Source organism: Prionailurus bengalensis, chromosome D1 (genome assembly GCF_016509475.1).
Source record: "Prionailurus bengalensis isolate Pbe53 chromosome D1, Fcat_Pben_1.1_paternal_pri, whole genome shotgun sequence".
Taxonomy (NCBI): Eukaryota; Metazoa; Chordata; class Mammalia; order Carnivora; family Felidae; genus Prionailurus; species Prionailurus bengalensis.
The window spans coordinates 110068589-110138613 of NC_057346.1; the positions used below are offsets into that span (position 1 = coordinate 110068589).

The window sequence follows — 70025 nt, forward strand, 5'->3', positions numbered from 1 at the left end:
GTAAGTGTCCATCTGGGTGAAGTTTAGGCTGCAAGGGGGCCCGAGGCCTCAGGCAGGGCAGGTTGCTCCTGGGGCGTTAGCAGACAATTCCATTTTGGTGGGGTCCCCTCATTTTATTTTGTTCCAGTTTAGAAACATTGACCCTCCCTGTGGTTGAGGCCTGACCCCAAGAGCTCACAGTCTGGTGAGGGAGACCCTTGAGGGCCCCATGGTTGCAGAGCAGTGAGATGACCCTTGCAGGAGCCTGTGGGAGGCCCCGGGAGCCCAGGGCAAGCACCCGATCCAGCCTGAACCCAAGGACATGGGCAGTGGGAGAAAGCTTTCTGGAGAACTGAAGGTGTGGAAGTTGAAGATTTTGCCTGAACTAAAGAGGCCATTTCTGATGGTGCAACTCCCAGCTTGGAGTTTTGTTTTTCACCAGAGAATTGTTTCCCGTTGGCAGTGAGTTCTATGCTGCCTTGGTTTTTGCTTATCTGAGTATTGCTTGTTCTGTTAGTTATTCCACAGTTTCCTGTAAGTTAACTCAGGTTTTTCCTTAGGTAAATTGGGTTATTTTTTTTTTTAATTTTTGTTAATGTTTATTCAGTTTTGAGAGACAGAGGCAGAGCATGAGCGGGGAAGGGGCAGAGAGAGAGGGAGACACAGAATCTGAAGCAGGCTCCAGGCTCTGAACTGTCGGTACAGAGCCTGACGTGGGGCTCAAACTCACGGACCGTGAGATCATGACCTGAGCCGAAGCCGGATGCTCAACCGACTGAGCCACCCAGGCGCCCCAGATTGGGTTATTTTTAATGCTATAATCTATCATGGAAGGTTTCAAACATTGCAAAGGAGAGAAACTTGTCCTAAACTCCCGTGTCCCTATCACCCAGTTTCAACAGTGACCAATTCATGGCCAGTGTTTTTTTTTTTTTTTTTTAAATGTTTATTTTTGAGAGACAGAGACAGAGCATGAGTCGGGGAGGGGCAGAGAGCAAGGGAAACACAGAATCTGAAGCAGGCTCCAGGCTCCAGGTTGTCAGCACAGAGCCCGACATGGGGCTTGAACTCACAAACCGTGTGATCATGACCTGAGCCGAAGTCGGACGCTTAACCGACTGAGCCACCCAGGTGCCCCATGGCCAGTCATTTTTCATCCACACCTCCAGCCTTTCTCCACCATTATTTTGAAGCAAATCAAGACATCGTTTCATGTAATTAAGGTCGGTTTATTTTTAACAAGAAACCTAATACTGCCACAGAGAATGGAAAACCGGTACTTGTAGCCATAAGAGCAGGGTCATTGCAAAAATGACCATTGGAGGCCAACTAAACGTTAGTGCAGTCCTGCTGGGTTCTGGCCTGCAAGGTCTGAGAACTGAGGAAGGCCTGCTTTTTCTCCTTTATGTGGAGATTAGTGAATGTTAGAGAAGGTGTTGAAGACTGAATTAAACCTTTGTCCTGGGTGTCATCCAGGATGATTGCCCTCACTCAGGGATTTAATGTTTCCTAACACCCGGTCACATCTCCTTCACTTCTGGGGTATGTGTTCCCTCTGCACTCGGAGATTCAGTACCAGGGCAGGCTCTGGGGCCTGGTCCCTCTCCTGGGACCTGGCAGCCCCTCTTTACACCCTCCCAGGACTCACAGGCTTCCTGGATTTGTAATTTCTATCTGATGAAGGTTTGTAGCCTTCTGCCACAGGACAAATGAAGCTATGGTACATGTTTCTTAACTCATGTACCTGATTTCTTGGACTTTTGACAGCTCCCTCACATTTCCGATGGTCAAAAGTTTGACTCCTTTCCCCTCCCACCCTGGGAAGTCAGAGAAGGGTTTCTGTCGGGTCCACTGTGTGGTGCTGTGTTTGTGCTCCGTGTAGCAGTGACCTATCGCTGTGAATCAAATCATTCCCAACTTGGGGGTTTAAAACAACAAGCATTCATCTCCATTTCTCCGGAGCAGGAACATGGGTGCAGCTTAGCTGGGGGCCTCTGGCTTGGGGTGACTATAATCAAGGTGTTGGCTGGGGCTGCAATCATCGCAGGGCTCATGTCACTGTTGGCAGGCCTTGGGTCCTTCCTGGCTGTTGGCCAGAGACATCAGTCCTTTGCCACATGGGCCTCTTCCTAGGGCAGCTCACAACACGGCAGCTGGGCTTCCCCCAGAGCGAGTACGCAAGAGAGGGCATCCAAGATGGAACCATTCTATCCTTGTAACCTAGCCTAGTAAGTGATGCTAGGTCTAGCACGTGCACAGTGGAAGAACACAGAGGGACGTCAGTACAGGGAAGGTGCATCTTAGAGCACCTCGAGCCTTGCAAGGTGCTGTGCAAGAATTAAGCAGGTGAAGAACAGAGAGTGGGAATGTCAGGCACAGATGGGTAGGGGTGGGGGCGAGCCCCTAGGCAGAGGCCCTGCGGCATGAACCAACAGGGAGCAGTTGGGAACTGGCAGCACTATGTTAGGGAGTGGAGACCGGAAGGGTGAGAGACCATCTTGCAGCCTTGCTGTAGCCCAGGCCCCCTCAGGGCGGGGGATGAGAAGGGGCTGGGGCCAGCTGCTCTACTGTCCACAGGTCCTTGATAGAGATAAAGACTTGAGCAAGAGCTGGGCTGCCAAAGCTGCCGTGGTGACTGACAAGTTCCTTTTGGATTTCTGCATCTGCTTTTGCCCAGCTGGAAGTGAATTCAGTGTGGGAGTTTACACCAGAGCCTGGCTGTCCCTTTGCACCTCTCGTAACTGGTCCCCAAGCTGCCTTCCCTTCTCTTGCCTCCCCCCAATCCTTCCTCTTCATGAGCTGTGCTAGAGGTTGCCCCAAAGCAGAGAGTAACCATGCCATGCCCCTGCCCAAAGCCCTTCTTGGCTCCCCAGCTCCTAAGGGCATAGACCCTGGCCAGCTGCTTGGTGTGACATTCAAGGCCCTGCGGCCCAGTTCTACTTGCCCAAGTGCAGGGGCAGGAGTGGACCGTGCTGCTGGGTCATGCCTCTTGAGCCGTATTGCTAGGCTGCTTGCTCTCTCAGCCCAATCCTGAAGATGCTCGTCAAGGCTCAGTATCACCTCCCCTTCCTTGATCTTTCTGCCATAAAGACCCCCACCGCAGGATAACAAAAAGCGCCAGGTGTAAGCAGCAGATGTCTCTCTGGAAAACAAGATAAAGCAGAAGTGGCACTTCTTGCTGCTTGTCACCCCCGTCTCCCAGTGACATGCTTTGTGACCATTCTTCACAGCAAAGCCATGTGCACCAGCCCGCACAGGCACAGGCACTTGCTTCTGCCTAAAGCGTCCGATTGGGCACAATTTATCTGTACAGGCGTGGGCTTCCGTGACTTACCAGTAAGGTCCAGTCACCTGCAAACCTACTCACTGCTGTACTAACTCTGTGTTTCATAATCGCTAGTCTGTTCGACGTCTGTCTCCCCACCATGCTTCGAGCTCCTTGAGGGTGAGGACTGCATGTGCACGCTACAGCATGCCAGCAAAGTGTGTCTGATGGAGGAAGTGCTTGGTATATGTGTTAGGACATTTGTTATTACCTTCAAAGGGAAAAGGTAGGCAGAGCCAACTTCTGGGGGAGGGCAGGATAGGCTCCTTGCTCCCTGTGTTTCTTCTCTGTGTTCCTGGAGGCTGGGAGTCAGGGACCAGTGCTGGCTGCTTCCTGTGGTCAGGAAGCCAAACCTGGCCAACTTAAGCCCAGGGGAATTGCATGCAGACCGCCAAGGGCTTAGAGTCAACAAGAGGCTGGAGAACGGGCTTGTAAAGAAGAAGGAACCAGGCTGGCTTTTGAGGCTGGGTTGCAGGGAGGGTGACAACCTTGTAGGAGAAACAGTCTGGTCCAGTGGGCATGACTTCCTAGGAAGGGGGTCACTGGCCAGGATTTCAGTCCCAGGGAGGGAGCCTCTAGTTGCTATCCTGTGTCCTGGGCCATTCCTTATCTTACCAGACTGCACCCAGAGGAGGGCACTGATACTTTTGGGGAAGGGGAATCGGATACTGGGAAGCCAGAAGCTGGTGGCTGTGCCCCATGTGCCCCTCTCCCCACCCCTGTATGTCACCGCAGCACCGAGGAGACCTGGGGAATGTCTGCGCTGACACTGATGGCCGAGCTGTCTTCAGGATAGAGGATGAGCAGCTGAAGGTGAGGTGGAAAAGAGGGTGGGGACCTTTCCTAACAGGTCCACTGTCTGAGGCTGTTATCTGCCCTCAAAGGTATGGGATGTGATTGGCCGAAGCCTGGTCATCGATGAGGGAGAAGACGACCTGGGCCGGGGTGGCCATCCCTTATCCAAGGTCACAGGGAACTCAGGAGAGAGGTGAGTGATGCCACCCCCGGCAGGAGGCTGTGCTGTGCCAGCGGTGCACGGGCAGCCCTGGAGGAGCCCAGACCAGTTTACAGCGCCCGCTCCTGACCACACATTCTTCCTCAGGTTGGCCTGTGGCATCATTGCACGCTCCGCTGGCCTTTTCCAGAATCCCAAGCAGATCTGCTCCTGCGACGGCCTCACTATCTGGGAGGAGCGACACCGACCCATCGCTGGTGAGGGACGAAAGGAGCCGGCCAAGTCCCCTGCCCACCTCTGAGCACGGCCTCAGCCTCGGATGTGTGACTGTTCTCCCAGCTGAGCACCTCCACTTGCAGAGAGCGGGCAGGGAGGCCCTGCTTGCCCAGTCCCAGGAGAACTCGGGTACAGGGTGTGTGGGGTTGCTGTGATGGCGCCTTGGCAAATTAAAGTTTTATTTTCATACAGAACGTTGGCTTTTGTCCGTGTCCCAACAACGTCCCTTTATGGCCTTGGTGAACACGGTTCCCCTACCTGTCTCCTCCCTTTGAGGACCACCTCTTAGCTTTGGAGCCAAGCAAAACTGGATTCAAATCCACACACTTCCCGAGGGCTGCGTCCTCCTCCTCAGGGTCAGTGCTGGGCCCCAGCACTCATATTTCTGTCAGGGCAGATCCTGCTTTAGTTCCTCCCTGTGGATGGACCTGTAACATAGGAATACGGGGGCTGCAGGTGGCCCTCTTCCCCCCCGCCTTGTCAACTGAGTATCAGAAAAAGACTGTCTGCTGAGGAGAGGGATGAGGCAGACGCACAGGGAGAACCTGAGAGTTGTTGGATAATGCCAGACGCTCCAGGGTCCCCACTCTGGGCCTTTCCTGTGGCCAGCTACTTCCTGACCAGGGAGGGGGGGCGGTCAAGAGACACTCCTGGATTTTCCCCATGCAGCGCCCCCTCCCCCCTTTTGAAATTAATCTGGCTTGAGTTGATTTCTTTACTCACAAGTAAAAGACTCTTAATTAATCTAATAAAGTGCTTGGCGCAGAACGTGGCACATGGGAGGTCAAGGGAGCAGTGGCTGTGCATCTGAGGCCAAACGGGGTCCCTGGAAGCTGCCCAGCCAAGCCCCTCCTCTCACAGGGGTGGCCAATATCCAAGGACTAATGTGTGGGGCCAGGGTTTCTGGGCCTCCCCACTTACCGTTTTGCCCCCCTACCCTTCCCCCCACTGGACCTTGTCATGCTTGCTCATCCATGACAAAACTGAGGTTTTTTTTGACACAGTGGACTGTCAGAATACAAACTTTGCCCCTTACCCTGCCTTCTTGGAACCGGGCAGGCGGTTTTACAGTTAGCTGGCCTTGGCTAAGATGTGCCTGGCTCTGCTCCCACTCCCCCCGGCCTTGCCTGTTGTTCGGTCACGGCTGCTGGCTTTGCCTCCAGCCCCAGCCCTTGAACCCTGCTCTTTCTTGCCCTATGCTGCCAAACCTATGCTTGTTGCTTTCCAGCTCCCTTGATTCCTGGGAACCACCCTTTTAAGCATGGGGCCCAGGCTGTCTCCCCTATTCTTCCTCCAGAGCATTGCAAGAGCTGCTCCTGGATGCTGCCCACAGCCAGCCCCTGGCCTCCTCCCACCTCCCTTCTGGAGTGACAGCTGGAATTAACCCTTTTATGACTAAACCTCTTAGCAAACTGAAGGGAGCAACACCCCCATTAGCTTTTCTCTCTTCTAAACCTTTTCCCCCCCATCTTCTAAACTCTTAAACGTGTAGTGTTCAAACTTCGGTTTAAAACCACAGAACACTCTTCAAACATCTTGAAGGCCCAACGGTGATGCATATGTAGAAGAGCAGCCAAAGATGCTTAGCCCAGACTATAAGGCCTTCCCAAAAGTCCTGGGGCTCCTGGGAGAACAGTGTGAAAATCTTTGCCAAATTCCGTCATTTTTGTGTGACCTCTCAATCTCTGCTATGTCCATAAACCATTTGTACTGTCATTTACCAGATACTTTTTAAAAGTTTTATTCAGGGGCCCCTGGGTGGCTCAGTCGGTTGAGCATCTGACTTCGGCTCAGGTCACGATCTCATGGTCCGTGAGTTCGAGCCCCGCGTCGGGCTCTGTGCTGACGGCTCAGAGCCTGGAGCCTGCTTCGGATTCTGGGTCTCCCTCTCTCTCTCTGTTCCTCCCCCGTTCATGCTCTGTCTCTCTCTGTCTCGAAAATAAATGAACATTTAAAAATAAATAAATAAATAAATAAATAAATAAATAAAAATAAAATAAAAGTTTTATTCACTTTTAAACTTCATTAAAAACGTAATCATATTAGGTAATACCCATATAGTCATTTATTAAGTCCCAGGCTCTTTTCTAAACATTTTGCATGCAATACTTCTCTTAATCCTCAAGATAATAACTGCATGGCAGCTTCTGTTATTATCCCACATTACAGATGAGGAAACTGAAGCACAGAGGGGCTATGTAACTTGTGTAAGGTCACACAGTAATGTGGCAGAGTCTAGGTTCAGACTTGTGGTCTGGCTCCAAGTCTATACTCTTAACCACTCTATTCGTGCTCTTGTAAAGTATGGAAAGTAAGATACATTTGCCATAAATAGAAGTTTGCTAGAAAAAGAGCATACATAGCAATTAAAATAAAAATTGTTCATCCACGAACTGCACCAACATTGTGTATAACTCCAGTGGCTTTGCACTGCATTTCAGGGAACCCAGACACTTTTTTTTTTTAAATATCTATTTATTTGAGAGAGAGAGAACACAAGGAGGTGGAGGGGCAGAGAGAGAGGCAAAGAGAGAATCCCAAACAGGCAGTGCAGAGCCCATTGTGGGACTCAAACCCACCAACTGTTAGATCATGTCCTGAGCTGAAATCAAGTGTTGGATGCCACCCAGGTGCTCCGAACCCAGACACTTCCTTTTGCCTCCTGTTTTGTCAGCCACCATTTATTATTTTTTCTTCTGCCACAACTTTTTTTCAGTGGCGCCCAGCACCCAACCTCATTAGCCATGTCTTAGGGACCTCTTGTCTCTCCCTCCCTCTTCTCTCTGGGTTTTCCCCTCTGGCAATCCCATTCATTCTGGGATTCCACACTGTGGGTTTGGAGAGCTGTGAACATTTAAGGAAACTTCTGTTTTCCCAAGTATGAGAACTTCTCTCCAGCTGAATCCCAGCCCAGGGGCCCCGTTGGAGTCCCTCCTCGGAGCAGTGGCAGACCTCTTCTTGAGGACTCCTGGCTGCAGGTGGTGGTCCTTGGGAGAGATGGGGCTGTTTCCCAAGGCAAGTGCAACTCTGGCTTCTGAAAATCCTTTTCCCTGTTCCTCTTGTCTGTCTTCTCTGACTTTTCCACAACCAGTGGCTCTCAGGTGAGGGCTCTTGTGGTCTTTGGACCAGCAGCATGAGCATCCCCTGGAAAGGTTTGAAATGTAAATTTCAGGGCTTCACTCCAGACTTACTGAATCAGAAACTGTGGGTGAAGCCTGGAGATCTGTTTTATTTTATTGTATTTTATTTGTAATTCTTTTTAAAAAAATTTTTTTTAATGTTTATTTATTTTTGAGAGAAAGAGCGCGAGCGGAGGAGGGGCGGAGAGAGAGAGAGGGAGACGCAGAATCCAAAGCAGGCTCCAGGCTCTGAGCTGTCAGCACAGAGCCTGATGTGGAGCTGGAACTCCTGAGCCAGATCATGACCTGAGCTGAAGTTGGATGCTTAACCAGGTGCCCCCTGGAGATCTGTTTTTTTTTTTAATTTTTTTTTAATGTTTATTTATTTTTTGAGACCGAGAGAGACAGAGCATGAGCAGGGAGGGGGCAGAGAGAGAGGGAGACACAGAATCAGAAGCAGGCTCCAGGCTCTGAGCTGTCAGCACAGAGCCCGACGCGGGGCTCGAACTCACGGACTGTGAGCTCATGACCTGAGCCGAAGTCAGACGCTTAACCGACTGAGCCACCCAGGCGCCCCTGGAAATCTGTTTTAAAAGCCTGCGAGCTGATTTTGAAGCACACTGAAGTTTGAGAGCTTCTAGTCTCATCTTTTAAAAAATGGTTGGCTTAGGGCTCTCAGAGCAGTATGTCAGCCTGCTGTTCTCTATCGTGATGTAGGAGCAGAGTCCAGGATCATCCTCCAGCCCCCACGTACTTCTCAAATTTAAATACATATATGATACCTACTTCCAAGAAGGACTCGGTGTAGCTTAGCCAGAGAAAAAGAGGAGATTATACCTAAACACCTAGGTGAGGGAAGCACCATAACAGACAGTGCTCAGCTTTAAGGTGAAGAGGAAAGAACTCAGGGTTCCCATGGCCTCATTGCCTGCTAATAGCACTAACAATTCTGGCACGAAAGAACTGTCGCTGGGTTTTTGATGCACATTAGTGGTATTGGTGCACTGAAAAGACTATTAGTGGTTACTTTCTAGAAATAAATTACTGTGGGGACACTTGGGTGGCTGAGTCAGTTGAGCGTCCGACTCTTGACTTCGGTGCAGGTCACGATCTCATGGTTCTTGAGTTCAAGCCCTGCATGTACGCTGACAATGTGGAACCTGCTGGGGATTCTCTCACTCTGCCCCTCTCCCACTTGTGCTCCTTCTCTTTTTCTCTCTCTCTCCAGAGAAATAAAAACTTAAAAAAAATCATTGTGACTGGCTGACAATGCTCCCTAATGTTACCATCCCTATCCTAATCCCCGGAAGCCGTAAATGTGAACTTATGTGGGAAAAGAGTCTTTGCAGATGTGATTAAGTTAAAGATTCTGAGGGGCACCTGGGTGGCTCAGTCGGTTGAGTGCCTGACTTTGGCTCAGGTCATGATCTCATGGTCCATGAGTTCGAGCCCCGCATCAGGCTCTGTGCTGACAGCTCAGAGCCTGGAGACTGCTTCCCATTCCGTGTCCCCCTCTCTCTTTGCTCCTCCCCCACTCGTGCTCTGTCTCTCCCAATAATGAAGAAACATTAAAAAAATTTTTTTAATAAAAAAAAAGATTCTGCGATGTTATAACAGCCACAAGAAACTGATGCAGTTAGGATTCAATTTTATTAAAGTAACACATTTAAAACTTAGTTTTCCTTAAGGCTTTAAATTCAAATTATAAAACTTACTATTCTATTTATAAATCGAGTAAAATAAAAACTACTCTCTTTACCTTTTTTTTTTTTTTTTTGACAAAACTCAGGTTGGATACATTGGGCTCCCTTACATAATCATATCCATTTGCAACATAAGTTCCCTCAAAGTTTTAAAATTGTATTTGTGGGGAGCAGCGTCTGGGTGTCTCAGTCGGTTAAACATCCGATTTCGGTTCGGGTCATCATCTCATTGTTTCTGCGCTGACAGCACAGAGCCTGCTTGGGATTCTTTCTCACCCTCTCTCTCTCTCTACCGTTCCCTCTCTCTTTCTCAGTAAATAAACTTTAAAAATAAAAACTAAAATTGCATTTGTTGGTGCCTGAGTGGCTCAGTCAGTTAAGCAACTGACTCTTGATTTGTCTGGGGTCATGACCTCACAGTCCTGGGACGTCGCCGCGTGGGCTCTGAGCTGAGCATGGAGCCTGCTTGGGATTCTCTCCCTCCCTTTCCCTGTGACCATTTTCCCACTTTATCTCTCCCCACCCCCCCATTTCCCACACTCTATCTAAAAAAAATTAAAAATAAATAAAATTGTATTTGCACATCTAATTCTCTTAAATATCCAAGGATGCCTGGACTGAAGGTAAACTACCCAACGTGCTTCTCTCTTAAATTGATAAATACAGTGAAACCAGGCTGCTACAATTTATGAACTTAAAAAAAATATTATGTATTTTAGCTAAAAATCCCAACCCCCAAATCAGTTTTTAAAAAGATTTTCTTCTGAAATTGTTTTAGATTAACAAAAAAGTGGCAGTGGGATGAATCTGGAAAATATTTTATGCTAAGTATAAGAAGCTGGTGGGGTGCCTGGGTGGCTCAGTCGGTTAAGCGTCCGACTTCGGCTCAGGTCACGATCTCACGGTCCGTGAGTTCGAGCCCCGCGTCGGGCTCCGGGCTGATGGCTCAGAGCCTGGAGCCTGTTTCCGATTCTTTGTCTCCCTCTCTCTCTGCCCCTCCTCCGTTCATGCTCTGTCTCTCTCTGTCTCAAAAATAAATAAAACGTTAAAAAAAATTTTAAAAAAAGAAGCCGGCACAAGAGCCATATGTTTGTATGGTTCTATTTGAAATGTCTGAAAGAGGCAAATCCAAAGTCAGAGGGATCTGTGGTCACCAGGGTCTAGGGAGGAGGGGACAGAGAGCTAATGAGCACAGAGTTGCTTTTTGGGGGTGATTAAAAAGTCCTGGAATTAGATGATGGTGATGGTTACCCAACCTTGTGAATATACTAAGAATCACTGAATGGTACACTAAAAGGGTGAATTTTATGGCATATGAATTATATCTCAATGTTTAACAATCATTTACTTAAGAAAGAACAGTAGAGAGTTCATGTTGCCTTCTCCCAGCTGCCTCTCATGTTAGTTTGTGCACATATAGTACAGTTTCAAACCCAGTTAATTAACGCTGAGACAAGACTAGCAACTGAACCGTAGGTAGGTCTTGATTCGGGTTTTGCCAGTTTTACTGCTAATGATCACTTTCTGTTTTGGGATCAAATCCTGGATGGCACATTGCTGGTAAGCTGTCCTGTCTCCCTGGTCTCCGATCTGTAACAGTTTCTCAGACTCTCCTGGTGTTCACTTTCTTGGCTTGATACTCCTGATGGGTACTGGTCAGGTATTTTGTAGCTTATCCTTTGGTTGGGTTTGTGTGCATTTTCTTGTGATTAGGTTGAGGGTACGTCTTTTTGGTTCCAATACCACAGAAGTGAAGTTGTGCCTTTCTCAGTGTATCATGTTGACATATCTTATTACTGCTGTGGTTTAATGGGATCACTTGGTTAGGGTGGGGTCTCTTGCATTTCTCCAACAGAACCTTAAAATTTTCTCCTTTGCAATTAGTAAATCTTTTGTGGGGAGCTACTTGGAGACTATATAAATATCCCATTTCTCATCAGACTTTTGCCTACTCGTTTTAGCATCTAAAATCCTTTTTTTTTTAATTGTGGCAAAACATACATAACCTAAAATTGACTGTTTTAACCATTTTTAAGTGTACATTTTTGTGACTTACAAGCATTCACATTGCCGTGTAACCAACGTCACTATTCATCTCCAGAGCTTTTTTGTCTCCCTAAACCGAATCTCTCACCATTAAACACCAACTTCCCCCTCCCCCAACACCTGGCAGCCACCTTCTGTCTCTGTGGATTTGACTACTCCAGGGACCTCATGTAAGTGGAATCATACAATATTTGTGCTTCTGTGATTGGATCATGAAGTCAATTCCTTTTTTTTAATTAAAAAATTTTTTTAATGTTTATTTTTGAGAGAGAGTGAGAAAGAGCGCATGCGTGAGCGGGGGAGGGGCAGAGAGAAAGGGAGACAGAATCCAAAGCTCCAGGGTCTGAGCTGTCAGCACAGAGCCTGATGCGGGGCTCGAACCCATGTACATTGAGATCATGACCTGAGCCGAAGTTGGACATATCCGAAAATATGGCACTGAGCCACCCAGGTGCCCCTAATTTTTTTTAATGTTTATTTATTTTTTTAATTTATTTTAATGTTTATTTTTAAGAGAGAGAGGCAGAGTGGGAGCAGGGGGGAGGGGCAAAGAGAGAGGGGGACACAATCTGAAGCAGGCTGCAGGCTCTGAGCTGTCAGGACAAAGCCTGATGTGGGGCTGGAACTCACGGACTGTGAGATCATGACCTGAGCTGAAGCCAGACGCTTAACCGACTGAGCCACCCAGGCGCCCCTCAATTTCTTAATTACACCTTTTAAATTAGAAAACCAAGACTGACCTGTCAGATTCTCTAGTATGTCAACATTTCTTTACCATGACACACACTGTAAATACCAAATATATTCAGATTTCTCCAAATACGACAAAAATCTACTTGCGAGCTTAAAAGTATTACTATGTGTTTCATTTACTTCATCATGTTTATTTTTAAATATAGATCTTCTCAGTATTAAGATAGATTATCCACTAAAGGGACACTTTGTCAGCTGAAAAGAATTTGGGGTTAGAATCCCCAGGACTAGGACTGCTTGCCTCTGGGGCCACACGTGTCAAGGGCGATTTTTCCTTTAAATTGGGTCTTTCTTAAATTGTTGCTGTGGTAGTGTGCTTGGACGGCTCAGTGGGTTAAACAGCTGACTTTGGCTAGGTCATGATTTCGAGGCTCACAAGTTCAAGCCCTGTGTTGGTTTCTGTGCTGACAGTTCAGAGTCTGGAGCCTGCTTCAGATTCTGTGTCTCCCTCGCTCTTTCTGCCTCTACCCTGCCCATGCGCTCTCTCTCTCTCTCTCTCTCGCTCTCTCTCTCAATCAAAAAAATAGGTATTTTGGGGCACCTGGGTGGCTCAGTCGGTTAAGCAGCCGACTTCGGCTCAGGTCATGATTTCGCGGTCCGTGAGTTCGAGCCTCGCATCGGGCTCTGTGCTGACAGCTCAGAGCCTGGAGCCTGTTTCAGATTCTATGTCTCCCTCTCTCTGACCCTCCCCCATTCATGCTCTGTCTCTCTCTGTCTCAAAAATAAATAAACGTTAAAAATAAATAAATAAATTTTTTTTTAAAAAGTTTTTTTTTTCATTGTTGCTGTGTTAACAGGGAACTCTCAGGCCAAACCCTACAAATGGCTTTACACACTGTGGTTCCTAAATTCAGATTAGGCCTGTAAGGTATGTTTTCACAATCTCTTGAATTTATTACCTGAGTTAGGCAATGAAAATTGTGTAAACTGCCCCCCTGCCCCCGCACACTTGTAGTGTTCTTCTCCTCTTCTCTATTTCATTAAATTAAACCTGGGGCACCTGGGTGGCGCAGTCGGTTAAGCGTCCGACTTCAGCCAGGTCACGGTCTCGCGGTCCGTGAGTTCGAGCCCCGCATCAGGCTCTGGGCTGATGGCTCAGAGCCTGGAGCCTGTTTCCGATTCTGTCTCCCTCTCTCTCTGCCCCTCCCCCGTTCATGCTCTGTCTCTCTCTGTCCCAAAAAAAAAAAATTGAAAAAAAAATTAAACCTGAGTATCAGAAGTTGGCCTTTCTTTCTTTCTTTTTTTGGCCATAATCAAAGACATTCTAAGGACCGATTTTTTTTCTGGCTCTGAGAATGTACATAGAAGCATCTTTACATAATGAATGAATTCCTTGCTGGGTGTCATCAACACTATGTATGGCCATGTTTACTAATCATTCTTATTCATGCGTATATCCAGGAAAACATAATAGTGATGAGCTGGGCTTTGGGTCCAGATCCCAGGTCTACTACTTTCTAGCTCTGTGACTTTGGGGAATGCCTCTCAGTCTTCCCTGTGAGAGGGGGATTACAACAAGCCAATCTCACAGGCCTATTGTGATAATCAAATAAGATTGCCTGTGCAAAGAATAGCATCTGGTAAATTTAGTAAATGTCCAGTGTGAACTCTTATTATCATTCACTCACTCTGTTCATTCTTTCATCAGGGAATTAAGGAAGAAACTGTGACCATCTTAGGAAGCTTTCTGCTGCTGCTTAGCCACATGAGGAGGTAGAATCTGTATAAATATAATGTTAAGTAAGAACTTTCCCCCATATCTCTGGCCACTTTGTTTCTGTGCTTTGTAGGTCAGCAGAATATAAATGTTCTCCAGTCTTACCTTACTTGATAACAAACTTAGTAGAGTACTTTAAAAATTAATTCAAAGTTTTTTCAAATACCCATTGTGTCCTGTAGATTTTCTTTTATTTTCACTAAAGATACTTTAAATTCTATATTTACTTTTACTTAAGTAGTATGTGCACATAAAAGTCAAGCCTAGTTCTATTAGGTTTTAGCTTTCAACTCCCTTGGCCATTTCTTCTGGGATTTACCTTCATATTCTTAGGCAACGTGACTGTGTTGCTATTTCTTTTTATATTTTAAGTTTATTTATTTATTTTTAAGGCAGAGAGAGTGTGAGTGGGGCAGGGGCAGAGAGAGAGGGGGACAGAGGATCTAAAGCAGGCTCTGAGCTGACAGCAGAGAGCCCAATGTGGGGCTTGAACTCAAGAACCCTGAGATCACGACCTGAGCAGAAGGCAGACGCTTAACTGACTGAGCCACCCAGGTGCCCCTGGATTGCTACTTCTCGTTTGCAATCTTGATATTGTCTCTTGAATTCTATATTAAGGTGAATTCTGCAAGTAAACAAGAGTTCTGACCGGCAGCGGCCAGAGCAATAAAGATGTGATATGATCTCTTAAAATAAGCAGACTAGGGGCGCCTGGGTGGCGCAGTCGGTTAAGCGTCCGACTTCAGCCAGGTCACAATCTCGCGGTCCGGGAGTTCGAGCCCCGCGTCAGGCTCTGGGCTGATGGCTCGGAGCCTGGAGCCTGTTTCTGATTCTGTGTCTCCCTCTCTCTCTGCCTCTCCCCCATTCATGCTCTGTCTCTCTCTGTCCCAAAAATAAATAAACGTTGAAAAAAAATTAAAAAAAAAATAAGCAGACTAGAGGTTTCTTGTTCCGTGTGAGCCCAGTGGCTCATGGTGTCAGGACACTACATCACCCTGAACTGTGGTTTCTCTTAGCACCCCTCTCCTCTTTTGGTTGCATAGTTAAGCCTCTTTTCCTCACATGCTAACACATAACAAGGTCAGGGCAGACAGCAGGAAGGAAGAAGGTTGAAAAGGGAAAAGTTCTCGCCCTTTATCAGGGAGGAACAAATACAGAACAAAATCATGTAGGTCCATGCTGCAAAAATACCTTCATCCATGTTGTTAAGAAAACATACTTTATGACTGTTAGCTTCCTGTGGCTGTTGTAACAAATGACAACAGAACTTCATTGTCTTATAGTTCTAGAGGTCAGAAGTTCAAAATTAGTACCACTGACTGAAATCAGAGTGACATTTGGGCCATACTCTCTCCAGGGCTTCTAGGGGAATATTCATTCCTTGCCTCTTCCAATTTAGAGTGATGGCTGGCATTCCTTGGCTTGTGGCCACACCACTCCGATCTTCAGGTCTCTCCCTGCTGTGTCTTCCCCACACTGTCTCCTCTGTTTATCTGTGCCAAATCTCCCTCGGCCTCCCTCTTATAAGGATACATGTGCTTGTATTTAGGGTTTACTCAAATAATCCAGTATAATCTCTTCATCTCAAGATCCTTAACTTGACCTGCAAAGACCCCTTTTCCAAATAAGGTAACATTTCCAGATGCCAGGGATTAGGACCTGATACCTTTGGCCTAGTACAATGACCTATTAAACCAAAGAACTTGGGCTGTTCTAATTAAGGCAAAGGTCATAAGTAAATTTGACTAGGCTCTCTAGTTTACAGGACAGAATTTCTCTCTAACATTTCCTTCCATTCATGGTAAAGAGATAAGGACTTTTCCTATCATATTGCTTTATTACAGAAATGAAACTTTACCCAAACTTAGCTCTTTTGAGACTTTTGAGAGTTTGTGAGGGAGGGTTTTCAGGTTGTGACAATGCTGGATGAGGGCAGGAGGACTCCTGGCATTTTTGGGGGGAAGGCTAGGGATCCTTGCCAACCTACAGTGTGCAGGATAGTCTGGCAAAATGAAGAGCTAACTGTCCTATAGCCTGCACAACTTTCAAAAGTCCTACCAGATATCCTTGTAGGTGAAAACATGTTTATAATTAGAACATAATTTATTAAACTTATTTATTAATTATTGCACTTATAAACAAAGTATTTTTGGTGCAGTTTTAATCCACACTGAGTGCAGAGCCCGATGCAGGGCTCGATCCCACGACCATGAGATCACAATCTGAGCCCATATCAGGAGTTGGATTCTTAACTGACTGAGCCACCAGGTGCTGTGGTGCAGTTTTTTTAAAAAATTTTTTCTCATTTATTCATTTTTGAGAGACAGAGAAAGACAGAGTGTGAGTGGGGGCAGGGCAGAGAGAGAGAGAGAGGGAAACACAGAATCCAAAGCAGGCTCCAGGATCTGAGCGCTCAGCACAGAGCCTGATGTGGGGCTTGAATTCACAAACCGCGAGATCATGACTTGAGCCGAAGTCAGACGCTTAACCGACTGAGCCACCCAGGCACCCCAAATATTAATAATTTTTATATATTGATTACATGAGATTTTAGATATATTAGGTTAAAATATATTCGGTTTTTGGGGCGCCTGGGTGGCGCAGTCGGTTAAGCGTCCGACTTCAGCCAGGTCACGATCTCGCAGTCCGTGAGTTCGAGCCCTGCGTCAGGCTCTGGGCTGATGGTTCAGAGCCTGGAGCCTGTTTCTGATTCTGTGTCTCCCTCTCTCTCTGCCCCTCCCCCATTCATGCTCTGTCTCTCTCTGTCCCAAAAATAAATAAACGTTGAAAATATATTCGGTTTTTTGGTGTTTTTTTATGATTTTCTTTGTTTTAAGTTTATTTATTTATTTTGATAGAGAGAGTACAATGGGGAAGGGGCAGAGAGCAGGAGAGACAGAATCCCAAGCAGGCTCCATGCTGTCAGCTCAGAGCCCGATGAGGGGCTTGAACCCACAAACCATGAGATCAAGACCTGAGACAAGATCAAGAGTCGGATGCTTAACCAACTGAGTCACCCAGGTGCCCCTAAAATATATTGTTAAAATTAATTTTGTTTCTTATTACTTTTTAAGGCGGATAGCAGAAAAATGAAAAGCTTGTATGGGTTTTACATTATATTTTTGTTTCACACCGTTTTGACTGTAAACCCTACCAGCATTATAGGAGAAAACATGGGACTGCCCCCCCACGATACCGTTAAAAAGGCTGTGCTTGTTGGGTGGCCATGGGTCTGCTGATACCCAGTCTGGGAATATTGCCAGCAGTTAGGATTTGCAAGGATACCAGAGAGGTATCAAAATGGTGTCCCACTTTCCTTCCTTAAGATGTACTTTTTAAAAAAATTGTGAAAGAATTAGATGCTCACTGTTGAAAGTCTAATGACGGAGAAAAGTATAAAAAAATGAACTCCCATCTCATCCTCTTCAGGTAACCGATGCTATTTCTCTGTGCTGAAAAAAACATATGCACCTATATGGAGGATTTTTTTCCCCTATAGCGTAGAAAGATGTAACATTGTACCCTTGTATTTGTCCCTCTTATGGTCCTCCTTCCATATCAATAAATTCTGAACTACTTATAGCAGCAATATAATATTGCATCTTATGGCAATAACCAATTCCCTTATTTACAAACATTCAGGTTGCTTCCATTGCTTGCTACAAACAATGGTACGATAAATAAATTTATACCAATATTCTTATTGATAAGTTTGTTGTAGGGTAGATTTCCAAAGCGGGATACTCTGTTAAAGAATCACCACATTGACAGTTTTGACATTGCCAGAATAGTTCCCAAGAAGAACGTAGAGGTTACACTATCATCAGCAATATGTGTGTGCTTTCCTCACACCCTTACCAGCAACAGATCTAAACCTTCTTTTTTCTTTAAGTTTTTCAAATCTGAGGATGAAAAATGTTCTCATTTTCTTTTTTTTTTAAGGTTTATTTTTATTTATTTTGAGACAGAGATAGAGAGCAAGCCTGGAAGGGTAGAGAGAAAGGGAGACAGAATCCCAAGCAGGCTCTGCACTATCAGTGCAGAGCCCAAAGTGGGGCTTGAACTCACGAACCGTGAGATCATGACTTGAGCTGAAATCAAGAGTCAAATGTGGGATGCCTGGGTGGCTCAGCTGGTTAAGCGTCTGACTTTGGATCAGGTCATGATTTCACAGTTTGTGAGTTCAAGCCCTGTTGATGGGGTCTGTGCTGACAGCCCAGAGCCTGCTTTGGATTCTGCATGCCCCTCTCCTGCTTGCACTCTGTCCCTTTCTCCCTTTAAAAAGGGGGGGGGGGGAAGAGTCAGATGCTCAATTGACTTGAGCCATCCAGGTGCCCCAAAACATTCTCATTTCCTTGGCTACCAATGAAGTTTTTTTTTTTTTTAAGTTTATTTATCTTGGGCGGTGTGGAGGGGCAGAGAGAGAGAGAGAGAGAGAGAGAGAGAGAGAGAATCCTAAGCAGGCTCCATGTTGTGTGGAGCCTGACATGGGGCTTGAACTCATGAACTGTGAGATCATGACCTGAGCAGAAATCAAGAGTCAGATGCTGGGGCGCCTGGGTGGCTCAGTCGGTTGGGTGGCTGACTACAGCTCAGGTCATGATCTCGTGGTCTGTGAGTTCAAGCCCTGCATCGGGCTCTGTGCTGACAGCTCAGAGCCTGGAGCCTGCTTCCGATTCTGTGTCTCCCTCTCTCTCTGCTCCTTCCCTGCTTGCTCTCTCTCTCTCTCTCAAAAATAACAAACATTAAAAAAAAAATTAAAAAAAAAAGAGTTGGATGCTTAACCAGTTAGCTGAATGAGCCACCCAGGTGCCCTTAAAGTTTCTTGTTTATTAGCTATTTGCACTTCCTTTCCTACAAAATTGCCAGTTCACCTCTTTGGCCCATTTATCACTCTCTCTTTTTTTTAAAAAACTAATTTATAGTTCTTTGTACAGTATAGATATTAACTGTTTAAACTCCCAAATCTATATCTTGGGCTCAGACCTCTACCTTGAACTTCACAAACCTATCTAATTGCCCATTGGCGTCTCCACTTGGGTGACTTAGAGGCATCTCAAAGTTATCATGTCCCAAACTGAATTTCTGGTCTTTCCAGAAAATCTGTTTCTTCCACAATGTCCCCATCTCAGTAAATGGCAATTCCATGCTTCCAAGCTGCTCAGCGTCATCTGTGAGTCCTCTTTTTCTCACAACTCATATCCATTTGTGTATCGTGTTAGTTCTACTGTCCATGTACATCCAAATCTGTCCACTTCCTCTGAATTCTGCTGGGGTCACCCTGATCCATGTCACCACCATCTTTCTCCTGGATTCTAGCAATAGTGTTCGGAACAAACAGCTGTTTTCCATTGGTTTTTGCTCATTTCAATAGCAGCCTGAATGATACTTTAAAAACTATGGAAGATAAGCCATATCGGATGAACCCCTCTGCCCTCTGCCCTCCATAGACTTCCTTCCCTGCCCCCCAGCACAAAAAGGTGGTTTTGTTAAAGCACAGAAACAGAACCCATGGGCAGAAAGAGCTGCACCAGGGTTGCGACTGGTGATACCTACTTTCACGTTGGGAAGGGGTTAGGGGGTAGCATAAATCTCTAAGCAATTTTGGAAGCAAGGTTTCCAGGACCTTGAGGGGGCTAGCTACTGTTAGGAAAATGCCATTTATTACTGTTTAGAAAAAACTCAGTAATGAACCCCTTCAGATGTTTATCAGTGGGCCATAAGCTTGGACTATGATGACTAACATATATCTCGGTCGGGGGGGGGGGGGGGCGGGGGGAGAGATAGGGAAGATTCCAAAGGAATTTCTGTATGTTAAAGTTAGACTTACAGGATCATGTGTCCTCCACAGACTTTCAGCCTCAGGAGTAAAATCTAGGTTTGTTTTTATTTATTTTTATTTATTTATTTTTAATCATGCATGGATGTTATACTTTGTCAAATGCTTTTTCTGCATCTATTGAAATGATCATACAGTTCTTATCCTTTCTTTTATTGCTGTAATATATCACATTGATTGATTTGCAAATATTGAACCACTCTTGCAACCCAGGAGTAGAAAACCTAGAAATAAATCAGTAATTAATCTTTGACAAAGCAGGAAAGAATACCCAATGAGAAAAACTCTCTTCAGCAAACGGTACTGAGAAAATTGGACAGCAACATGCACAAGAATGAAACTGGACCAGTTTCTTACACCACACACAAAAAATAAATTCAAAATGGATTAAAGACCCTAATGTGAGACCTGAAACCATAAAAATCTCAGAAGAGAGCACAGACAATAACTTCTCTGACATCAGCCAGAGCAACTTTTTATATATAGGAACCCTGAAGCAAGGGATACAAAAGAAAAAATAAACTATCAGGACTACATCGAAATAAAAAGCTTCTGGGGCGCCTGGGTGGCGCAGTCGGTTAAGCGTCCGACTTCAGCCAGGTCACGATCTCGCGGTCTGTGAGTTCGAGCCCCGCGTCGGGCTCTGGGCTGATGGCTCAGAGCCTGGAGCCTGTTTCCGATTCTGTGTCTCCCTCTCTCTCTGCCCCTCCCCCGTTTATGCTCTGTTTCTCTCTGTCCCCCCCCCCCAAAATAAATAAAAAACGTTGAAAAAAAAATTAAAAAAAAAAAAAGAAATAAAAAGCTTCTGCACAGCAAAGGAAATTATCAAAACTAAAAGGCAATCTGTGGAATGGGAGAAGATATTTGCAAATGACATATCCAATAAAGAGTTAGTATCCAAAATATATAAAGAACGTATACAACTCAACACCCAAAGAACAACCCAATTAAAAAATGAGCAGGAGATATGAACAGACATTTCTCCATAAAAGACCTACAGATGGCTAACAGATACATGAAAAGATGCTCATCATCATTTATCACCAGAGAAATGCAAATCGAAACCACCATGAGACACCACCGCACACTTGTCAAAATGGCTAAAATCAACAATACAAGAAACAACAGGTGTTGGCAAGGATGCGGAGAAAGGGGAACCCTTTTGCACCGTTGGTCGTGCTGCAAAATGGTGCAGCCACTGTAGAAAACAGTGTGGAGGTTCGTCAAAAAGTTTAAAATAGAACTACCCTAATGATCTAGCAATCACACTACTGGGTATTTGCCCCCAAAATACAAAGCACTAGTTCAAAGGGATACATGCACCCTTATGTTTGTAGCAGCATTATTTACAATAGCCAAGATATGGAAGCAGCCCAAGTGTCCGTTGATTGATGAATGGTTAAAGAAGCTGTGGTATACGTATACAAAAGAGTATTATTCAGCTATAAAAAATAATGAAATCTTGTCACTTGCAACAACATAGATAGGATCTAGAGAGTATAATGCTAAGCAGAATAAGCCAGTCAGAAGAAGAGGAATACTGTATGATTTCACTCATGTGTGGAATTGAAGGAATAAAACAAAAGACCAAAGGGAAAAAAGAGGGCGAGACAAACCAAGAAACAGACTCTTAACTATAGAGAACAAACTGATAGTTGCCAGAGGGGTGGTGGGTGGAGGGATGGGTTAAATACGTGATGGGGGTTGAGGAGTGCACTTGTCCTGATGGGCACCTGGTGAGGTATGGAATTGTTGAATACTTAAAAAATAAAAATCAAAAAGAGTGAAAGCCAGTCATTTCACTGGCCCACAGGGTGCCACTACCTCCCCCTACATCCTTATGCTGTTATAGCCTCCAGCCATGATGTTAGTCCTTGAACAAGCAGACAAACTCTTGCCCCAGGACTTTTTGACCTGTACTTTCTGGCTGGAATGGTTCCCCTATGGGAGAGCTTACTTGCTTTGTTGCTTCAAATCTTTAGCACTATCAGGCTATAAGTCTTACTTGTTTATTATTATTTCTTCCCATCATAGTATAAGCTCCAAGGTTAGAATTTTGGTCACTTTTTGTTCACTGCTATATCCTTGGTGCTGCCCATTTGGTAGGTGCTCAAAAAATTTGTAGCATGAACATGTAGGTAAATATTTTCCTGAGTTTGGCACACGGATTTGTTTTTCTCTTCTGCTATGCAAAATACTTTTTTTTGCATACATCTGTTGGTTTTGAATTTTCTGTTTTCTATAAAGGTTCAACTTTTGTCCCCTCAGGGACCATTCTTTTGACCCAATATTGTTTCACTAAACTTTTTATTGTGGGTAATTTCAAGCGCACACCAAGGGAGATACAACTCATTATTCCTCTTTTGAAAATTCCACAAAGGCCTCTGCCAAACTCTGATTTTTCACTCTCCATCTACTTCTAGGACCTCAGCAACATCAGGGAATGTGTTTCCAAAGAATGAATTAATAGCACGAGGGTCCTCCGGGGCAAATGCCTCTCAGGCCCCTCAGACAGCCCAGCAGTCTCGGAGGGGACAGTTAGCTGACTGAAGGCGGCTGTCCTGGTTTCTTCCGCCAGGCCCGACCCTCTCGTGGACAAGCTCGTTGCCACCTCCGGGCGCGGGTTTGGCCTAGGCAGTCAGAATGGGAGGAGCTCTGACTTCCGGCTGAACAAAGTTTTTCCTTGGGTCCGCCGATCCCTGCCCCACCCGGGCCAGAGGCCGTCTCACCGAGTAGGCCTCTAGGCCGCCGACGTTCCCCGCGCGCGTTCCCCCTTCTCCAACCCTTCTTTTCCCCCTCCCCCCGGCAGTGGCGGTTGGTCGCGCGCCGCCATCCCTTTCCCGCCCCCTCGGCTAACAAGCGGGCTCCAGACCCTCTGGGATTGGCTGCGCCTGAGCGCATCTTCTTTCAGCTTCTCTGATTGGCTGCGGGTCGCGCGGGATGCGGGCCCCGATTGGCTTGGTCAGAGCGCCTGCGCGGCGGGGTTCTCGGTCGCCAGCCATTCCTGGGGAGGACTGCCGGCCGGTCGGACGTCTTGCCTGTCGCTGGAGGAGAGGTCCCGGCTCCCCGGGAAGGCGGCTGCGGCGGCAAAATGAAGATATTCGTGGGAAACGTCGATGGGGCAGATACAACGCCAGAGGAGCTAGCAGCCCTCTTCGCGCCCTACGGCACGGTCATGAGCTGCGCCGTCATGAAACAGTTCGCCTTCGTGCACATGCGCGAGAATGCAGGCGCGCTGCGCGCCATCGAGGCCCTGCACGGCCACGAGCTGCGGCCTGGGCGCGCGCTCGTGGTGGAGATGTCGCGCCCACGGCCTCTTAACACTTGGAAGATTTTCGTGGGCAATGTGTCGGCTGCGTGCACGAGCCAGGAATTGCGCAGCCTCTTCGAGCGCCGCGGACGCGTCATCGAGTGTGACGTGGTGAAAGGTAACGCGGAGGCGCGCGGGGGCGGGGGCGCGGGCGCGCTCTGGGCACTCTGCTTGTTAGCCACGCCCCTTTCCCGGGGGTCGGTCACCGCGCGGTTGGGGAGGGTGGGGAAGTCGCGGGAGCGAGGCCGGAGGTGTTGGGGGCGCGATGGGTAGAGCCACCCTCCTTCCCTGCGGTCCAGGCACCATTCTCCAGATAGGAGGAAGTGGCTCTGGGTGGGTTCGGCGGCCACTGTGAGCCGAGCTACGGGGCCGGGGACGCGCCTGAGAGACTTGCGAGTATACCGGGGGCGCGCCTTCTACTGGTCTCCTGGGCCTGGCACCGAGCGGAAATTGGGAAGTGACGGGCACAAGCCGGATCATGGAGCGGGGAAGATTTCGCCACTTCCCCACTTCCTCTCCAGACGTCGGTCAGAGCAAGGGAAGAGGGAAAAGGTGGGGGCTGACGCCCCAAGGCCACCCTCGTGTTCCCTGCCGATGAATGCTCCCGAGCGGAAGGTAACGGGGCCCTTGGACGTTTCTCGGGCTGGGATTTTTTAGCATTGTGTGGCATGGGTCTACTCATGGGTATATAGTTACTCGTGGGTACAGGAGGGACCCCTTCCGAACCACTTTGGCCTTTCAACATTGTTAGGTGGGTTAGGCGTGGCAACGCTGTATTCCAAGTCCCTCAAACTTGGGTTTGTTTTTTTTTTTTTTTTTTTTCCTTGGGATCGATTTTATATGTATATATCTGTATCTATATATCTATATCTATATATTTATATCCCACTATAGATACAGATACATATAAACTGAAAACCCCGACCTTTTGAATGGGGAAGGAGGCTTGTTTTATGAAGGCCTCTTCTCTTTAGCCTTTACTTGCAAGCCCATGCCCTCAGGGCAGTGTTCTTTTATAACTTGGTGATTTTGCAAGGGGGCATATACTCTGTGGCTGAGGGGGACTTGGAGAGGGGTGTGTGAGAGGTCTTCGTTAAACATTGGCTAAACAAATTTACTTGTTCATCGGCTTTGCTGGAGTAGTCTTAATTTTTAGGGCAGATCCCCAGTTTGCCTTTTCTTTGAGGAAAATGTATCACTGTAATCTAGGTCTGGCTTCCTTTTTGGGACCCAGTTGACTTTTTTTGTAGTCTAGGTTCCTATCCTGTAAGTTCTTTTTCTTTTATGTTGGCAAGGTTTGGTGGGATCGTCCTTGTGTATGTGGCCAGTCTCTGTTCCTCCTGTGAACAGATCAGAATTAACTTTGCCCTGCCATCTTCAAGGATGCAACCTGGGGGAGTATCTGATGCCCTACTCCTGGTGTTGAATTCATACCTACCCATACTCTGAAAAGTTTTGGGGATAGGAACTAAATGGGTGCAGGTGCCTTTTTCCACCAAGACACTTCATTTGCTGTCCTAATAAGGCATATTTTGGGGGCCATTCCTTGTCCTTTCTGCAGCTGGGGAAGCGTAAAGGGTTGTAGTCTCCACTACTAAGAGCAGTTCTTGTTCTGCATTAATATTGCATTCTATTTTCCTCAACTCAGGTTATGCCAGTCCACGACTCTCCGGAATCGGGCTTTCCTGCTGGGTGCTCTTAAGGCAGGCTGTATGGTGCATTGATTTTTGCTTTGTTTAAAGAGTAGGAAGGACTCCAGATTGGGCATCTGGCCAGGAAACCAGTGGGGGTAGATGACTCCTGATGACAGTTCTGTGTTTAATTGACCTACCACATTTCTTTTGCGGTTCTTAGGCAAGATGGCTACTAGATTGGGAGTCTAGAACCTAACATCTGAGGGGGACAGTCTCCATGGAACTCATTGGTCAAGAAACTTGCTTTCAGGTGGTAGAGGAAACTAAAAATTTGCCTGGATTCGCTCTGGACTGATACCAAGTGACAGTGGCGGGGAGGGTGAAGTGTATAACTGCATGTGGTTTGTAGAATTCTTGGCTGACTCCGAGAGTGAAAGTTTTGTCTATTTTGTTCTTTTGTAAACACCCAGAAATGTGTTAAACTTCCTCAGTAGTGGTTAGTTGTTATTTGTGGTTATCCTGGTAAGTAACAGAGCTTCTGCTATACTTTGATGTGAGAGACTTTGGGAAAGATTTGACTGTCTTGTCCTCCACTGATGCTTTTCTATTTATTTCTCTGGGGTGAAAGAAAGTGTGGCTTTTAAGTTGGGAATGTAGCAGAAACGACTGGCTCTGGCTCTATAAAAACGCATTTCTTGGGTTGGGAATGGGCATTCGATGATCGAGTCCTCTGGTGTTGGCTGTCAGGTCTTTGAAAAGCACAGAAGCTAAAGGTTGCATAAGACAACCAGTTCTATTTCATTTCATAGGGGAAAAACATAGTTGCTTGGTTACCCCTGAAGCTTCTGTGTGATTTGATTTATGAAGCAAAAATCTCCGTGGCAACAGTGGATTGTAACCACTCTCCACGGCTATTGGGTGTTCAAAGATGAAGTATGAGAGTTGCTGACAGCTTTAGGAACCATTTAGGCTTCAGGGGAGGTGTGAAAGGCAGAGGAGGAAACTGTTTCCTCTTTTTTTTTTTTTTCTTGGTGGGTGGCCATTTTTTCCTCCTATACACAAATCTGTAGGGTAAAGTTAGAGGTTTTTAATTCTTCTCAGGATAGGAAAACTCCTTTTTCTGCCCAAATCAAGAGATGGATGCTTAATTGACTGAGACACTGAGGCGCCACTCTGGATTCTCTTAACTTTGGTTCTAGAGGAATTGTGATGCCACCAGACCAATAGGCGATCTCTGTAAAATATTGCTTGCTCTAGTGCCTTTAAATGCAGTGGATTTCCCTCACAGGTTACTGTTTCTTAAACTAGCTTTCCAGGCAGAGTTCTCTAGGTTTCTGGTTTTTCATCGTCCTAGGAGTAATTGGATTCCTGGGCATCTTTGATAGGGTTAGGTGTTGATTTTGGCTTCTGGCTGTAACAGGGTTAACCCTGATACAATTGAGTCAGCTGGATCACTAAGTCACACTTCTCTTTAATGTCAGGATTAGGAACATTTTGATGTAAATTGGTTATAATTGTATTTGAGGGCTTTTAAAAAAATCAGTTTCTAGAACTCCTCTGGGTGGTAAATTGAAATCGTAAATGTGAAATCTCAGTTTTCAAATTTCAACTTGGTTGGTTTCTTAATAAAACCTGGCTAAGGTAGGGAGTAGACAGTGGGATGTCCTGTTGCTCTTGTAAACCCTTTGAAGTTGTTGTTGTTTTTGTTGGGTGTTTTTCTTCCCCTAGTTTGTTCCGGTCTCAGGAATTTGTAGATAGTTTAGCCAGGGCTATAATATCATTCATTAATAGTCTCTCACACTGCCTGGAGGTTTTTTTTTCCATTTCCCTTAATCTGCCTACAAGCTCCCACTTTTTGTTTGTCCTGCATTCTCTGGAGGGTCAGCTCAGTCTCTGCTTTTAAAGACATCACTGACCACCAGTATCTATTTTTAACTCCCTCTACCCAAAGTGGAGATGAGAGATCATAAGACAGTTCTAGTACTCTGTGGCTAGGCTGAAAGGAACACTTTTGCCTTAATTGGCAGGTAAGGAATCAGGTTCTAACCATGGGGGTGTGAGGACTGAGAGTTGTGATAGTTGATTTTGTTTTTTTAATCCTCTCTGGCAGGTTCCAAGTTTGCATGTATAAATGGTATGGTAGCTTTTGTTTTTTATTATTAGAGATAAAAGATAATATTCTGTAGGGAGTGAAGCCTATGGTTATTCCTAGGCCTGAATAATCGTCATAATTCTTTGTTATCATATAGCTATTTATATTTTACAAGGTGCTTTTATCTTCTTATTTGAATCTCCTAACTTGGAGGTGGGTAGGACAGATTTGCTAACTCAGCGATATCTGGATCTATAATTGAGGCTTTTAAGTGCCTAACCAAGGATTCCTTTTGCATACCATACTTATGATTTATGCCTTGTTGATTATTTTTTCATTTCTATGAGAAGCAGGTTGGTGGCATTGCCTCACAAGAAGAAAAATGACTTGCTTTCTGGGAGCAGCCAGAGAGGGCATCCCAGTATGAATCTAGAAATTAGGATGCTTGTTTAGAGGTCGTTTAAAAGGATTTGTTATCTGCAGGAATGGAACCTGGTGATTTCATCTAGGTAGTTTTTCATTTCCTAAATTGATGTGAGATGGTATCTTGGTACTCGGTACTTAAGTAGCCATGGATCCAGATGGGTTTAAGTGCATGGCCTTATTTGCCATGAGCATGGTCTTGTCATTGTTTTTCAGATCTTGCTTGTACCATTGTGATATGTGATTTTGGACATGAATAAGAATTTCTTCCCACTCCCCTTTCTAAAATTTTCTCCTGTGTGGTAGATGAGTAGGACTTTGAGATCAACATCCTATCTTAAGCTTATATCCCACCACAGTTCATTCAAATCCTGAATGAGGACTTCAGGGGTAACCTATTTAGCAGAGCCTGCAAGCTGCACTTACTGCAATTTCTCACCTTGAAGCTTAAGAAACAAGATCTTTCCTGTAAACTGTCTGTTCTGTGAACAGGAGCCCAAGGGGGTAAGGTATACGTCTGTACTTTGAAGAGGAACCAGTAGAGGATATAATGTAGCCTGGGGGATAGAGGCTTGGGCCTGATCTCAGCCAAGAGGCTCGGTTTCCATTCCCACGCCTCATTGGCTTACATGAGTTCCAGCTTCTCCTCTTGTAAGTTTGAATTTCTTGTTGTGTTAATATGGTCTTGCTTTATATATTGACTTCTCAGGGATAGACTGGTGTAGTGAAAGGGCAAGGAAGAGCTGGGATTCTGTTCCTGGCTTCAAGACATTTTGATTTAGAGCAAGCCGTACAAATTCTCTGAGCACATTTGTCCACCTGTAAGATGGAGATAATGATGCTTTGCTCTGCGTACCTCACAGGATTGTTGTGAGGCCCAAATGAAGGCCTATGCATGGAAGTACTTTGAGAACAGAAGTACTCTGAAAAAAAAAAAAAAAAAAGGAGAGATCACATTGGAGAACGTTAATGAACGGTGCACTGCACTCTAATTTTCTTGATTTAGTTGGACCCTGGGCTGAGATACGGGTCATGGCAAGACATAAGTGGTCATTTCCAGTATTTCAGAGTTAAGCTTCAAAGGTGAGCAATAGTGTTTGGTGACCTTGGGTTAGAGAATGCTAAATAATTGAGTGATCCAGGAACCCTTTCTGTGTTTTGTCTGGTGGTTTATTTACACTCATGAGAGCTGTGAAGATTTTTATCCTGTGTTGCTGTTCATCTTTGCTCTTCTCTCACCAGAGAGTTGAGTTGAGTGATGTGGCGGGGGAAAGGGGAGAATAGGGAGAACACGTAGGGAAAGGTGACCACTTGAGACAGAAGCTTTGTTATGTGGGAACCATGTTTTATGACCTACTCCTGGAGAGGAGGGTTTGGAGGCCTGGAGGTAGCTGGCAACAGCTGGGTGCTGTTGTGTGTCCAGTTTGGGACCCATCAGGTAGCATGCCCTGCCCCCCTAATCGCTAACCCTCTGTCTGCTGCTTTATCAGACTACGCGTTTGTTCACATGGAGAAGGAAGCAGATGCCAAAGCCGCCATCGCGCAGCTCAACGGCAAAGAAGTGAAGGGCAAGCGCATCAACGTGGAACTCTCAACCAAGGGTCAGAAGAAGGGGCCCGGCCTGGCTATCCAGTCTGGGGACAAGACCAAGAAACCAGGGGCTGGGGATACGGCATTCCCTGGAACTGGTGGCTTCTCTGCCACCTTCGACTACCAGCAGGCTTTTGGCAACAGCACTGGTGGCTTTGATGGGCAAGCCCGTCAGCCCACACCACCCTTCTTTGGTCGCGACCGCAGCCCCCTGCGCCGTTCACCTCCCCGAGCCTCCTATGTGGCTCCTCTGACGGCCCAGCCAGCCACCTACCGGGCCCAGCCCTCAGTGTCGTTGGGAGCTGCCTACAGGGCCCAGCCATCTGCCTCTTTGGGTGTCGGCTATCGGACTCAGCCCATGACAGCCCAGGCAGCCTCTTACCGCGCTCAGCCCTCTGTCTCCCTTGGGGCCCCATACAGGGGCCAGCTGGCTAGTCCTAGCTCCCAGTCTGCTGCAGCTTCCTCGCTTGGCCCATATGGTGGAGCTCAGCCCTCGGCCTCAGCCCTCTCCTCCTATGGGGGTCAGCCAGCTGCGGCTTCCTCGCTCAACTCCTATGGGGCTCAGGGTTCCTCCCTTGCCTCCTATGGTAACCAGCCATCCTCTTATGGCGCGCAGGCTGCCTCCTCCTATGGGGTTCGTGCGGCTGCCTCCTCTTACAACACCCAGGGAGCAGCTTCCTCCCTAGGCTCCTATGGGGCCCAGGCAGCCTCCTATGGAGCCCAGTCTGCAGCCTCCTCACTTGCTTATGGGGCCCAGGCAGCTTCTTACAATGCCCAGCCCTCGGCCTCTTACAATGCCCAGTCTGCCCCGTATGCTGCACAGCAGGCTGCTTCCTACTCTTCCCAGCCGGCTGCCTATGTGGCACAGCCAGCTACAGCTGCTGCCTATGCCAGCCAACCAGCTGCCTATGCTGCACAAGCCACTACCCCAATGGCTGGCTCCTATGGGGCCCAGCCGGTTGTTCAGACCCAGCTGAATAGTTATGGGGCTCAAGCATCAATGGGCCTGTCAGGCTCCTATGGGGCTCAGTCAGCTGCTGCGGCCACTGGCTCCTATGGTGCTGCAGCTGCCTATGGGGCCCAGCCTTCTGCCACCCTGGCAGCTCCGTACCGCGCTCAGTCGTCAGCCTCATTGGCTGCTTCCTATGCTGCCCAGCAGCATCCCCAGGCTGCTGCCTCCTACCGTGGCCAGCCGGGCAATGCCTACGATGGGGCAGGTCAGCCGTCTGCAGCCTACCTGTCCATGTCCCAGGGGGCCGTTGCCAACGCCAACAGCACCCCGCCGCCCTATGAGCGTACCCGTCTCTCCCCACCCCGGGCCAGCTACGACGATCCCTACAAAAAGGCTGTCGCCATGTCGAAAAGGTACTGTATGCCCCCCCGCCTCTGCCCCCAGCTGGGGCTTAGGGCAAGGGGCTGAGGTTGGCATGGGAGGGAAACTGGAGCCATTGGCCCCTCCTTTGGTCTTCTCTCATCTACTCCCATGGGATGTCCAAAGGCCGAGGGGGGTGATGTCTGTAAACTTTTTTGATCACCAGGGTTCAGGTGGAGCATTAGTGCTCAGCCTGGGGTGGTACCAGCTAGTCAGGCTGGGAAAAGTGTCACCTCTCTAGGCTACCCCAAGTGCCATTGGAGCTACTGCCTGCAAGATTGTGGCCCATAGCCTTTCCCACCGTCTCAAGGATCCTTAAGCCTGTTATGTGGTTGTCCTGGCTTTGGTAGGGTGGGTTTGAAATAGTCCCTTTGGCACTCACTGGCTGAAGGCAAGGTGTATGAGGTGCGTCCACTCTTTGGGAAGTTGGGGACCTTGCTTTCGTCCGCCGTTCTGTTGATAAACAACCAAGGTCTTTCTGTGTAGGGCCCAGGGTGGGGATAATTTGTTTGTGGTTTGGGAATGTAGACCAAAATCTACCTTGGCCAGTTGAGAAGGGAGGGCTTCAGTGGTGGGCTTGGTTTCCCACTGGTTGAACCAGGCTTGATTTCTTGCCCTGGATAGGGTGATGAGCCTTCGGACAAAATCTTGTTTGTTGGAGACCAATCTGATCACACCCTCCCTGTCCCCATTGGCATCTCCCCCATGCCCACCTGGAGCCCTCCCCTCAATTGTCTCATTCACCAACTGTCTTCTTCTCTCGACTAGGTATGGTTCCGACCGGCGTTTAGCCGAGCTCTCTGATTACCGCCGTTTATCAGAGTCGCAGCTTTCGTTCCGCCGCTCGCCGACAAAGTCCTCGCTGGATTACCGTCGCCTGCCCGATGCCCATTCCGATTACGCACGCTATTCGGGCTCCTATAATGATTACCTGCGGGCAGCTCAGATGCACTCTGGCTACCAGCGCCGCATGTAGGGCCATCCTGGCATGGGGCACCACAGGGAGGGAAGGAGAGGAGAGGTCGGGTAGGGTGCAGGCCCAGGTTATAACCACTGGCCCATACCTCTCCCGTTTGCGGTTTTTCATCCCCTCTACCCTGTGGGCCTTCCCCAGGAGATGATCCTTTTGAGTGTTCGGCAGTAACCTACTTTGTTCCTTCGCCTCAGCAGCAAATCTTGCTACTGGCTCTAGATCTGCGGTTTCCCCTCTCCCCTGCCTCCCATCTCCCCAGGATGGGAATTTCTTTTATGTTTTTATTTTTTCCTGGCTCCCTTTTATTTTTGTGCGCGATATTTAAGGTCGTCTGGATGGGGAAGCAACCTGCAACTGAGGTCGGCGGCGCCTTTTTCTTTTTAGATGTGAGGGAGGCCAGGAAAAGGTTAGCTTAACCATTTCCTGTGCGCCAGTGTGCCAGCAGTCCAGGGGGCCCTGACTTTGTCCCACTATAGACTGTGTTGAGACTGAGTTCCTGTCGGGACGGTCGGTATATGTCCAAATCCCTACTGACCCCCTGATGTTCTAGCTGATGCTGAGTGGCACAGTCCCACATCCCCATCTCCCCAAGTAGGTGGTGTTAGAAAACCTTAATTTTTTTTCCCTTTTGTATGGACTACAAATAAAACTTGGGGCAATTTGCAGTTTGGAAACCTGGTTGTCATTGTCTTGATTGCACTCAGTTTCAGAGAAGCCAGTTTGACATCCAGGAAGACATGACAGCTAAAGGAAAGGCAGCTGGAGAATCCAGGGCAGATGAGGAAAGGGGTTTGAATGTGGGAACTAGTGATTTCCCTGCTGCCCAGAGGGATTTAGGTCATCGTCGTCCCGTTAGTCTGCCATCTTTAGGACTGGAGAGTCCAGACCAAGTTGCTCGGACTTCCTCAGCCCTTAAGTTGAATTAATCACACCAAGTGCAGTAAGTTTATTTGCCCATTTCCCCCTGATTTATCTCCAATTCGGAAACAACCTGTGCTCCAAGCAGGATGGTTCTGGGGTATGGCTTCTCAAGTGAGAAGTGGGGAAATGGACTGCTTTGGTGCTTATAAGGCTAGTGGATCCTTCAGGCAGTGGGCTTGAGTGAGTGCTGGAGCTGGGACCCGGAAAGGAGCCAGTAGTGGGGTAAGGGTGATGTCTGTCTGGTTCTTCCCTGTGGTTGGCGAGAGGAGGAGCAGGGACGATTGGAAGCAGGTATGGGGGATATGGCCATAAACCTGGTATTTCGCCTGTTGAACATCACCATGGAGTGTCCTTCCTGCGTCCTGCCAACTTCTGCCATCAGTTCCCTGAGACTTCCCCCGTCTCCATTTGTTAGGGTTTCCAGATGTTTTCTTCCTGGATTTATATTTGAAGGTGTCCTCACAGACTGGAAAGGGGGGTGAGGTACAAGCATAACCCAAGTAGGGATGCTGGGATAGAGTGAGAAATTGAAGATTCTTTCTGTACTTTTATTCTGGGACTGGGGTTGAGAGGACCTGGGCAAAAAAAAAAAAAAAAAAAAAAAAGTTCCAGCCAGGGACAAAACGGAGGCTTGGGTTCACCAATAAATGAGTGAACAGAAGACTGGTTGGGTAGGAACCTACTGCTGTTCCTTTGGGAAAGGGGGCTTTAGAGATTTGATTTGGGAGCCTTTTGGGGCAAGGTGGTTTTGGGGAATTGTGTGTGTCAATCAAGTGGAGTTCAGGTGGGTTCTTTTCTGCCTTTCACTGGTTCCTTGGGAACTTGCCTTGTGACAGAGGAGTTTGCCCCAAGTGTTCCCTTCCCTCTGCCCAGTGGGCAAAAAAGCATATGATCTTTATAAGAATGAGCTCTTGTGGATGCTAACTGGGGTAATCTTGGGGGGTGGGGTACTGGGGCCATAGCTCTTTCCTTGCTCTTTCTGCTCACTGCTTTACCTCCAGGTGCTTTGCTGCTCCTTTTCATTTCTTTGAAGGACTGGGAGGGGGGAGTCTGATAGGTTTCTTGTCACTTCTGCAGGGAGGGTGGGTGATCTGAGGACCAAGCTAACAAACTTAGCTCTGGTTATTACTCTGGAAAGTAGAGGGGTTGGTTGATTACAGGGCTGTGATTGTGGCCTGTGCATTTGTAATATTTCTTTGTCATATGGCTTTCTGTTTTCCTTTCTCCAGTGTGAGGGTTCTGCCACTATTCCAATCCTATGGTTCCTGTGAAAAACAGCTTAATGTGCTCTTGGGGCCAGTGTTGATGTTCTTTATTGCAGCCCAAGTTCTTCAGAGTGATGTGGCCTAGATGATCACTCTTAACTGCCTAACGTCTTTAGGTCCTGATGCCTTTGCTGCCTCAGCCCTCAAGGTTTTCGTTGTTCAAGCAGAAGAGGTTACAAAGCTAAATCATTTGTCATTCTCTTCTTTCTTGCAGATTGTTTTAAAATTTCCTTCTTTCTCTTTTATTTAAATTACGCCACCTGTGTTAATCCTGTAGCCCACTCTTCATACTTTGCTTTTTGTGGATTTCTGAGTTCTTGGGTCCTATAACTTGGAGATGGTTGGGTTGAGTGAATGGGAGGACATACATTTAATGGGTGTTTTGGGATAAGAGGGTGGGCAATATGGACTCCCAGGTTTTGCACTCCTGCATCTATCACCTCTACAACTTGACCTTCATTGGAGAAGTTAAAGATGATTTATTCCTGGAATGAGACCACATAGAGGCTTCTAGCCTTGTCAGCTAGAAGAGAATAATGTGCTTATTCTCTTCTGAGGTTTGGACCTTGTTTCACATTCTGTCTGGGGTAGGCCTGGGACCCCATCCCTTCTAGTGGAGGTAATGGAAGTATCCTTCAGTGGTCACCCTCTGGGTAGGCTGCTTTTCTAGTCCTGCCCATCAGTTAAGCTTGGCCAAAGTCTGTATAGACTGGTGGTTCTCCAGTCATTTTGTCCTATCAAGCCAAGTAAGCTGACCCTAATAGGGGATGACTTGGGTTATAGTGAAAATAACTTCCTAGATTTATGGACTAGTATGATATGTAATCAAAGTTTGGGTAATAGAGAAGATAAGATGTAAAGCAAGTGAAAAATTTATATTCACCTAAATTATAGTTACCTTTAGATCATAAAGGGTAGAATCAAGTTTTCTGGGGGCGGGGGGTAGTTCTTAAAAGTTACTTCAAACATAGTGTAAATCATTTGAAATATTGTGTCTGTAGTGCCAGAAATACAGTATTAAGTAGCTGAGCCCTTGGGCTGACCTTGAATTTATAATGTGGGGAGGCAGGACCTACCTCATTGAACTAGTTACGGTTAATAAGCAATGCTAGGGTAGTGGAAGATAAGGGGCAGTTCCACTAGTTAAAATGTTTTGGAGATGGGATTTGTTTGAATGGAAAATTGACTTGGCACAGAATGACTAGGGGGGTTGGCTGTAAAATCAGGTTTCCTGAGTCTGAATTGTGTTTCTGTCACTTAGTTGTGTAATCTTGGGCCTGTCAGGAACTCTGTCTTAGGTTTTTCATCTATAAAATGGAGATTTTATAGATGAAAACATTTATTGAACACTTGCTAAGCACTGATAAAGTGCTTTTCATACAGTAACTTCATTTAATCTTCATTGCAACCCAAATGCCATTATTTCTAAACCTGTTTTTTAAGTGGAGAAATTAAGGCTGTAGATCAAGTAATTTTTCTTTAAATATTCTTTTTTGGGAGAGTACAAGTTGGGGAGGGACAGAGAGAGGGGGAAAGAGGATGGGAAGCGGGCTCTGTGCCAACGGGCTGACAGCAGCGTGCCCAATGTGGGACTCAAACTCATGAACTGGGAGATAGTGACCTGAGCTGAAATTGGACGCTCAACCACTGAACCCCCCAGGTGCCCCTTAAGAAACTTTTCGTAAGATCATACGGTTAGAAAGCAGTAGATCAAGGAATTGAGTCATTTTGAATTGAACTGTCTGTCTAGGACTTTGCTCGTAATCGTTATAATGCCATGGAAGGATCAAATGAGAACATGTGACAAGTGTGGGGCCTCATGTATTGTCACTGCTTATTAAATGCTAGCCGTCTCATAGACCCGAATTAGGACATTCTGGGGAGATTGGGGTGGCCTGGTGGAGCTGTCACACAGCTGAGCAAAGGACTGTGGATGTAGGTGTGAGTGCAGTACATAAGAACAACAACAGTGAAGCAGTGGATTTTTTAAATGAGTGCTACCTAGGAGTGAAGTAGGCCATGGATCACACCGGTTTTTGTCGTGTCCAGTCTCAGGCAACACTGTTCAGTGTCCTGGGATCATATTCTCCTTGGGTATGGAAAAGAAAGGTTAGGGGTAGGGAACCTGCAAAGACATTAAGGGGAGGCTAAGAGCGTAGCTGCCAGTGGGATTGGAGGCTTAGGAAGTTTGCTTGACTGGCTTAGTCAAGGAAGGCCAGTCTGAATATTCCTGGAGAATACTGGTTTTTAATTTGAACTTTTATTAAACCAGTACTCATTTCTGGACAGGAGCCAGTAATTAACATGTATAAATTACACATACCCCAAAAGGTATGAAAGTAATAGCTTGTTTGTTCACATTTGAATGTTTTTCACAGATATCTGTGTTTCCCCCCTAAGTTTGGATTTGTCCCTCATTTCCTTTTCAAGAGCCCAGGCTCCAAGCACTTTTGTCTTTTCAAAATCTGCAGTCAGAATGTATATTTATGCTTGGTTATGACAGATACCTGCTTCCTAGATGACTTTTTGAAGAAGTCAGTTTACCTTTGAGGTGCTTGGTAACCTGATCAGCAAATTAAGAATCAGCAAGATGGTATTTACAGTGTCCTGGACAAAGTGCTTTAAAAAAAAAATTTTTTTTAAGTATATTTATTTTTGAGAGAGAATGAGAGTGTGGAAGGGGCAGAGAGGGGGAGAGAGAAAATCCGAAGAACCCCACCAACCATGAGATCATGATCTGAGCCAAAGCCAAGAGTCAGATGCTTAACCTTAGACTGAGCCACCAAGATGCCCCTGGACAAGGTGCTTTTAAAATACTGCATTCAATCCTATTTTGCATACTTGGGGTGGTAGAAGATTTGGACCAGATGTCTTTAATTTATAAACCTTAGTACTCAGTAAAATAGAGTTGGATGGTGAACATCAGTGTGGAGACAGTCGAACCACAAATGTCTTCTGCCTAAAGCTTCATTTTGCAGCATTTGTCAAACTGGTAATCCTGGTGATGAAAAGCTGTAGCATAGGTTACCCCCTGGCTTTTGGGCACCTGCTTTTTCTGTTTGAGGGAGACTGGAAAGTATACTAGGTGATATGAATCAAGTGCTTGTTTTTAGAACTAAGTGTCCATGATCTTAAGCTGATATTGACTGAAAATCTCGTCATTTCTCCTTTTGGTTTCCAAGAAGTTAACTCCTGCATTCACCCATGTGTTAACTTAGTCAACAAATAATTGGGTGCCTACCATGTTTCAGGTGCATTTCTAACACTGAGGATAGAGTAAGGAAGAAGAAAAGGTCCCTGCCCTCGAACAAATTATTTGATGGGAGGTAGGAGGTAGGAGAAAGAAATGGAATGAACAAATAGGATTTCAAGTGATGGTAAGTATTTGGAAAAATAACATGAAGTCATGGGATGGAGTTCCAAGGTAGGCTTTTGGAGTAGGAGGATGTCTAGATGGGGTGGCCACTGAAGCACCTGGAGAAAGAACATTCCAGTCTGAATGAACTTGGAACAAAAAGGCCAGTGGGGTGGAGCATAGTATGTATGGGTGGGGTGGGAGTGGGGTGAGGCAAGTGGGGGTTGTTAAAGAGATTAGGAGATTCTGGCAAGAACCAGATCAGGTAGGGTAAGTGAAATTTTTCCAGTGCAGTGTATTTTAAGAAGAGGGGGATGATTTAATGTGCTTTATACAGTTGGATGAGTTTGCAAAATGAAACAAATATAAGTCCACCTGAAAGGCTTTTCAGAAGGTAAATCAAGTAATGAGATTGGGGGGGGGGGGGGGCGGCGGTACTGTGATCTGCAAACTGGCATGGATTGTGATCCTGAGATTTATATTCCCAGTCCTTTCTGCGTTGGACCTGGAGAGATTCCTAGTTTTATAGAGCGAGTTGATCTCATCTTCTTTGGTATTTTGGAAGAAAGTTTATCTCCAGGGCTGTTGGGACACACAGAATTTGGAAGATCAAACTGAAAGGACCTGAGAGGATTTCTATACCAGATGAGTTTCCCTGCAGATTGAATGGTGAACCCCACATGATGCCGGCCCCCTCAAAAGGGCACACACATGCAGCTGACTAACATAGAATTGATTTTCTTCGTCACTGATTATATTGCCTTTACTCAGATTCCGTATATAAGAATCCACAATGAAAATGGACCAAGATTAGTGTCGACCACATCTGTAAATGTATTATTTTGATGTTTTTAGGTCCTTTGCTCTTCCCACTTTAGAGTAAGTTCTTGACCGGTTTTCCAGCATTTGGTTCCTGAGTCATGTCAGGTTTTTAAACCCATTTCCATAACTTCAACTCCTTTCTCTTTCTGCCCTCCCTCCCCCTTTGGGGCTGCTGTGGACGGTCGTGTGTTATGTCATCTCCACTCATGACCCCTTCCTCATAGAGAATTCATTGCTTTTATCATGTTCTTTTCATCCAGCACCTTCCCCACTTCCCTCCTCAAAAGCTGCCTTGCAAAGGGTCATTGCTTGCTCAGTGAGGATGGAATTCTGTGAAGAAGCCAAAGGATGAGAAAAAATGTGATGAGGGAGGCCAGACGCTCCGGCGAATGCTGTTTTGATTGTATTTTGTTTATAGCTTCATGTGATTAGGCTCTTCCCTCTAAGGTCGGTTCTAGGAGTTTAAACCTACAGCTCTGGCCCATGGCACCCAATAAAATAAAACAAAAAACTTCGCTGCTCCAGTTTTTTCTCAGGGTGGGGTGGGGGTGTTTTCAGTCTACGTGGTCACACAGAAACCGTTTCTTCATCTTGGACCCACTTCGGGAGGCTGGTTCCTCGAGGGAACTTGTCTCCTCAGTGCCTCCAAGTAACGCAGCCTCCAACCGGGCTCACTTGGGACCGTTATAACCTAATTGAAGCCGCGCCCATTAACCGTTTCCAGAGTTCCTTTCACCACCCATGACAGTAGTTTTGATCTGGGGGGAGCTCCGGGACTCCGAGGGCTACGGTGTGGATTCTTGGGCAAAGGAGGAGGTTGGTTCTTCCGGTGGGGACGCTTCGTTATTTTTCTTACCTGGCATTTGGGTCTGCGTAAGCTATCGTTCGTAGCATCCTGGCTGCGAAGGGGTGGTGGCTGGGAGTTTAGAGGGAGAAATTTGGAGAAGGCAAAATGGAGCGGGGGATAGTGTCAAGATGTGCACGTGTTGATGGCGAAACATTTCGGAAGCTTCACAAAATTGGCGCCACGAAGCTAAAGACCGCCACACCGGAGCCTTAGCTCGCTCCGCCTAATGGCGGGTCGCACCCGGGCGAAGCCCACGTTTGTAGTTCCTCCCTCACGCCGACCTCTTACCCAATCAGTGACTTCGGCTTCGCGAGATAGGCGCTCATTGGCATTCGCGTAAAAGCTCAGGGGTTACTGACGTTTCCACCTCTTCCCGGCCTCTCAGGTAATTGGCGTTGGTGGTAACCAATCAGGAAGAGGAACCACGGGAACGCCTGCCTTTAACTTTACCGAGCAGCCAATCCGGTGGTAGGCTCACCTCCCCTTCTACCCAGAGTCACTGCTGCGGCCGTCGCCATTTTAGCGTTTTGTCAGAAGCGTCTGCGCCGCGAGGAAGAGCCCCTGCTGGTTTCCGTGCGGGTGAGAGACTCCGAGCCCCTTCGTTGCCTCTCTTTTCTCTCTTAAATTTCTTATCTCACTCCTTTGGGCTTCAGGGGTATCCTAGTGGGGTCACGGCCTCCGCACCCGTCTCTGAGAGCCGACCTCGGTGCTGGGCATTGCGCGGTAAGCCTGAAGCAGCCCTTCCCCCACGACCTCCCCCGAGAATACCTTCCTTTATCCCCACATTGCCCTCTACCCGACTTGGCTCGGTTTCCTGCTCTGAGGTTTCCATAGAGATTACCGCGCTCCTTTAGACTTAGAAAAATCGAAACCTGTTTCGAGAATTTTTTAGGCTATGAGACATTGTTGTCTGACTGATGAGTCTGAAGCCCCTTTCTCTGGCCACGCATTTCCCCATCCCGCAGGAGCTCGTAGGACAGCACCCCGACAGAGGCGTTCCCCACTCCTGCACTTCCTGTAGTCTCCTCATGCCTTGCTCTCCGGCTCAGGTCTCCCGTTCACTGCTTCCAAAGGAAACCCTAAAATGAAGCTATTATAAGGCCCACTTTTCCGGAAATGGTGGCTACTTACTCCGTTGCGGGAGGAAGAGCTGATTCACAATTTCAGTAGTCAGTCTAGGCAGCCTGCAGTTAGACCTTTCGTTTTCTGACCTCCCAGTGGATAGAAAAGCCCAGTATCCCCAGCGCTGCATGTATGCTCTCACTTTCATTTCCATTTTCGTTAGAAGCTATCCAACTCTTATCAAACCCTTTGTCTACTAAGGAGTTTTCTGTTACAGACATTTTCTCATCATTCTAGGGTTCTACACCCGGTATTGTGGCAGGCCTCCTTATTTCCACTTTTCCTTTGATTGTTGTGTGGAGGTAGGAGTGTGAGAGAGGAGAACTGCAAATATTTGCTAGAGTGAAAGGAGGTGGCCGGGGTTTTTTGTTTGTTTTTGTTTTAACTGATGTGAGCCTAAGGTCTTTTGTTAGAAATTTTGTTTCTTCTTACACAGGCTGTGTCGAGATGGTGAAGCTGTTTATTGGTAACCTGCCCCGGGAGGCCACAGAGCAGGAGATCCGCTCACTCTTCGAGCAGTATGGGAAGGTGCTGGAATGTGACATCATTAAGAACTACGGCTTTGTGCACATAGAGGACAAGACGGCGGCCGAGGATGCCATACGCAACCTGCACCACTACAAGCTGCATGGGGTGAACATCAATGTGGAAGCCAGCAAGAATAAGAGCAAAACCTCCACCAAGTTGCATGTGGGCAACATCAGTCCCACCTGTACCAACAAAGAGCTTCGGGCCAAGTTTGAGGAGTATGGTCCAGTCATCGAATGTGACATCGTGAAAGATTATGCCTTCGTGCACATGGAGCGGGCAGAGGATGCAGTGGAGGCCATCAGGGGCCTTGACAACACAGAGTTTCAAGGTGAACCACCCTGTTTGGGAAGAGGGCTGAACACAGCCTGTGTGCAGAAAATAGGTTGGATAAGTAAGGGGAGGGGTTTGGGGGTACAGATAGAGCTGTTGGCTGGCTGATGGTCAATCATTGCGGGTGATATACTTAAAATGGAGAATGCATGGGAATTCGAGGCTTTAACTTAGACCAGTCCCTTTGGGAAAACACCCATGGCTTTAGTTTGGAACTCTTAAGGGTTTTATGTCTATTAGTGCAGAAGTCTTTTCCTTTGATTTTCCCACTTACCTTTTTTTCCTTCCCTTTTTCTTGATAGTAGAGCACATTTTAGTGGTTCACTCTGAATTTATTGCCTCAGCCCAGTATCAGCATTATGCCTTATTTTACATATGAAGAACCTGACAAACCCAAAAGCGTCTTAACACTTTTGGGGAGCAGAATCCCTGGTAAGCTCCCCCACCTCATCCCAACTCCTAACTTCCCAGCAAAGGTAGTTAGTTATTAAGTAACTAGTGTTGAGATAACTAGTGTTTTTAAAGGGTTACCGCTCTTGTTCCTTTTCAGTTATGCTTGTACCAAGAGGTTCTGTTTTGAGGATGAGGTCACTCCAGAATAAAAGTCTGATTTCAGGAGTTGCTGAGGAGGGGATATTGGGGTTTGGGGGCAATAATGGCAATGTCTTTTCACTGTTTGAGGGTGGACTCAACATCCTTGGTGAGTAGAGCCCTTAGATGGGTGTTATCTTAGAGCCTTGACTAGATTGTTAGTGTACATAGAGGGCAGTATGAGTGATGGTATGGATTGTTGCTTTATTTGGAAAGTTTTATCTTTTCTTAGTTTGAGTTCTGAGCTCCTGTGGCAAGAGTGGCAATCAGGAAGGGTGAGTGTGGTAACCATGGTGAGTTGCTAATTTTTCTTCCATCCCACCATCCCCTTGTGTCCCCCGTAGCAAAAAGCTTTTTCCCTTTGATTGTAACTACTTCCAAATTACGGGGTAGTCCTATAATTCCTTGCTACATTTTTAAACTGTATTCCAACCTTTTTAGCCCAAACAAGGTAGTTACTGCTTCCTTTTCTGAGTACTCTCTTGTTAAGTCATCGCTCCTGTTTTGTGTGTTTATTTCCCTTAGATTGGACCTTTCTTAGAGTTGGAGGTCCAGTCGTTCTCCCAACTTAACAGTGCACTGTGTCGTGGGTATTGCTGTGCATTATTAAAGAAAAGTGTCACTAGTCTCTCAGGTCTAGTTTGTTTTTCTTTTTTAATTGGTAAGTTGAGAATTAACTTGCTGCCAACAACTTAATTGGGAGCAAAGGCTGCTTTTGTGGAGGGTTTGTGGTATAATACCTAATTTTTGGACCCTCTTCTCCACTTCAATCCAGTCATAGAGTGGGTGGTAGCTTCTGATTGTAGCAGGTATATGTGTAGCGGGAGACCAGTGTGTACTGACTCAGGACAACCTGTCCTTATGCATAACTCTTGAGTATGAACTGTAGGCTCTGTGGTGCTATTTCTGCTTATTTATATTTTCATTACTTAGTATTAGTTATTCTCCTTAGTATTGTCTAGTAGAGTTCTATGTGTATATGGAGCAATGGGATTTATTAAGATGGTTTTTCAGTTTCTCAGTGTTGGGTGTATTCTCTATTGTTTGCCCATTTTAAAGATCTCTATTGTAGATATTTTTAAAGGTTTAGTTTCTTTTCCTGGTTTTGGAATTGACGCATCCTTAGATCAGGGCATTAGTTAACGACCTTAATGTCATGAATGTGCTTGTTTAGTTCCTTGGTTGCACCTGTTTTCTCTGGTTTTGTTAGGTGCCAAGGTGGCCCCGAGGGCAAATACCAGAGGGACATAGCACTTTAAAGCATTTCAGTACTTAATTGTGTATCTAAGCTTCTAACTTGTAGTCTATCTACACTTAGATGTAATGTTTACAACAGGATTTTTTGGGGGTAGTTTGATCCTTCCACCTCCCTTTTCCTTCTCTAGCTTCCCAGGGCTTTAATTTTGCATGTGAAATTGTCTATTTACCGATTCTGTAATGTTGTATGAGTAGATGATCTGTCTGTTGACTCTCCTCTGCTTGTAACCATTCACTTTATCATCTGCATGTTTTGGTATACTAGCCAATTGCATTGGAAGTTTTTCCTGGAATTTTGCTTACCAATAAATTGGTAGATCATGTTAGGTCAAAGCTGTTCCTGCGAAAAGATTTAAACCTTAAGTTTCTTCAGAAAAGTGTCTTTTGTTAAGTTTTCAGAAGTAATATTTTTTTATTTCTAGAATATAAATTGTAATACTCAGCAAAAAGTAGTATTTAGTGTGTGTTCTTACCATCTTTCAGATCCCTAGTTTAAGGAGAAAAAGTACTTTAGTCTTGTTAATGAATTATTTGATCCACTAGTACTACTGGTTATTCTCCCCATTTTTCTCATCTCCCTCCCCTTTTTCTTCCATGTTTTTCATAATCTTTTTAAAAATTCAGGCATTTTGTGAATTGCCTGTCCTATTTCCTTAGGCCTTATCAGGAAGTCCCTAAAGTTGTCAGATTGTAAAGAATCGTTGTTAGAATGAATATCAGGACCAACAATTTAAAGGACTCTGTTAAAGGGGAAGGCAGTCCTTCAATGCATATGATTGTCCGTTTTCCCCCAATTCACGAGTGATTTTCCCACAAATCTTGAAACTTGCTTATCACATTCAGTCATGGATCAGGTCTGGGTTATATTCTCTATCAGTGGTAACTTTCAGGTCTTATTCTCTTTGATTTTTGGAGTGGGGAACTGGGGAACTGGCCTTTGTAGTGTCCTGCTTAATGAAATCAGTCTTGATGGTGAAGATTGGAAATGTGAGAATCTTGTGGAGCACTCATACAGTTTCTTTTGTTATTGGGCTATTGTTCAGGGTAGTTTTTGTCTAGTTACTTGGCAAAGGATGAGGTGCTTATTATTGGGCCCAAGCTTTAAACTAGTGTTAGAGCTGAAACATTTCTTCATCTTACTGATCTTTGTCTTTAAACAGGTCATTGTATTGAATTTATGTAGTGGACTTTTTTTTTTTTTTTTTAACTTAAAAAAAAAATCTTTTGGCAAGGAATCCTGCATTAGTGTTGTCTAAGTAAAGCCATTGCTATGACCAGTGTCTGGGGTAGGGGCGGGGGCTATGACTAAGAGTGATAGCAACCCTTCTTGCGTCTGTTTCTTCAAGGCAAACGAATGCACGTGCAGTTGTCCACCAGCCGGCTTAGGACTGCGCCCGGGATGGGAGACCAGAGCGGCTGCTATCGGTGCGGGAAAGAGGGGCACTGGTCCAAAGAGTGTCCGATAGATCGTTCTGGCCGAGTGGCAGACTTTACCGAGCAATATAATGAGCAATATGGAGCAGTGCGTACACCTTACACCATGAGCTATGGGGATTCATTGTATTACAACAACGCGTACGGAGCGCTCGATGCCTACTACAAGCGCTGCCGTGCTGCCCGGTCCTATGAGGCAGTGGCAGCTGCAGCTGCCTCTGCCTATAATTACGCAGAGCAGACCCTGTCCCAGCTGCCACAAGTCCAGAACACAGCCATGGCCAGTCACCTCACCTCCACCTCTCTCGATCCCTACGATAGACACCTGTTGCCGACCTCAGGAGCTGCTGCTGCTACAGCTGCTGCTGCTGCAGCAGCCGCTGCTGCTGTTACTGCAGCTTCCACTTCATATTACGGGCGGGATCGGAGCCCCCTGCGTCGCGCTACAGCCCCAGTCCCCACTGTTGGAGAGGGCTACGGTTACGGGCATGAGAGTGAGTTGTCCCAAGCTTCGGCGGCCGCGCGGAATTCCTTGTACGACATGGCCCGGTATGAGCGGGAGCAGTATGCGGATCGGGCGCGGTATTCAGCTTTTTAAAGCTTGAGGTGAGAGCGGTGGGTGTCCCCTGTTCTGGTTTTGCCATCCCTCCTGCAGCCTACAGGCTCCAGTTAGGCTGCCCTGCTTGCTTGCTTTTGCGGGGTTAGGGTAAGGTTACTACTAGCATGGCAGAGACTAGGGGAAGTCCTTAATTACTTAACTTTTTGAAATATATAAACATCCTTAGCCGTCATGGCTACTTTTCCAGGGCTCCTAGTATTGGGAGTCAATCTGATGCTATTTGTGCCTGGAAAAATGAAGAATGGTGTGATGAATGTTGGATCACACCTATGTGCTGTAATTGAACTGAACCTGGGACCCATTTATTCAGACTGAGGTGTGCTGTTTCTCAGAGCCTTTGTTGAATTCCTAGGTGTGTGACATTATTAAGGTTTGTAAGTTTCCTGTTCTGCTTTGTGCTATGTGAAAGGTCTGATATGACCTAGAGTAATATAAAATCCATAACTAGTTAATTAGTCATCACTGCTCAGGTCCCTGTTACTGTGAAGACTATCCAGGTGGCATCATCTTAATCTTGAAGCAGCGTTTTCTGACATTCCTGAACAGTTCACTCCCTATGAGCTTTATAGAAAAAACTTCTTTGATGGTAAGTTGGGGCAGAGAGAAGAAAAGGTATCTTTTAGTTTATAAAGCTTTCAATAAGGAGTCTGAGGCATAGACTCAAATCCAACTTCTCCACTCAGCTCAGATTTATTCCCTGAATACAGTGCCCACCCTATTGCTCTATCTTTGAATCTGTCCTATAAAAGAACCTGGTTAGTCTGTTCAATTTTTTTTTTTAAACTGTCCCACAGAGTTCTGGTGGACATCCTTTCTGCTTCTTCAAGGTATATGGTGATATAAATATGAATGAACACCAGGGTTGGGAGCTTTGCCTTAAGCAAATTACTCCCTTCATCTTCCCACTAGTTATGGGCATTTAATACTCTTGAACCAGCTCTACCTTGAGTCCTCTGGCTTTTTCCTATACTATACATTTTGAGCCTCATGATCCATTTGGCTCTACTTGAGTATATTCTTTGTGATACTTGCCAGCTTTGGGCTCTAGGTGTTTTGAGATTGCTGTTGTATTAAATGGTGATTCTCAGATACCCTTTGTTTTGGGGGAACCCCCAGTTCTCAGCGTGTCCCAGACATTACCATTGATCTGTAATTTTGTAGTGTCAGGGTGAGTGATATTCTGTCATCTTTTAGTTAAGGCAGAAGGTATGTGACTTGCCAGAGATTATTGGATAGGAAATCACTGGTAGGGCTGGAAAAGAAATGTGAATGACTTGATATGTAGATTACATATGCCCTCTACTACATTCTTTAGTTTCTTCCCTAGGCAGAGTTGGATGCCCTCAGGTCTTAAAGATTGTTCAGTTGATGCTACTTTGACTAGACCTTGAATGATTTTTAACTTGGACCTTGGTACTAAACCCAGATTCAAACATACTTTTGACTTTTACCCCAGAGAGCTAATTGGAACCTTTTTTTTTTTTTTTTTCCTGCCCTCCAGTGACAATTTGGGACATGGAATTACCTTTTCTGAGGAATGCTGATGTTAACATCAAGAGAAATGAATTATCTTTGCCTACACTCATCAAAGAATATTTGCTGTTTAATTTAGAGAAGGACCTCAGTCTGGGATTGCTTGACCTTCCCAGTTTCTCTCTGGCCTTTAAGCTCATTTACTTTTAGAGATTATTGTGATACTGGGGATGGGTACAAGTAAACTTAAAAGGAGTGTCAAGTTCAAGAGTTTGTAAAGATGTTCTTTGAAGTTTTAAGTAGGAAGCCCTTTTGAGCTTTGCTGTAAAGCCCCTGTATTGTGCTCTCTTGCAGGTGGGATGTGTGTGGGCTGAAATTCCGAGCTGCGGTTGTGCATGAGAATACACCCTTCGTGGTACCCCATCTCCGGGACGTTCTCGGCTCTGTACGTTCAGTCCCTCAGGAACCGTGGACCTTAATTTACCTTGCTAAATTCAGACCACCTCTTCCTTTCCTCTTTCCTGCCCATTTTCCTGTTCTTCCTGTTCTTCAATACTTCTGTAGTTTCCCATTTATGTTCTGTTCTCCCAGCAGGCCTCATTGCGTGCAGAAACTGTGGTGGGGGGTGTGCTGTCTCCCTGCCTCCTGCTTCCGGTGGGTGTTGGACTTGGGAATGACCTTGGTGAGAGTGTCACTGCTCCTGAGTCTTTTTGGCCCAAAGGCTTGTGGCGGGTAGACACATAGAGTTGGATCACTTTTTTTTTCCAGTGAAATAAATGGTTTTTCAACTTAGGGCATGTGTGCTTTGAGAGCGTTCTTGCTTGGGCTTGTGTCTGGGTTCTTTATTTGTCCCTGGAAGAGAAGGGGTGGGTATAAAGTTTGACATTTCAGCCCTGGGTGAACATCACTGCAGTTACTTTTTTTTTTATTGTAGATAGGTCTTAAAGGTGCCAAAGGAAGAACCCAGGCAGGTAGCTTTATTCCAGTAAAGACTTCTTCCACTAGTCCACCTTTGTAATGAAACCAACCACTTGGTCCTGGTTTCAAGATGTCAGTCTTTCCTTGCTTGAGAAATAAATCCTCACCCACCTCTTAATACCATTTCAACCACTTAGTCAATACATCTAGTTTGATTTATTTCCAAGATAGAATTCTAGGAAAAGGAAGTATTTGAGGGAATAGGAGATGAGCTTTCAGTTTTCGTGCCATATGGAAAAACAAAGTTGTGGCTCTGTCAGCATTCTGCTGCTACCCTAGGCCAGTAAGTAACACTTTTTGATGCCTCTCACCATCTATTTTTATAGTTGTGCTAAAATCCAAGGAGTGCCCTGAATGGTCCCACTAGCACCTTGTTACTTGTACTTACAGCCTTCAAATGATTGGCACAGAAACAACCCAGCAGCGAGCTTTAGATTGTTCAGTAATGAGCATGGGGGTGAGTGCAAAGAAGAACCACTGCCTCTTAGTTCCACGGTTCAACAGATGGTCTTCCAGACTGTGTGTGTGTGTGGTTTTTTTTTTTTTTTTTTTTTTGTCTGTACCTTGGTTCCAGTTTTAACATACATAGTAGGCCTGGATGTAGGATATTTTCTAGAATCATTCACTCAACAAATAGTACCTACCATATGCCTTTGGGAAAGGTGGGTTGTGGTGATGGGAGATCAGAAAAAGGATCTGGTCTTTAGTTGGGTGATTTCTCAGATTTTTCTGCTTAAGCTTGTACCATACTGGTTCTAATTGGTAGTTGGCCAAAATGGAAATAATTGTAGGGATACAAATTGTAACTACTAAATGTTTGCTCTGTGTGAAACCCCGGGATTGGTCTTTTATGCGTTACTCCATTTAATCCAGTAACCATTTTTCTGTCAATTAAAATATTTTATTTCTCTCTTATCCTCAAAACATAATTGCTAGTGATTAAGATAGCAGTTCCAAGAAAACCATTGGTCGAGTTAAGGGGATTAGGGATGGGAAGAGTTACTACCTCCTACAGACGAGAAGTGGTCAATAACAAGATTATGAGTAAAGTCTAAGTACTTTTGTCTTGCATTTGTCTTTGTTACTCTTTGGGTAGGTTGGTTTTCTTCCAGTGCCACTTTTTAGAGGGTGGTGCCCACTTTGATCCCTTTTACTCTGAAAAGATGGACCCATCACTCTTTGGTACAGCTATAGATACACCCTTTGGTCTGATAAGTGGAGTTGGAAAGTTTAAAAAGATAGAGACTAACAGTATTCATTGAAGGAGTAATTTGATTCTCTGCAAGATACTGTTCTAGGTGCTGGGTATAGTTATGGAGCTTAAAGTGTAAGAGGGGGACAAAACACATTGTCAAATAGAGCATTTTATTTATATGGGAATGGTGGGAGGCTTTTCTGAGGTGTTGGCACATCGTAGTAGTCATGTATGGGAGTAATACATTTTTGTTTTATAAAACATGCTGTGTGGTTACAAATTTGAAGGGAGTCATTCCTACTTTCTGCTTTGAGAGTATGATCTCCCTGTAACAGACCACCTAAGGGTACTTTTTCATGACTGCCAAAATCTGGGCTAGGCTGCTATATCGCTACTATGCTTTGTAGTTATTTACTTGTTGAAAGGCAAAACACTATGAAGAACAGTGGGAAAATTGTGAATTCTAAAACTATTTAAATTGGACTTAGTGATATTTCAGCATAAAGTTTTTTTAAATTAGCGGTGTTTTAAGCTTCCAATCAAGTGTACTTCTGAGTTGAGGCCACATAATCTGGTATGTGTAATGGATAACATACTGCTGTCAGCTCAGGAGTCCTATGGTAGTTTCTCAAGAGTAATGCTTTCATAAGCTGATTTTGTATAGGCTTCCATCATTCGTTGTGTTCAGTAAAGTGTGTTTAACATCCACCTGAGAGATGGATTTGTAGTTCTTAGAGTTTTTAGTTGCCTACTGTGTGTCAGTACACATCTGGAGAATACAAAGATGAATAGGGAGGGCATGGTGCCTGTCCTTACCTTGCCTCTGTCTAGGCCTTGGGTGTGCAGATAATTGGTGTGTCACTGGAAGTCAGGTGGGGATGGGAATGGTCACACTACCTATAGTATTGACATCTGGGCCCATATCTGGCCCAGCTGATTCTGGATGGGTCACAGGACTTAAAACAGTTTCCAGGGTGATATTTGGGGTTTGATTGGTGTTAGACCTTAACTTTGACTTAAAAGTCTTCTAGGCATCAAAATTGGGGTTGACTTGGGTGAATGCCCAATTAAAGCAGGCTCCTTAGCCCAGAGCTACATCAGCACTAAACTACACTCTAGGGGTAGAATAGTGAGAGGTAGAGCATTGCGAGTTGTTTTGTTGTTTTGTTTTTATTTTTATTTTTTTAATGTTTTATTTTCGAGAGAGAATGCAAGCAGAGGAAGGGCAGAGAGAGGGAGACACAGAATCCAAAGCAGGCTCCAGGCTCTGAGTTGTCCGTGTGGAGCCCCATGCGGGGCTCAAACCCGCGAACCATGAGATGACCTGAGCCAAAGTCAGACGCTTATCTGACCGAGCCACCCAGGTGCCCCATGTTTGTTTTTTTTGTTTGTTTTTGTTTTTGTTTTTGTTTTAATATTTTAAGAGCAGGAGAGGGGCAGAGAGAATCCCAAGCAGGCTCCACACCATCAGCACAGAACCTGACACAGGGCTCCATGCCACAAACCTACAAGATCAAGACCTGAGCCAAAACCACAAGTTGAATGCTGATTGGCTGAGACACCCAGGCACCGCTAGCATTGTGGTATTAAGTGCTACTGCATACTACTGAAGTAAAGTTTGCTCAGTTCTGGTGTTTTCCGTGTGGTTTCATGCTGAGGCAAAACAAAAGTCCCAGAATAATGAGAACGGAAGGTCTCAGGAGTACTTTTCTGCTCTGAGCTCAGAACTGTAGTCTAGGTTGAAGCAGGAGAAAGTAGAATTACATAAGGGAATGTCTCCAAGACATTTTAAGAGTTACTGTTTTAATATTTTAAGGACATTTTTGGTTCATTTGAAGAGTTCAGAGCTGAGTTACTAAGTACATGGGAAATAAATGAAAAAAAGTGTTTTACAAAAGTTCGTAAAATATAATGGGGCTCAACCTAGTTCTGATCATGGTGGTGTATTTAGTGGAGTATTTAGTAAAATAATTGTCCTCTAAATTGGGAGAATGGGTAAGTGTAGATGGGTGAGTGGTGAGATGTATAAGAGCAAAACTCATTCCATAATAGAAATTAACAATTTTTTTAAGTTTATTTATTTTTGAAAGAAAGCACAAGGTGGGGAGGGGCAGAGAGAGAGGGAGACCCAGAATCTGTAGTATGCCCCAGGTTCTGAGCTGTCAGCATGGAGCCGAACATGGGACTTGAACTCAAAAACTGTGAGATCATGATCTGAGCTGGTAAGCTGCTTAATTGACTGAGCCACTCAGGTGCCCCTAAAATTTATTTTGAGAGAGAGAAAACGAGAGTGGAGGAAGGGCGTAGAGCTAAAGGGAGAGAGAATCTCAAGTATGCTCTGCATTGTCAGCACAGAGCCTGATGTGGGGCTCTTAACTCATGAACCGTGAGATGACCTGAGCCAAAGTTGGGCGCTTAGCCAACTGAGCCACCCAGGCGCTCCAACAGATAATTTTAAAAGTGGCAAATGGAGAATAATGACCATCTTATTGAGTCACATAAAGGTAAGAACAGCTAAAAAGTTGTTGCACCTGGGGAGGATGAAGTAAGATAAAAATAAAAGTTGTCATGCTAACAGCTCCCGAGATGATGGCTTAATGCTCCGTGAACCTTTCCAACTGGCAGGAGCAGGGGCTTGTATTACTTGTATTACTTTACTGACCGGTAAATAGCACCTCAGATACAAGGTAGGACTTCAATGAAGGACATGCTTAGCTAGTGGGAAGTAAACCTTAAAAGCTAAATTGAGCATTTTATTACTGCTCCTGTTTTGTCTAACTTGTCAAGACCAGCGAGGGAAACAGTATTCTTTGTCCACGAGGGCTGGTTCTTTCTCTAAGGGTTGAACCTGCTGGTTTCATTGAGTACCTTTATGCAACATACTGAATTATTCCTACATCATTATGCAACAAGGTACAGCCTCTCGATTTCACTGTGTAAGAAATGTTAAAATTCAGTGTGAGGGTTGGGAGCTTCCTTAGTATAAAACTTCCAGTCTAGTCTATTTCATCCAGGCTATTGCAAGAGGAATGAAGACAGTTTTTACCCACTGGCTTGAACAGGAGTAAGACCTTTTGGTTTATTTATAGATTTGAAACGGATTGAAGAGCAGACTTTGTAGTGAACAAAGGAGATTTTCCTGGAAAGCCAGAGATGCAGCCTGGGAGCTAAGATGCCAAAAAAAGTTTCCTGATGAGTTTCACCATGGTACCATCTATAAAATGTAGAAGGCCTGGCAAAGATAGGGAACCAACTTTTGAATATATACTTCAATTTAAAAAGAAGTGTGGGGTGCCTGGGTGGCTCAGTTGAGCGTGTGGCTTTTGATTTTGGCTGAGTTCATGATACCATGGCTGTGGGATCGAGCCCTGAGGTAGGCCTCCGTACTGAGCATGGAGCCTGCTTGGGATTCTCTCTTCCTCTGCCCATCTCTCCTCCTTGGTCGTGTGTGCGTTCGCTGGCTCTTTCCATAATAAAAGTTATATGGAATGAAATTAATGTGAGGTTATAGGATTATATATACAGAGATAGATAGATAGATAGATAGATAGATACATCTATCTATACACATATTCTTAAGTTTATTTACTTTTGAGAGAGAGGGAAGGTCAGAGAGAGGGAGAGATAGAATCTCAAAGCTCCATGCTGTCAGCATGGAGCCTGATGTGGGGCTGGAACTCCCAAACCGTGAGATCATGACCTGAGCTGAAATCAGCAGTCAGATGCTTAACCGACTGAGCCACCCAGGCGCCCCTGTAGGATTATATATTTAATCAATTCTTACGTTTTCCCCGATTTTTTAATATCTCTGAATGTATTTTGATACCACAGTTTTAATTAGGTGCCTTGGTTTTAGTGGTATGTAAAGTAATGATGCACCATAAAATCAGTGGCATTTTGTAGTCAATGAAATACGGCATATTGCAGGAGTGTAAGTATATATATTTTTTATTAAAAAGTATTTTAACATTTATTCATTTTTGAGAGAGAGCATGAGCAGTGTAGGGGCAGAGAGAGAGGGAGACACAGAATCCAAAGCAGGCACTGGCTCTGAGCTGTCAGCACAGAGCCCGACTTGGGGCTCAAACTCATGAACCAAGAGATCATGACCTGATCCGAAGTTGGATACTTAACCGACTGAGCCACACAGGTGCCCCTGTATGTTTTTTTAATGTTTATTTTTGAGAGAGGGCGTGCATGAGCAAGGGAGGGGCAGGCAGGGAGACAAAGAGTCCTGAGCAAGTTCCATGCTCAGAACAGAGCCCATCATGGGGCTCAATCCCACAACCACATGACCTGAGCAGATTTCAAGAGTCAGATGCTTGACCAACTGAATCACCTAGGCACTCATGTAAGCTGTATTCTTAAGGTGGAATAGCATTTTACATTTTGGTACATGTTGTCAGGTTCTCAAAAGTTATTGCAGTTCATATATTCCCACCAGCAAGGTATGAAAATGTTTCCTTAAACCATGATCCAGTGCATTTGTTGGTTTTTTCCAAACTGATGGTTTAAAATGATATCTTATTATAGTTAAATTTAGCATCCATTTTTATGAGGTAGATCATCTTTACATTTTTAACAGCCATTTGTATTTCCTTTTTGTCCTCATATTGTTAGCCCTTACCCTTTTACAGTTGAGTGTTGATTTTATTAATTTGTGGAAGTAATACATATATTAAGGAAATAAATTTTGTGATACGAGTTGCTAGTGTTTTTTCCACTTTGTTGTTTTATGATGTTTTGCCATGCAGGAAAATTAAATATATGGTAGTTGAATTTCCAGTTTTTTTTCTTGAGACTTGAGGTTTTCCATTATATTTGGTATTTCTGCACTTGAAGAAGAGAAGTTTTTTTTTTTTTTTTTTGGTACTTTTATGGTTTCATTATTTTTAAGTTAAAAATTTTTATCTATTTGGAATTTATTTGTTATAAATGTGATGTAGATCTCTAACCTCTTTTTTCTAGGTGGCCACTCAATTTGGGAACAAATTGAAACCTCAGCTGCAGTGGCACTAAAGGGATGAAAGTAACGCTGTTAGAAATCATATCTCCTTTTCTGATTATAAGAAGAAATTTTAGTACCCTTTTTTCGATTTTTTAACAAATGTAAGTAGGAAGTTTTATTTTAGAGCTCACAAGTTGGGGAGAGGGACAGAGGGGTTGAGAGAGAGAATCTTAAGCAGACTCCATGCTCACCGCAGAGCCCAATTTGGGACTTGATCCCATGACCCTGGGATCATGACCTGAGCCAAAATCAAGAGTTGGACACTAAACCAACTGAGCCACCTAGGTGCCCATTTAGTACCCTTTTTGATGAAAGGCTGGAATGAACAGGATATGGATGCCTCCTACCTACTCTAACAAATCCTGTTTATCCAGGGAGGAACCACTGCCATAGACCAATTAAATCACAGTCTCTAGGGGTTGGCTTTGGGGGCAGAAATCAACCCTTGTAAATTTGTGCCTAGAGTGCTTAGAATAAAGTACTTAGGCTTTACTTTATGATGTGTTAATCAGATTTGTTGGGGTTGGCCTGCCTGTCCTCCAGGATTCATTCTGTATTATTCAACGTACAGAGCTTGCTGAAAAACTAACTGGTGGTACTCCCCAAGTCATTTGTGATAATGCCTGGGACTTCTCTCTTAGGATTGGGCCTACAGAAACCATCTTGCTTTACTGGTCCAGATGGATGAGAATGACCTTTCTCTGCTCACCTGTGCCTCTTAGTTACAGCACTGTTTCTAGCTCTGGTGGAAAGCATGTAGACCAACTTAGGGCAGACACATAAGTATTAACCCCTTAACTTTTTAACTTTCCTTTGGCAAATCATACTACTTGGCAATCTAAGACAAAATGTTTTTGCAAATTTTTGGAATGTCCTCATATTTGGCGAAAGAGGCTCATTTTATTTGGCTGCTCCAGTTGCATCTGGTGCATTGGCATATTTGGCCTATTCTTACGTTTTACTCTGTTAGGAGTTCTTGTTTACTCAGGTCTTAGGGCCTTTTCCTTGAGTTAGGCTTCAAGACTATTAGTTGCCTTTTACAATATGTAAGTTATCTGACTACAAAACATATCTTAGACTTGGTCCAAGTTATGGACCATTATGTGGACCTAAGTGAAGCTCTTACAACCCCCAGGTTTTCTACTGAGTGGGAAACTTGCTGAACTTTTACCCAACCTGTTTTCTGTAGTGGTTGTAGGTCAAGTTATAGATTATAGTTACATATTAGCAGGTGTCTTAATTTCTTGGTGTCCAGAGCCATGGTTTCCCCCACCCCATCTTGGCATCCAGTTCTCTAACATTCTCATGCTGCAACAGGAACAGCCTCCCCCTGATTTCACTAAACCGTTTGACAGACTTTACATGGCATGACGTATTATAGAGACCAACATTCCTACTGGTTGATTGTTTTTCATCAGAAACTAATTTCTTACGTAGCTCATATAACTTTAAATTTAGAAAATTAATATTGGAACCTACTGATACATTTGTATCAGAGTGAATAATGGAAACAGTCGCTGGAATCATCAAAAATAAATTAGTCATAAAACAGTTTTTAAAAAAATTTTTTTTCTTTTTTTTTTTTTTTAATTTTTTTTTTCAACGTTTATTTATTTTTGGGACAGAGAGAGACAGAGCATGAACGGGGGAGGGGCAGAGAGAGAGGGAGACACAGAATCGGAAACAGGCTCCAGGCTCTGAGCCATCAGCCCAGAGCCCGATAAAACAGTTTTTTTAAACAAATTTCCTTTAGGTTTTAATGTTGGGCATCTTTTAAGGTAACAGCTGGGTAAGAAATCTTCCTGGCAGTATTTTCCCCCTTCCCCAAGGGAGGATGCGTAAATCACATCAGTGGTGCACCGACTGATGTAGAAGGGTGTCTTTTTTTTTTTTTTTTGGTTTGAAGACAACCCTTCCAAAATGCCATCTTTTTAATTTCTTAGAATTTACTTCCTTTTCTTAACATTAGCCATCTTCTGTCTCTCCAGGTTACTGTCTTCAGTATTTCAACCCTTTGATCCCACTAGAACTTTTAATTCATTGATCCAACTTTTCATTGTCCCTCACTCTCTTAATATTCTTCCTTACCCAACTTCAAATACATAGCCAGTCATTATCATTTGTTTGCCTACATCATTTTCCTTGCAAGCCCTGGGGCTACCTAGTACCATAGCTTCATCATACACCTTGACAGAATCACATCCCAGATTAAATCCAGTTCATTCGTTCATTTACCTGACTGACGAGGCTGAAGGTGATGGAGAAAAACCAATCTCAGTGACTGGTCTCACTTTAATGAATGATCACAAAACTTGTATTTCATGTAGACCCATTGTTCTGCCAAGCAGTCAAGAGTATAGGTTCCTGGTCCATTCATTTCCTCTCATATACTTACTCAGCTAGTGATAGGCTTCAGACTTCAAGCAATCAGAGGGAATTTTAGCCTTCTCACACCTGCTCCCCTCCAGCATCTGCACCCACATCACATTCCCTCTTGTGAGCTGCTGTTACCTAAGATCAACGCTCTCCTTAGACCCTCTGGCCCAACTTGCTGCTGTGCTTTTTTCCGTCTTGTCATCCAGTTTTCCTCTTTACTGGGTCTTGCTAGCGTTACAAATTATCTATTCTTCCCACTAAAAAACGTTTTTGACTATTTTCCTTGCTTGTTACCACTTCATTTCTTCACTCCTTTTTGTAGCAAAACTCCTCAAAAGTGTTTTCTATGGGGTTTCTGTCTCCAGTTATTGCCTTCTGTTTTCTCTTAAATCCACTTTAATCAGACTTAAAAAAAATTTTTTTTTAATGTTTATTTTTAAGAGACAGAGTGTGAGCGGGGGAGAGGCAGAGAAAGAGGGAGACACAGAATCCAAAACAGGTTCCAGACTCTGAGCTGTTAGCACAGAGCCCAACGCGGGTCTCGAACCCACAAACCATGAGATCATGACCTGAGCCAAAGTCAGATACTTGACCAATTGAACCACCCAGGCACCCCTGTTTAGTCAGACTTTTACCCCTAGCATTCTACCGGAACATTGCTTGTGATTTCATGTTGCTGAATCATGTGGTCACTTTCTTTTTTCTTCTTTTTCTTTTCTTTTTTTTTTTTTTAAACTGAGAAGACCAAGGTTTATTTTTTGCTCATGTCACATGTCTGGTGTGGTGGTGTGGTGGTTTCTCCTCTGTGTTAATCCTCATGAAGTTCCACCTCTGAAACTTGCACTCCTACCCAAGTCAGTGAACATAGTGAATAAATACATTGTTAGGAAACAGCTTTGTATTGACAAGGGAAGAGTTGAGTATGGAGTATTAGGAGAGCTAGAGTGAGGTATGTGTGGGCAGATTACTGTGATGAATGGGAGACCAAGCCTCCTGGAGAGACTGAGGTTTGACCAGACTTGAATGAAGTAAGAGCCAAACAGACTTTTAGTATTCCAAGTGGAGAAAACAACTTGAGCAGGGCCCCCAAGATAGGATACTAGCTGGCCTGTTTTAACAGTAAGGCTGGTAGGGGCGAGAGTGGAGTGATGGGGAGAGAGTTAGTAGGAGAGGAGGTCAGATCGTTCAGTGATGGGACAGATAGACCATCTAGGACCTGTTTGGCCTTTACTCTGAGTGAAATAGTCTTGCAGGGGAGTGTGGTGTGACTCACCTTTTATAAAGAAAACAGGTTTTATTGAATTTATTTCCATGGAAAAAATAATACTGATTTTAAGAGTACTAATACTGATTTTAAGAGTACAGTTTGACACATTGATAAATTACAAGATGAACATTTTTGTCACCCCAAAGCCCCTTGTGTTGTTTTGCAGTTAATTCCCTCAACCCCTGGTCGATTCTTAGTCCTCATCTACCTACTTATGTCTTTGGTATTAGTTTTTTGACATAGTTGATTACTTTCCGTTCCTTCACACTTAGTTCCTTTGACTTCAGGACACAACACTCTTGGTTTTTCTGCCTTCTCAATTTCCTCTGCTGGTTCCCTTCTCTCTTTGACCTCTTGATGTTAGAGGCTCCATAGTTCAGCTGTGGGTTTTGGTGATGCTGTGGATTCAAAAACCATCTATATGTCAACATTCCCAGTTAAATCTCTGCTCTAGATCTTTCTTGCAAACTTCAGATTCATATCCTTCTGCCCATTTGACATTTTTGCTTAGGTGTGTGATATTTTAAAACTTGTATAATTTTGATCTTCTGATATCCCCCTCCACCACCACTTCTCTTATACCCATCCCTCATCTCAGTTGATGGAAACTCCATCCTTCAGTTATTCTGGCCCAGAACTTCGTTACCCCCACATTCAATACATTGGGAATCATGCTGGTTTTACTTTTCAGAATCTCCCAGACTGTTGGCTGCCTAGGCAGAGCCATTATTCTCTCTCACCTAGATTTCCGAAGTTCTTTCCCAGTTGATCTTCCTGCTTCTACATTATCTACCAACTATTCACAATATGGCAACCAGAGTGATCCTTTTTAAAAATTTTATTATATTTAAGCTCTATGCCCAACATGGGGCTTGAACTCATGACCCTGAAATCAAGAGTTGCATGCTCTTAAAAGTTGCATGCTCTTCGTACTGAACCAGCGAGGTGCCCCTCAGAGTGATCCTTTTAAAATGGAAATCAGATAATGTCAAACACCCCCACACCTGTGTCCACCCACCCCAGCTAGGGGCTCGCTCTTTCATTCAGTCAAAGTCAGAATCCGGCGAAAGGCTTGTAAAGCCCTGCATGATCTGTCCCCTCCTCATCTTAGTTCTCTTTGTCCTACTCCTTCAGTCACATTGTATGCTGGGCTTTTTATAGCAAGGCCTCTTCTCCCTTAGTATTTACACTAGCTATTTTCTGGATGTTCCTTAAAGTCCCTTTTCTGTTTGTTTTAAACAGATTTGGGTTTTCAAGGTGAAAAGGAAGCTGATAACTTTTCAGGGTAGTGAAAATGAGGCTAGGGCTCTATTCTCTCTTTTCTCCATGCTTCTCGTTTTGTTGGTATCACAAATTCCCTTGGCTTTACCAACCATCTGTATTCTGAAGATTCTCACATGTGCATTTCCAGCCCCAGATTTCTTCTCTGCTCAAGCAGGCTGTCTGTCTAAGAGGCAATGATAGTTTGAGATTTGAATCTGTACCTATGATTTCCTCTAATTTGGATAACTCCTCATCTCTCCAAAATGGTATATGGAATTTTTCTTTGAGGACAGTGGTCCTTTGTATATGCTTTTGAAATTTCATGGGTATTCCTTGGTCTAGAGGAATGGTTCAGAAAAGAGGAGAAAAACTTGATGGTGGGGGAAGACTTCTTGATGTTGCTGTTAGTGACATTGGTTAGGGTTTTTCTCATGTGCTAGAAATGGACCTCTGAGGTCTTCACAGGAAATCACAATACCCCTTCTTTTCTTTTTGTTCCTTTTAATTGCTTGTGTATACTACCTAAGGCAGATGCTAAATCTGCAGTTCCCCATAGTTTTCCTGGACCCTCTTCTCTGTACGCTCTCCCTCTGGGTCACTAGTTGTCAATCGTTGGTGATTTCCACTCTTTGGTCTCCACCCTCTGCTGGCACATTTGGCAGTGTAAAGTTTCTAATTGTCAAAACTTGGGGTGGAGGGATGCTTCTGGCGTCTAATGGGTAGAGACAAGGGATGCTGCTAAGTATCCTCCAGTGCACAGGAAAGAATCTCTCTCTCCCTCCAAAGAATCACCTAGCCCCAGATGTCAATAGTGTTAAGGTTGAAACCCTGTTCTAGGCAATTTCATAAATTCCTTTGGTTTTGTATACCAACTGGACAGTTGTGCTGTCCAGTGGGATAGCCATAGCCATATAGGGTGCTATGAGTGTAAAATACCCATGGGTATTTAAAGCTTACTATGAAAAATAATGTAAGATACTCATATTTAAAAGATAATATTAGATAATATATTGGATATATTGGGTTAAATAAAATTACTTGTTTCACCTTTTTTTACTTTTTAATATTTTTTAGTGTTTCTTTATTCTTAGAGCATGTGTGGGGGGAGGGGTAGAGTGAGAGAGGGACACAGAATCCAAGGCAGGCCCCAGGCTCTGAGCTGTCAGAGCCTGAAGTGGGGCTTGAACTCAGGAGCCATGAGATCATGACCTGAGCCAAAGTCGGATGCTTAACTGACTGAGCCATCCAGGTGCCCCTCTTTTTTACTTTTCTAAATGTGGCTAGTAGAAGTTCTCAAATTACAGTCGAAGACCCTTGAACAATATAGGTTTGAACTGTGTGGATTCACTCGTGGGTTTTTTTTTCCCCCACTGAATACAGTATAGTACTATAAATGTATTTTCTCATCCTTATGAATTTCTTCACATTTTCTTTTCCTAGTTTATTGTAAGGATACAATATATAATACATACTCATACAGAATATGTGTAAGTAAGGTTTATGTTATCAGGTTTCAAGTCAATAGGCTATTAAGTTTTGGGGGAGTCAAAAGTTATATATGGATTTTTGCCTATATAGGTCGATGTCCCAACCCCCATCTTGTTCCAGGATCAACTGCTTATGTAGCTTGCATTTGTGGCTCACATTATATTTCCGTTGATAACCACTTTAGGGCTAATTTCATACCCTTAAGATCTTAGAGTTTCAGGATCAAGTATCAGAGGATCCTCCCTGTCAACCTCTAAGTAGATGCCTCCTCCCATTTTTCCCTGCCATTGTGCCCAGCTTATGTATTTTGTACTTAACTCAGTTTTTTTTGCTTATTTAGTGAACATTTTCCTCACAAAATTGCAAGCTTGGGGGAGGGGGTGGGACAGGGAATTAAATTCCCTGTGCCAGGCATTAGTGCCTGATACATAACAGGCATTTAATAATAAATGTATATATGTAAGTATATATGTATATAAGTACATATATATATACACATATATATATATACACACATACATATATATGTAAGTATATATATATATACATACTTGGGATATATACTGCTTGGGATTCTCTCTCTCCCTTTCTCTCTATGCCCCTCTCCTGCTTGCACTATCTCTGTCTCTCTCAAGATAAATAAACATTAAAAAAAAGTGCCAGCCAGCATAGAACCAGACCCTGGGGGTAGGACCAGAGGATTGGGGGATGGCCACTGTTAGGGCTGGAGTTGTGTTCTATCCCATAAGAGTTCAGTCAGTAAAAAGCAGAGAAGGTAGAACTGTTTGATAACCTAGAAGGGCCAGTTAGCTTTGAGATTTGGTGATCCCTAAGGGCTGAGCAGGTGGGTTGGTCTTTAGGTCTCATAGCTGGGTATGAAATTGAAGGAGGGGGAGTTGGAATCCTTGAAGGACTAAAGAGCATGATGACAGCTTTCCTCCACCTTTCTGCAAGCATGCATAGCCTTCTTGATAGTTTGTCATCATAGATTTGTGTATTTGAAGGTCCACCTACTCCATTAATTCATGAGCTTCAGAAGGGGTGGAACCTTCTCTTTTGCTTGCCCACATCAGTTTTTTAAGTTTATTTGGAGGGAGAGAGTGCACACACAAGTGGGGAGGGACAGAGAGAGGGAGGGAGAATCCTAAGCAGGCTCCATTCTGTCAGTGCAGAGCCCAACATGGGGCTTAGTGCCTTTAACCATGAGATCATGACCTGAGCCGAAACCAAGAGTTGGACGCTTAACCGACTGAGCCACCCAGGGTCCCCAGTTTATTTATGGTGGGAATAGACAGTTCAGTGTTTTTTATATTTACTCTCAACAAAACCGGAAGGTTATATTATTCCCATTTTATGATGAAATGGGCTCAGAGAGGTCAAGTAACACACCTAAGGCCACAGAAAGAGCTTGAATTTAAGTTTTTGCAGTCTAATTCCAGAGCCCAAATTTCAGCCTTTAGTGATTGTGCAGTGGCAGTGAGAGCTCTATTGTGAGGTGCACCCAGAGTTCTGGCTTCCCTGTGGGTCCCAAGGCTCCATACCTGCCTGATGCAAGCCTCTGTCTCCAGTGCACTTTGGTTCCAGGTGGCAACGGGTGCCAGCACCGGTGTGGTCCATGGAGTGTTGGCCAATCGCCCAATTTAGATCTCTAAAATTCTTCCTTGTGTCTATATGGAGAGGTGGAGCACAGTTCACACAACCACTGAAGCGTCCTGGCCATGCCCCAACTTGGAGGGAATACGATGGTACATGGTGGGAAGACTGCTTTCCTTAACCACTCATTTTCCTAATTCTTGTAGCCATTGCCCTACTTCAGAGATACCAGAGCCAAGGTCAGTCCAGGGCCACTCTCGCTGGCAGTCTAGTTCACCTTGCCAAGTGAAGCAGCTTAAAATCTTCCGTTGTATCCCCTTCATGTGGATAGGTCTACTGCTAGGACTGTGGGTCCCTTTGCAGCTGCTCTTCAGTAGCTTCTTGTGGCTTTCTGCTTTAGGAAACAAGCACTAGGAATCAGGAACCTTTTTTTCTCAGCATCGTGTGCCAGAGGAGCGGGGCCAAGTCATTTAACTTTTTTAAACCTCTGTTGCTTTAATTACCAGGGTAGCCAAGGATGCTACCTCATTGGGTTCTTGTGGACTAGCAGAGAGGATTGATGAGTCATCAAATCTACAGGGCTGTTGTGCGGTTTGAATTTGGCTGGGATCTTCAAAGGGCCCACAAACCTAAGGCACTACTGATTGAAATTCTCTCACCAGACCTTAACCTCTTCCCTTGTGGGTTCCTAGGGCTGATCTGTCATTTCTGGTACTTCAGTTCTCCTTAGCAGAACATAGCCAAGATCTTAAGAAAGCCCTGAGAGGAATTATTCTGACAAGCTGACAGCTTTTCCTAGGAATGTATTTTTATCTCTCTTTTCCTCCTCCAAAATCTAGGGCAAGAGACTCTTTGAGGACCAGATTTGTGAGCCAAATTCTGACAAGCCATGAAGCCAATCTTGGGCAAGTTGCTTCCCTTTTCTGGGCTGCCTTGAAGCCAGCCAACCTTTCTTTGCCTTCAGACAATCTCTGTGCAGTTCATTGAGTGCTGAGAGCTTGGTATCTTTTTGTGCCGAATTGTCTGCTGCCACAGGCCTAAAGGGTAGAGCAAGGCCTTGGAGCTACAGTAGGGATTTTCTCACCAAGTAGACACTAACGAGTCTCTGTCTCCCCTACCACCCCAGGGAAGGTGTTGCAGTAGAAGCCAGGGAGTTCTCAGACACCACCTCGGGGAATCTGGATGCTTTTCTGGGCAGTAATATTTAAATCAGGCTAGGATTGATTTTGCTCTGTACTTGAAGTGCCTTACAGTGCTGCTACTATGGCTGGGTGTTGCTTGGATGGATTCCCAGAACCCCACATCACATAGACTGCTCAGGAAGAAATTCATGGCGGTGGAAGATCTGGGGATATTCTTCATTCTTATCCTCCACCCCCAAACTGGGCCAGGGATAGCCCCTTGGCCTTCCATCGTCCCTCCATTTTCACGGTCTGTAAATTGGTAAGTGTGTTTGTTTCAAAGGAGAGAGGTCTTAAGGCACAAATTAAGCCATAGTTTTGGTAGGATTGCATAAATAACTGCCCTTCTCTGAGTTCACACAATACTTTTACATTCCTCACAGCAATTACCATTTTCATTGTGCCATCCTCTCAGCTGAGACCTAATCTCATCTCTCCTGCCCCTCAGTGGTGCCTTGTGCAAAGCCCTTAGGTTCTGGCCAACAACAGGTGCTCACCAAATGTTCGGGTGGGAGAGGCACAGCTCATTCTGTTATTTATGGGCTGATTAACTTCAGGGATTTAAACCCTACCCCTTTGCCCCTTGAATCACATGTCCTTATGAACGGTCCTTTTCCTGTTTACAAGGTGTGTTTCCCCCCTTTAAGACAAAATGTCACCCTTTTTGGCTTCATGATCAGGGGACAGACTGCTGCTGTTATGTCGCATAAATTTCACATATAATAATTTACTTCTGTTCCTATCCAGAGTAATTGTGATTTTGTTTTTTAATGTTTGAGAGCAAGCAAGAGAGCGTACAAGGAGAGGGGCAGAGAGAGGGAGAATCCCAAGCAGGTTCCACACTGCCAGTGCAGAGCCTGATGCAGTGCTTGAACTCACAAACCGTGAGATCATGACCTGAGCCGCAATCAAGGGTCACTCAACTGATTGAGCCACCCAGGCGCCCCCAAGAGTGATTGTTTTAAGAAAGTGAATCTGATCCTGTTACCCCCAAACTTAAAACCCTCTAATGGCTCCCAGTTAGTCTTTTAGGATAAAGGTGAAATTCCTAAGATAGCCTGTAAGGCTCTAATGAACTGTGCCTAGAACTTCCCTCTTTAGATTCTTACTGCACTTTCTTCTGCCACAGAGCTCCCTTTTTGGTTCCTAGTGTGGGTCACACTCTTCCTGATCAGGTGCCTTCACATGAGCTGCTTCCTCACTTGGACTAGCGACTGCCAGTCCACCGCCCAATCCCCCGATTCCAATTACTGTTGTGTTTTCAGAGTGTCCTGTACTCCACCCTCCATTGTGCTTACAAAAGATGTAATTAAGGTTTGTTTCTCTGCTAGGAACCACATAGGCCTCCCCTCCTTCATCACCTAAATCCTGGCTCATAGTAGGAATTCAAATCACTGATCAATGAATTCAGGTGCTTTTATTGTGAGAGGTTTCGTGGGACTCTGAAATGGTCTATAATGAGAAATTTGGTCTTTGGATAAAAGGGATTTTGTGTCCACAACATGCAATTTCTCATGGTAATAACAGATTGAGAAATACGTTTGTTCCTACTAAACAGTCCTCACATTGGCTGGAAACCAACCCCTTTCCCAGTATGTTATTCCGGTGCAGTGAAAGGACTTTTTAAAGGAAAAATATTTTGTATGATTGTGCAAAGCATTTCCCCCTCCTTACATAACTTATTTTATCATCGAAACCGTGCTGTCCAGTAGCAGCCACTAGCCACCGTGGCTAATTATGAAATAAAACTGGTTTCTCAGCTTCACTAGTCACATTCAAGTTCTTAACAGCCACATGTAGCTAATGGCTATAAATTGAGGATAGCACAGATGTAGAACACTTCCAACACTGCCAAGATTTTATTGGACAGAGTTGGTGTAGAACTTTTGCCAACGCTGGGTTTTGGGGGTTTTTTTTGGTTTGATCTGTCAGGGAGATAGAAATCAAGGTATGTTAAACGGTTACATTAAAAGTTCCCACACACCCAAAGCACACAGGGAGGACCTGACATTTTGATGAGCTCAACAAAACCTGTACATACTTTGTTCGGCCTGGTACCTTGTACATGAATTACAAGGAATCCCAGTATCTGCCTTTTTTAAAAATGTAAAACGGATAACCCTGCCTCCTCAGGGAATGCTGAAGCTAACACGGGCCTCGTGTACGTTTACCACTTGGTTGCAGTGGTGCACGGACAGGTTAGTATCTCCAGACTGTTGTATCCTACCCCTAAAAAATCGGGAAATTTTGCTCTAAAATTCACAGGTAGTCAGAATTTACACACCAGCATTTCCATCTAGGTTGCAATAAATAAAGCTTAAGTAGCATTGAATCCATCACTAAACTTGCTTTTCTGGGGACCTAAGCAACGTCCATAAATCTTTTAAAAAATTATAGACATGTTTAATTGCAGGATGTTGTCCCTTCTGATCACTAATACCCTACTTGCTTTTCTGCTTAAAATATGACATGTTCTCCCTTTTTGGTCTCATAACTATTATTCACTTTAGGCAAAGTCTAATCCTAGCAGAATATTAATACCATAGGAAGTGAGACTTGAGTAGTTTTAAGTGAATTTAATTGAATATATGAAGTCAAATAGAGTCAACCTGATGTCCTTGGAGATATTCTGGCTTATTTTTTCCTGGTAAGGCATTCTAATCTGAGTTTGCTAACCTGTAAAGTGAAAAGAGCAACTCTAATTATTTAGACAGAAGGAACCCGACCATATGCAGTAGCATACTTGTCAATGTCTCAAGATGCTGGCTAACTTTTCTTCACCCATTACTGACTGAGGCCACATTACCTAGACCGCACCAAACCCCTCCTTCTACATCTAAATTTCAGGCAATTACTCATTTGAATTTTGTAGTTTGAGCACAACTAAGAAAGAACCAGAAGATACAAGAGCCAGAAGATACTGGTAGTAAATAACAGTAGTAAATAACTGGTAGTAAATAACAGTATATAACACAACAGTAAATAACACAAAAAGGTACTTAAGTGTTAGAAACGTTTATTTGTCAAAATATTAAAAAAAAAAAGTGGGAGGAGTGGAATAAAACAAGGCTAAATTTCAGCTAATGCTGTACCACGATCACAGGTCAGACATAAAAAAACAAAACAAACAAAACAACCCCCCTCCCCCAAAACCCCAATGGTCCTAGCAGTTTCAGAAGATTAGCTTCAATGTTAGAGTCCAGAGCTAACAGAGAAGAGTAAAAGGTCGCTTGCCACTACATGGTCATTTTAAAGGGAAAGGAGATGTTGCAGGTAGACAGGGAGAAGGGTTCAACTCCTAAGGAAAGCAAGATAAGAGGGGTTCCACTGTACAGGAAAAAGGGGATGCCAGCATAATCCTTACCTAGGGCTGCTCAGAGGCTGAGAATGTAAGGAATAGAGTGAAAGGCTACAGAGACTAGTATCAGGAGGAAAGAAAAGTCAACTTAGAAGAATTAAATTAAGAAAGAAAACATAGTTGGTCACAAACTCCTTTGTTTACTGAAACATGAAGCAATGGAAACATCCCGGCAAAGGGGACCGCGCGGAGCAAGTTCTCATATATGACCGCAGCCCGAGGGTTCAGTCCGCAATTATCCTACCTGAAAGAGAGCACAACACAAGAGGCTTACACAATGCCTGGAGAGCAGCTTGGCTCCGAGCACAAGGGCCCTGGTCCCGTCCTGTATTCCAGGGGGAAAAGAACAAAGAACAAAACAAAACCAAGTCAGACTGGATCAAACTTACATCCCATGTAATTACCAAGGACTCTACTTCTAGTTATATATATAGAATTAGAAGCAATCTATCTGGCAGACTGCTGTGTTGGTGATAAAATACATCTTTTCCACTCTCTTACCATCTTTTAGGCAAGACAACCTCTGTGATACAAGGCTACTGTCACTGCAACAAAGGGCATACATAGATATTATCCAAAACCATAATTTAATTTTTAGGTCCAGAAAAAAGCAGAAGATGCCAAGATCTCAAATATGGCCAACTGTACTACTCTAAATTTGTTTCGTTTTACTCTTTCATAAGTAAACAAGTTTCATAAACAGCAATCACAAAGCGTATCAAGGAATGTTCATTCACCCTCCAACATGTCATACTGTCACACATTTAGAGCCATAATTCCAGGAGTTCCCCTAATTGATCACATCTCCCTTACCAAATCAAAGGAAGAAATCCTAAAATTCCCTAATTCTTCCATTGATGATGGGAACTCCAGACACCAATGGCTGGGGGAGAAAAGAAGTTAACTCACACCAAGTTCCTCTACTTATTACAGACAAAGGGCCAAATCTTGGTCTTGATCTGTACCAACCGACTTCAAAAGTTGTGACGTTCTTGAATCAGTTCTGCTAGGGTGAGACCCAAATTCAGATCCCCAACAGTTCTGGAGTATTTCATCCTGGCAGCCTCATTAACATCAGGCTCCTGGGACTGCAACCAACTCAGGGTTATTCAGTCCATTTGAGGTTCACACCTGGAAGGTAAGTTTCTTTAAAAGTCATCACTAAAAAGAGGTTAGTTGAACAACCACTGCTTGCAGTCAAAATTCACTTTAAAATACCTTAACGATACCCTTTTAAGACCATAGTACACTAATTTAACTTTGAAAACACATATGAGAAAAACAGCAGTCATCTGGTAGATGATACCACCTTTAGAGAAATATCCTGCTTCATGGCAGATCCTGCTGCATTAAAAGTAAAAATTAAGGCAAGCTACACAAGGTATAAGATTACTACACGCACATGAAGATACACCACTACACAGTGGTCTCAGGAGATCCCAGTCGTGTCATGGTCACACAGGGTTTAATTCATCACAGGTTCAAAGCATCATTTGCTTCTCACTACATAAAAGGGCAAATTCCTATTGCTTTATTTTCTTCTACACATATATTTACCAACAGGATAAGTTAGGAACCCTGGAAACTCAGCGGTAACTCCATTTGACCTCTCGGGTAGGCTTCCAATTCAAGTGATGCTTGATTTCAAAGTACAAGGAAAACCATGAGAACAGAAGTTGTCGTGATGCCACTTCCACTCAGATGAAGAGATTTATCAATCTCTGGATCTTACTGCTAACTATTCTTGACATTCCAACATCTTTGGCATACCTTGTCTAAAGTAGGAAAAATTAAATTTCTAGGGGCACCACCAGTGGGATTTTATACCCGTTAGAAAATTACCTATTCTACCTAGTTCCTTATAGGTTCCTCTTGAACACAAACCAAAAACTGCTAGAAGAAATGAGAAGTGTTGGGGTTCTACACGATAGTAACACAGACTCTGCAGAAACAGGGCTTAAAGTGCCCACACAGAAGAAGACGCTCTGGATTACCAATAAGGAAAGGACTCCATGGGACAGTGGCATCAAAACATTTTGCTTTCAAGGGTCTTAGAACTAATAAACACCTGAAATTTATAGATCTTTATTTGGCTTATAGCTCTAGGATATTAGAAGAGCTTCCTCTGATAAAGGCTAGTGACCTAAGTAGTAGTTTTGTTGGCAAGTGAGAAGTCTAAAGTTGTAGTTAAAATTCTCACTGTGACATTCATTCGTAACTCCTGAACCCGTGCTCTTCAGCTTAGACCACAGTGACTTTCATGGTGGAGAGTCATTTTGGAGTCAGCAAGGCCTGAGTTTGAACTCTACCTCTCAATTGTCAGATGACCTCAAAGTACTTAACCTCTCTGAGCCTTTGTTCCCTGCTCTGTAAAAGAGAAAACATCTTAAAGGCTTATTGTGTAGATTCAATAATATAATGTACAAAGAGGGGACTCAACAAATGTTCTCTTAACTACATTCTGTAACCCAGATTGCTTACGCTTGATTAAATAATATTCGCACTAACTGAGTTTGTTGTTCTCTCAGAAGGAAAAAGTTGGTTGGGAGTCGTACACTACAAAACCTCAAGAGGCCAAATGAACCTCTGGCCTAAGCTAGAGAAATATTTAAAACTACTACTATGTAATTTATACCACTTGGAGACTGTCCTGACAGCAAACAAACAGGTGGCTTTAGCCTCCTCCATGCAGCACAGGTCTCTTTCAAGGAAACAAAATAGAGTCTCTTAACCACACCCACCCCACTCTCACCTCCAGTTTTTAAAAGGCTGAGTACCGCGCTCGGTCCACATACTGCTCCCGCTCATACCGGGCCATGTCATACAGAGAATTCCGTGCAGCTGCTGAAGCCTGAGACAGCTCACTCTCTGGCCCATAACCGTAGCCCTCTCCAACTGTGGGGAGCACAGCTGCAGCACGACGCAGGGGGCTCCGGTCCCTTCCATAATAGGAGGAACTGTTGGCAGCAGCAGCAGCCATAGCAGCCGAAGTGGCAGCAGCACCTGAGTTCGGCAACAGGTGTCTGTCGTAGGGATCAACAGAAGTGGAGTTGAGGTGACTGGTCACAGCTGTGCTCTGGACTTGAGGCAGATGGGACATGGTCTGCTCCGCGTAGTTGTACGCAGAAGCCGCTGCCGCCGCTGCCACTGCCTCGTAAGAGCGGACCCGATAACGCTTATAGTAGTCGAGTGCTCCATACGCATCGTTGTAATACATGGATTCCCCGTAGCCCATGGTGTAAGGCGTGCGCACTGCTCCATACTGTTCATTATACTGCTCGGTAAAGTCCGCCACACGGCCTGTACGATCTACTGGACACTCTTTGGACCAGTGCCCCTCTTTCCCACACCGATAGCAGCCACTCTGGTCTCCCATCCCAGGGGCAGTCCGAAGCCGGCTGGTGGACAACTGCACGTGCATTCTTTTGCCTTGAGAAAATAGATGTAAGAAGACTTATTATAACTCCATGACATTCTTTAATCCTCCCCAAAACGAAAGTAAACTAGTTGGTCTAAGACACACATACATACACACACTCCTGCAACCCTATTTCAGCAATTCCCTCCAAAAGATGAAGTTACTTTTCAATATAGATGACAGCTAGGACCTTTGAGTTCTCTGAGATCAGTCAATACTTTATACTTACACCAGGTTGACCAGATTCCCTCCTACTTCTGTGTCCACAACTTTCCCTTCCTTCCCCCTCTCCCCCCAACACAGAAACTGAGAAACTTTTCAGTTCAGCACTTTTCACTGCTAAGATTGATTATAACTGTAACGATTCAAGACCTGCCATTTCTTCCAAATCAGATAGCCAACAACACCTCAGTTATGCCAGATTTGAAAAGCATCTTACCAACCTCTCACTGATTTACTCAGGGCAATACAAGGCCTGAGCATTTAACTGCAGCTTAAAAACCACAGCGATCTTCTGTCCATCTTGTTTCGTCCAGCCATTTTTGCAGATGTCACCAGAAGGCTATGTTGGGTACACAAATCATACCTGGCTCATCATCTGCTTCACCTCCAGTACCTCTAGGAGTTATAAGACCCTCCAGATTTCAACCCCACCCCACATTTTTCAGCAAGGGTGAATCCATGCCTACTGTGAAAAAGAAAACTTGACCAAGGTCTCTCAACAGCAAAAATTAGAAAGATACTGAAACAGTTCTGGTTTCTTCGGGACAATGTGTTCCCATGTGATGGAATGACCAGCATTTCATCCTGCAGTGTAGCTTACAATCTTCACAGGGGATTATCTACTTCTTAGAAAAATGCAGCATTTACCTACAGGTCTCTCTGGACACCCATACAAACAAGCAACATCCATTCCTCCAGGAAATGACCAGCACCAGGAACAGCTAAGAGAAGAAACAATCTTTGCCCAGGGCTTATGTACCACCATGCCCAGGGACCCTTACTGATGAAAGCATCCAAGGTCTTTAAAAGCAGTTTGAGGAAAGGATTATTTTTGGCAGTATTTAGTGCCAAACTGCCTAAGACTTTGGAGATAAAGTCAGTTACTTCTCAAATCGTGGCCAAAAGGCAGCCACTGGAGGCAGAGAACAGGGGCTTCGCGTCACTCTTAAAGGCTGCTCGGAACAAATCCCCCCTCCACAATCAGCAAGTTGCTCTCTCTTTAAC

The 70025-nt window shown here is 44.7% G+C and overlaps 4 protein-coding genes across 12 annotated transcripts in view; 3 read left to right on the top strand and 1 right to left on the bottom strand.

The window, feature by feature from the left end:
• The window catches only part of CCS (copper chaperone for superoxide dismutase), a 12080-nt gene extending 7351 nt beyond the window's left edge, over positions 1-4729 (top strand). Inside the window, exons 6-8 of the mRNA XM_043581718.1 lie at positions 4040-4117; positions 4189-4292; positions 4407-4729. Of these exons, the coding sequence (XP_043437653.1) occupies positions 4040-4117; positions 4189-4292; positions 4407-4560 (336 nt within the window). The 3' untranslated portion in view covers positions 4561-4729. The remainder of the gene's footprint in view (positions 1-4039; positions 4118-4188; positions 4293-4406) is intronic.
• A 17949-nt stretch (positions 4730-22678) lies between these two features.
• LOC122484027 (RNA-binding protein 14) lies at positions 22679-40298 on the top strand. Of its 4 annotated transcripts, none has more exons than XM_043581720.1 (3): positions 22679-23140; positions 28662-30126; positions 30902-31780. In XM_043581720.1, the coding sequence occupies exons 1-3, from the start codon at positions 22804-22806 to the stop codon at positions 31107-31109; spliced, it is 2010 nt and encodes a 669-aa protein (XP_043437655.1). In that variant the 5' UTR covers positions 22679-22803; the 3' UTR covers positions 31110-31780. The 4 variants fall into 4 exon arrangements, 3 of the variants coding, with proteins under 3 accessions (XP_043437655.1, XP_043437657.1, XP_043437656.1); XR_006297521.1 differs by lacking the exons at positions 28662-30126; positions 30902-31780 and adding exons at positions 38702-38895; positions 39875-40298 and having other exon boundaries at positions 22696-23140; XM_043581722.1 differs by having other exon boundaries at positions 22696-23140; positions 28662-28772.
• Positions 39886-46465, top strand: LOC122484028 (RNA-binding protein 4). Of its 2 annotated transcripts, XM_043581723.1 has the most exons (3): positions 39886-40297; positions 43494-44187; positions 46028-46465. In XM_043581723.1, the coding sequence occupies exons 1-2, from the start codon at positions 39886-39888 to the stop codon at positions 44177-44179; spliced, it is 1098 nt and encodes a 365-aa protein (XP_043437658.1). In that variant the 3' UTR covers positions 44180-44187; positions 46028-46465. The 2 variants fall into 2 exon arrangements, with proteins under 2 accessions (XP_043437658.1, XP_043437659.1); XM_043581724.1 differs by lacking the exon at positions 43494-44187.
• An 18556-nt stretch (positions 46466-65021) lies between these two features.
• The window catches only part of LOC122484034 (RNA-binding protein 4B), a 10163-nt gene continuing 5159 nt past the window's right edge, over positions 65022-70025 (bottom strand). For 2 of the 5 annotated variants that reach the window (XM_043581742.1, XM_043581745.1), the window contains exons 3-4: positions 68133-68809; positions 65022-65624 (exon numbers count right to left, since the gene is read on the bottom strand). In XM_043581742.1, the coding sequence (XP_043437677.1) occupies positions 68142-68809 (668 nt within the window). In that variant the 3' untranslated portion in view covers positions 65022-65624; positions 68133-68141. Of the gene's footprint in view, positions 66512-68132; positions 68810-70025 lie in introns of all 5 variants that reach the window. The other 3 variants (XR_006297522.1, XM_043581744.1, XM_043581743.1) reach the window with 3 other exon arrangements.

Coding starts and splice junctions, on each gene's coding strand:
- LOC122484027 (XM_043581720.1), top strand. CDS start 22,804: ATGAAGATATTCGTGGGAAACGTCGATGGGGCAGATACAACGCCAGAG. Junction 23,141..28,661: donor CGAGTGTGACGTGGTGAAAG/GTAACGCGGAGG, acceptor CTGCTTTATCAG/ACTACGCGTTTGTTCACATG. Junction 30,127..30,901: donor GCTGTCGCCATGTCGAAAAG/GTACTGTATGCC, acceptor TCTCTCGACTAG/GTATGGTTCCGACCGGCGTT.
- LOC122484028 (XM_043581723.1), top strand. CDS start 39,886: ATGGTGAAGCTGTTTATTGGTAACCTGCCCCGGGAGGCCACAGAGCAG. Junction 40,298..43,493: donor TGACAACACAGAGTTTCAAG/GTGAACCACCCT, acceptor TGTTTCTTCAAG/GCAAACGAATGCACGTGCAG.